Source organism: Pan paniscus, chromosome 5, assembly GCF_029289425.2.
Source record: "Pan paniscus chromosome 5, NHGRI_mPanPan1-v2.0_pri, whole genome shotgun sequence".
In the NCBI taxonomy this organism is placed as follows: domain Eukaryota; kingdom Metazoa; phylum Chordata; class Mammalia; order Primates; family Hominidae; genus Pan; species Pan paniscus.
In genome coordinates this window covers 47,114,200-47,186,288 of record NC_073254.2, presented here as the reverse complement: position 1 = coordinate 47,186,288, position 72,089 = coordinate 47,114,200, and the positions used below count along the sequence as shown (strand labels likewise).

General features: G+C 39.9%; 2 protein-coding genes across 4 annotated transcripts; one reads left to right on the top strand and one right to left on the bottom strand.

The window, feature by feature from the left end:
- Nucleotides 1–36,644: 36,644 nt before the first annotated feature.
- Nucleotides 36,645–43,493, top strand: LOC100972994 (HLA class II histocompatibility antigen, DQ beta 1 chain). Of its 2 annotated transcripts, XM_063605266.1 has the most exons (6): nt 36,674–36,860; nt 38,051–38,164; nt 38,304–38,573; nt 41,109–41,390; nt 41,906–42,016; nt 43,126–43,493. In XM_063605266.1, exons 1-6 carry the CDS (start codon nt 36,752–36,754, stop codon nt 43,137–43,139), a joined length of 900 nt encoding a protein of 299 aa, XP_063461336.1. In that variant the 5' UTR covers nt 36,674–36,751; the 3' UTR covers nt 43,140–43,493. The 2 variants fall into 2 exon arrangements, with proteins under 2 accessions (XP_003808659.4, XP_063461336.1); XM_003808611.5 differs by lacking the exon at nt 38,051–38,164 and having other exon boundaries at nt 36,645–36,860.
- Nucleotides 43,494–53,598: 10,105 nt separating this feature from the next.
- Nucleotides 53,599–59,895, bottom strand: LOC100979649 (HLA class II histocompatibility antigen, DQ alpha 1 chain). 2 transcript variants are annotated; one of them, XM_034961814.3, is made up of 5 exons: nt 59,738–59,895; nt 55,643–55,888; nt 54,949–55,230; nt 54,403–54,577; nt 53,599–54,238 (listed from the first exon to the last, which is right to left on the bottom strand). In XM_034961814.3, exons 1-4 carry the CDS (start codon nt 59,817–59,819, stop codon nt 54,423–54,425), a joined length of 765 nt encoding a protein of 254 aa, XP_034817705.2. In that variant the 5' UTR covers nt 59,820–59,895; the 3' UTR covers nt 53,599–54,238; nt 54,403–54,422. The 2 variants fall into 2 exon arrangements, with proteins under 2 accessions (XP_034817705.2, XP_063461335.1); XM_063605265.1 differs by having other exon boundaries at nt 53,599–54,034.
- Between the last annotated feature and the right edge of the window lie 12,194 nt (nt 59,896–72,089).

Here is a 72,089-nt window from a genome sequence, read left to right as displayed (position 1 = left end):
CCTTTAGAAGTACCTCTCCTAAATACGTCTGTATTACTTGCATCAGGAGTTTCAATTACTTGAGCCCATCACAGCCTAATAGAAGGTAACCAAAAACAAATAATTCAAGCAGTACTTACCACGATCCTCTTAGGAGTCTATTTCACTCTTCTACAAGTCTCAGAATATTTCGAGGCCCCCTTTATTATCTCTGATGGAATCTATGGCTCAACATTCTTTGTAGCCACAGGCTTTCATGGACTTCATGTTATTATTGGATCAACAATTCTCACCATCTGCCTTCTCGCCAATTAAAATTTCATTTTAGGCCCGGCATAGTGGCTCATCCCTGTAATCCCAGCACTTTGGGGGGCCAAGGTGGGCAGATCACCTGAGGTCGGGAGTTCGAGACCAGCCTGACCAACATGGAGAAACCCCGTCTCTACTAAAAATGCAAAATTAGCCGGGCATGGTGGCGCATGCCTGTAATCCCAGCTACTTGGGAAGGCTGAGGCAGGAGAATTGCTTCAAATGATCGTCCCTCTTCATCCTCCCAAAGTGCTGGGATTACAGGTGTGAGCCACCACACCAGCCCAGCTTTGTTAATTTTTCTGTTTGCTGGTTTTCTGTTTCATTGTTGTCTGGTTTCATTTTTATTAATTCATTCTTTCTTTTATTTGTCTTTGCCACATTTAATCATTTCTTTTTTTAATTTATTTTACTTTAAGTTCTGGGATACATGTGCTCAACATGCAGGTTTGTTACATAGGTATACATGCACTATGGTGGTTTGCTGCACCTGTCAATCCATCATCTGGGTTTTAAGACCTGCATGCATTAGGTATTTGTCCAATGCTCACCCTTCTCTTTCCCTCCACTCCCCAACTGGCCCCGGTTTGTGATGTTCCCCTCCTTGTGTGTTCTCATTGTTGAGACATGTGAGACTTGGATATGTACTCTCATTGTTCAACTCCCACTTATGAGTGAGAACATGCGGTGTTTGATTTTCTGTTTCTGTGTTAGTTTGCTGAGGATGATGGTTTCCAGCTTTGTCCATGTCCCTGCAAAGGACATGAACTCATTCTTTTTTATGGCTGCATAGTATTCCATGGTGAATATGTGCCACATTTTCTTTATCCAGTCTATCACTGATGGGCGTTTGGGTTGGTTCCACGTCTTTGCTTTTTAATTCCTTCTTTCTACCTTCTATCTTCTTTAGATTTAGTTTGCTTTCCTTTTTCTACCTTCTTAAGGTAGAAGCTCACACCATTGATTTTAAACTTCTCTTCAGTTCTGAGGTATACATTTAAAGAAACTAATTTCCCTTCAAGCACTCTTTCAGCTTTATCTCATACATTTTGATATAATGAACTTCATGATCATTCACTTAAAATATTCTCTAATTTTCTTTGTAATTTCCTCTTAGACCTATGGCTTATTTGGTAGTATGTTGATTAATTTCTGTATATTTAGGGGATTTCCAGGTTATCAGTTTGGTGCTGCTTTCTAATTTAGTTGAGGTATTTTTATTTTTATCTTTTTTGGTCAGAGAACATACCCTACCCAGTTTGCATACTGTTGAATTTCTTGAGACTAAATTTATGATCCAGTATGTTGTTCATCTTGATGGATATTTCATGTACACCTGAAATAATATGTATTTTGCCATTGCATATTCTAGTCTAATGTCTTATAAGTGTCAATTAGGTTGATTTAATTATTAGTGCTATTCCACTGTTTAATATATTTTCCTGATTTTTTGTTCATTTGTTTTACCAATTATTGAGAGAAGCATTTAAAAATCTCTAATTACGATTGCAAATTTATCTATATTTTCATTTCTGTCAATTTTTGTATCATTTATTTTTAAGTCATTATTAGATGCATACATATTTAGAAAAGTTATGTTCTTCTTATGGTTTTTCCATCATTATGACTCAAGTTTTATTTTTATTCCTGGTAAAACATATTTTTAATGAAGATTTTTTTGTTATTAATATGATCATACTGAATTTATTGTGATTTAGGTATTTGTGGTATGCATTCTTTCTTCTGGTTATTTTTTGCCTATCTGTGTAAAGAGCATGTATCTACCATTCTTTGAACATATTCTTATCTCTGACACCTGACACGTATCTATCATTCTTTTTTTTTTTTTTTTTTTTTTTTGAGACGGAGTCTCGCCTCTGTCGCCCAGGCTGGAGTGCAGTGGCGCGATCTCGGCTCACGGCAAGCTCCGCCTTCCGGGTTCACCCCGTTGTCCTGCCTCAGCCTCCCAAGTAGCTGGGACTACAGGCGCCCGCTACCACGCCCGGCAATTTTTTTTTTTGTATTTTTTAGTAGAGGCGGGGTTTCACCGTGTTAGCCAGGATGTTGTCGATCTCCTGACCTCGTGATCCGCCTGCCTCGGCCTCCCAAAGTGCTGGGATTACAGGCATGAGCCACCGCGCCCGGCCGTATCCACCATTCTTAAATATCCTTACTTTCTATGATCATCTTTTATTTTTTTTCTCAAGCTCTAGAATCTGTCATAGCTCTGGTTTCTTTTAGAAGAGTCTGGTTAAAAAGCTAGATCAAGATCTGTGTGTTAAGTGTGCTCATTGCTATGGGAATGTCAAAAGTCTAAGATCCTATTTGTGGACATACACATAAACATCTATACATTTATTTCTATAGCTACTTACTTATATTAAAAACCATATGTCTACGTCTAGCCTTTCTAGAAACAAAAATTATGAAATCTATAAAAGTGACTTAAAAATTTGCAATCATTGGAGATCTTTTGAAGCACGCAGAATACATGAGGAGATAAATATTGAGAAAAGGAAAGTAACTAGGTGAGTTCAACGTTTACTGTGAGTTTCCCCTGAGAATGCTTTTCAGTCTAAAGCAGTAGATGGTAGAACAAAGCTCAAGCAGAAAGATGCAGCCTTACCAGGAAGAGAAGACGGAGGTTGGAGTTTGGTGCCAAAAGAATTAGTTGCTATTGAGGAGAAAAATCCCCAAAACAGATGAAAACTCAAAGAGGGGCCCCTATTCTGCATGCAAATTTCTTTCAAATGCCGAATTTTGGGCTTTCCTCTGTGGTATTCTTATTTAGGATTTTCCACTCAAGTTCTACAAATAGTGAGCCACTGCACTCCAATTTGGGCAACAGAGTAAGATTCCATCTCAAATAAAATAAAATAAAAATTGTTTTAAAGTTCCACAAATCTTAAAGACCTAAGTTCTGACATCTCTCTACTCAGTTACCATTAGGAGGGAGAAAAATATACTAAGAAAGGCAAGTAAAGAGGAATAAAACAAAAAGAACAGATGGGCCAAAAACAAAAAGCAGCAAGGTGGTAGAATTAAATCCAGTATTTCAGTAATTACATCAAATGCATATTTCTGAACTGGATAAATAAGCAAGACTTTTGACCATACACTGTCCATAGGAAATGCATTTTAAGTATGAAGACACAGGTTAAAAATATAAGGATGAAAAAATATACACTGGGCAAGAAAGCTGGAGTGGCTACATTAATTTCAGACAAAGAAAACTTTACAAATAAGGAATATTACTGAAGATAAATTTTTCATAATGAAAAAGAGTCAATACATCAAAAAGACATATAATCCTAAGTGTGTATGTACCAAATGCTACATACAGCTTATTTTCAAATTCACATAGAAAATACATAAAAATATGCCACATATATTGACATTAAAACATTTCAACGAATCTAAAAAGCAGTGAGAACATTGGACAAAGTTGCCAAAAACAATCATTTAAAGACTCTGGAAATAGACCAAAGGATACGAACATTGAGAAGCATTTAGTTAAGAGAATCTAAACTGAATCCTAATAAAAACAGCAAAATCAGTATTATTTTGGCCAGAGTATGCTTTCACCAACTTCCTTCACCCCAACTTATGGTGCAGAATTTCTACCTGTGTGGGAGGACAGGCCATGGGATTAGACAGCTCTTCTTAACCTGCCAGAGGGAGCTCACACACATGGTTTGGAAAAGAGCTCGCGCACACGCATGCACGCGCGCGCGCGCGCACACACACACCCCCCCCCCCATACCCTCAAAATAACATCTTGGCGTTTTGTAGAAAACAGCATAGACCTCAGGGTAAATAATTATGGAAGGCTAACATTTCAACTAGCTTGAAGTCATGATGGTAGGCCAGTCAGGAATTTTAACAGGGAGATCCAGAGAATGAGATAGTCAAAAAATAGTCTTGCTAAAATCTCATTTATCCCCAGTGTGGATAGCTGTCTGCATCAGCTTGGTTAAGCCTGCTCAGGAGAGACCTGGCTGAATATAAGGACATGTGAAGGCAGAAAGTAAAAACTGGGACATACCTGTAAAGTCCCGGAACTTTGAAAGCATTTCCCAAGTCACACTCACTTCAGTGGCAAAGTGTGGAAGCTTTACTGACTCAATGTGTTTAAGTAGAATCTTTCATCAATTATAGGCTGACATTAAGCTGTGATGACCAGGGGTGATTGTAGGAAATCAGGCTTAATAATGAAAACAAAAATTATCAAACAGAGACACCGTAGGCTGCATACTAGGGGGAAACAGACTTCGAAGAACTAGCCCAAGCAAGTCACTAACACAAACAACAAACAGCAAGAGCACTTACTCCTAGGGATTGGGGAATCAGAATTCAGTTAATACATTACATTAACTAAAATATCAATATTAAACAAAAATTACAAGACATGCAAAGAAACTAGAAAATTTTAGCAACACATAATACATAGGAAAAAAAGAAGCCAACAGAACTTGTCTCTGAGGAGACAGGTTAAAATGATTTCATTTTAAATTGCTGTTATTCTTGAGCATAATGAAGAAACACGCTTTAAGGCAGGTGAAAAATAACTAAGCAGTTATCAATTAGAGTGTTCAAGTAGTGGTTCTGAGTCTTAAAAAAAATAGGAGGGTGGGAAAGTACAAAACAAATCGAATTCTTGTTTTAACTACCTTGGAACACATAAATTTGTGAAAATATGTTGAGAAAGTTCTATACAGCCATCTCCAACTGCTGTATAATAGGTGTGCCAGAAAAATAGAAAGAATATAGGATACAATAAAAAATCAAAGATTTTTTTTTTCTGAAGGAAAGGAAGACTTTAGTCTCTGGCTAGATAAGATTCATGCAATTTAAAGGAATCAAGTGGAATCACGAAAATATACAAATAGTTCTGTAGCTGTAGGGATGAAAATTTTTACTACACAATCAGAAAATAAAATGGTAATAAAAATGATCTAATGGCTTCCAAGAAGGAAATAAACAGTTTACACATAAAAGGACAAGAACCAGACTGGAATCAGATTTCTTATCTGAAATATCAGAAGCCAGAAAACAATGAGAGGGAAAAAAGGATGCCAATTTAACACATGGGAAGCAGGGTGTGGGCAGGAAAGGCAGGAAAGGCAGTGTACAGGGAGATGGAAGAGACAACGGAGAGAAGACAATCTGAGTAGAAGCTGTGAGAGTAGATAGATACTAGGGAAAGGGAATGCTAACGATGGCGTTATTTTAAAACTAACCTTGTGCGGCATGTTTTAAAATTATCATTCCCACACCTTCATTGCATTGTAAAAATTTTGGATTAATATTTTGTTTATCTTTTGGTGTCAAACTGTGCTAAAGGACACGGATTCTACTACTGGAAGAAGTTCAAGGTTCTTATTTTAGGAGGACATGGACAGCTGTAGGGATGTTAATTGGGTCGTGTTCACCAGTAGGTGGGGACAATTGCACTTTAGAAATTCAAGGGAGCTGCCGCTTTCCCTTTTTTCCTTGCCCCTTGGCAGGTCTGGATTTGAGAGGTCAGGATTCCTTGAGGGTGGTAACACAGCCACTCTTATTTCCCGTACTCGTCCTTCCATGTGTTCAGAATATGATGTAATCTGAGATGCGGTTTTGGATGTTTGAGAAGCAAAGAAACATGACTGGAACAAGACTTAAAGTCTGCTTTTTTTGAGAACTGAGGAGCTCAGTCTTTTACATGCTCTCACAGGTAAGAGATTGCCACTATAAAATTACATGCTTAAAACAAACTTCACTGCTGTCATTCTAGTGCAAGCCACTATCCTTTTTCACATTGAACATTCTGACACCATCTGCAGCATTCTTGATATTTCAGTAAGAACGATATTTTACTTTACAATTACTATTTTAAATTTATCGGGATATCAGTATATAGTTTGAAGATTAAACAATAGAGATGTATTTTAATGAAAACAAGAGCCCGTCACACCATTCCTTTCCTCCACTGACATTATCCCCAGTTCAATGACTTTTAACAGCAATATGCGTATCTTTGTGTATATGGGGGTATTAATTTAGACATCCATTGACTTCCTGTTATGAAACCAGATAATTTAGACCACCAACAATTCGGTCTCTAACATCTTTCTTGTGATTTTATTATCTTACTATGTTTAGTTCCTCCGTAGGTAATCCCTGCATTTTTTTTTTTTTTTTGAGACAGAGTCTCGCTCTGTCCCCCAGGCTGGAGTGCAGTGGCGCGATTGGCTCACTGCAAGCTCCGCCTCCCGGGTTCACGCCATTCTCCTGCCTCAGCCTCCTGAGTAGCTGGGACTACTGGCGCCCACCACCACGCCCGGCTATTTTTTTTTTTTTTTTGTATTTTTAGTAGAGACGGGGTTTCACCGTGTTAGCCAGTATGGTCTCGATCTCCTGACCTCGTGATCCACCCGCCTCGGCCTCCCAAAGTGCTGGGATTACAGGCGTGAGCCACTGCACCCGGCCAATCCCTGTATTTTTAAACACAGTACTCTATTATTCTATCAGTTATATTCAAGATCTCTTGAGTTTTCTCCTTGTAGATGAAGATACTGCTAACCCTATTCTTTCCTGCTCTACTTTTTTCCTTATTTCATATCCCAACTTCTGGCATTTATAATTTATCTATAATATTTTCAAACCCGATAGTATTTAAACACAATTGTATAGTCGCCCTGTTGTGGTGAATACAATTGTATAGTCGCCCTGTTGTGCTATCAAATAGTAGATCTTGTTCATTCTTTCCAATTTTTTCCCATTAACCATCCCCATATCCCTCCCTCCCTGATCCCCCACTACCTTTCCAACCTCTGGTAATCATCCTTCTACTCTCTATGTTCATAAATCCAATCATTTTAATTTTTAGATCCTACAAATAACTAAGAACATGCGATGTTTGTCTTTCTGTGCCTAGCTTATTTCACTTATGGAACTGCCATGCCTGTTGTTGCAAATGACTGGATCTCATTCTTTTTTATGGCTGAATAGTACTCCATTACGTATATGTACCACATTTTCTTTATCCTTTCAACTGTTGATGGATACTTGGATATACTGACTTTTTTTTTCTTTTCAGTGTACACCCAGCAGTGGGATTGCTGGATCATATGAGAGCTCAATTTTTAGTTTTTTGAAGAACCTCCAAACTGTTCTCCATAGTAGTTGTACTAATTTACGTTCCCACCAATAGTGTCCAAGTGTTCTTTATTTCACATCCTTCCCAGCATTTGCTTTTGCCTGTCTTTTGGATATCAGCCATTTTTAACTGGAGTGAGATGATACCTCATTGTAGTTTTGATTTGCCTTTCTCTGATGATCAATGATGTTGAGCACCTTTTCATATGCCTGTTTGTCATTTGTATGTCTTATTTTGAGAAACATCTATTCAAATCTTTTGCCCAACTTTTGATTGGATTATTAGTTTTTTCCTATAGAGTTGTTTGAATCCTTATATATTCTGGTTATTCATCCCTCATCAGATGGGTAGTTTGGAGATATTTTCTTCCATTCTGTGGGTTGTCTCTGCACTTTGTTGATTGTTTCCTTTGTGTTCAGAAGCTTTTTAACTTGATGTAATCCCATTTCTCCATGGGTGCTTTGGCTGCTTGTGTTTGTAGGGTATCACTCAGGAAATTTTTGCCTAGACCAATGTCCTGGAGATTTTCCCTAAAGTTTTCTTGTAGTAGTTTCATGGTTTGAGGTCTTAGATTTAAGTCCCTAATCCATTTTGATTTGATTTTTATATATGATGAGAGAAATGAGTCTAGTTTTATTCTTCTGCATATGAATATCCAGTTTTCCCAGCATCACTTATTGCAGAGACTGTCTTTTCCCCAGTGTATGTTTTTGGCACTTTTGTCAAAAATGAGTTCACTGTAGGCTTGTGGATTTGCTTCTGGGTTCTCTAGTCCGTTCCACTGGTCTATACGTCTGTTTTTATGCCAGTACCATGCTGTTTTGGTTACCATAGCTCTGTAGCATAATTTGAAGTCAGTAATGTGATTCTTCTAGTTTTATTCTTTTTGCTTAGAATGGCTTTAGCTATTCTGAGTCTTGTGGTTCCATATAATTTTAAGATTTTTTTGCATTTCTGTGAGAAATGTCATTGGTTGTTTGATAGTGATTGTGTTGAATCTGTAGATTGCTTTGGGTAGTATGGACATTTTAACACTATTGATTCTTCCAAGCCATGAACATGGAACATGTTTCCTTTTTTTATTATAAAAAAATTTATTTTATTATAGAGATTTCTTATTCTCAATTTCCTTTATTATAGAATTATAATAGAATACAGAATTTATTATAAAAATTCTTTTATTATAGAGATTTCTTATTCCTCAATTTCTTTTATTATAGAGATTTTTCACTTCCTTGGTTAAGTTAATTCCTGGGTATTTCATTTTGTGTGTGGCTATTTTAAATAGAATTACTTTTCAAATTTCTTTTTCACATTGTTCACTATTGGCATATAGAAATTCTACTGATTTTATATGCTGATTTTCTATCCTGGAACTTTATTAAATTTATCAGTTCTAATAGTATTCTTGTGGAGTCTTTAAGTTTTTATAACTATAGGAGCATATCTTCTGCAAACAAGGATAATTTGACTTCTTCCTTTTAAATTTGGATGCCATTTATATCTTTCTCTTGTCTAATTGCTCTAGCTAGGACTTCCAGTACTATGTTGAATAACAGTGGTGACAGTGGCATCCTTGTCATGTTCCAGATCTTAGAAAAAAGACTTTCAGTTTTTCCCCATTCAGTATGATACTAGCTGTGGGTCTGTCATATATGGCTTTTATTATGTTGAAGTATGTTCTTTATATCCCCAGTTTTTGAGAATTTTTAACATGAAGCGATGTTAAATTTTATCAAATGCTTTTTTCAGCATCAATTAAAATGATCATTTTATTTTTATCTTCATTGTGTTGATGTGATGTATCACGTTAATTTGCGTATGTTGAACCATCCTTGCATCCCAGTGATAAATCCCACTTGATTGTGATGAATGATCTTTCTGATGTATTGTTTAATTCAGTTTACTAATATTTTGTTGACGATTTTTACGTCAATATTCATCAGAGATATTGGCCTACAGTTTTTTTTTATGTGTCTTTGTCTGGTTTTGGTATCAAGGTAATACTGGGCTCATAGAATGAGTTTAGAAGTATTCCCTCATAAAATACTTGTAGAAGTATTCCCTCCTTCTCTATTTTTTGGAATAATTTGAGTAGGATTGGTATTAGTTCTTCTTTGAATGTTTGGTAGCATTCAGCAGTGAAGTCATCAGGTCCGGGAATTTATTTACTGGTAGACTGTTTATTGTGACTTTGATCTTGTTACTTGTTATTGATCTTTTTAGGTTTTGAGTTATTTCCTGTTTTAATCTTGGTAGGTTGCATGTGTCTAGGAATTTGTCCATTTCTTCTAGGTTTTCCAATTTATAGCATATAGTTGCTCATAGTAGCCACTAATGATCCTTTGAATTTCTGCAGTATCAGCTGTAATGTCTCCTTTTCCATTTATGATTTTATTTATCTGGATCTTCTCTGTTTTTTTCTTAGTTTGTCTGGCTAAAGGTTTGTCAATTTTGTTTAACTTTTCAAAAAAGCAAATTTTTGTTTCATAGATCTTTTGTATTTTTTTCAATTTCATTTATTTCCACTCTGATCTTTACTTTTTCTTTCCTTCAACTAATTTTTGCTTTGGTTTCCTCTTGCTTTTCTAGTTTTTAAGACGCATCATTAGATTGCTAATTTAAAGTTTCTCCTTTTCTGACATAGGCACTTATAGCTATAAACTTCCTTCTTATTACTGCTTTTGCTGTATCCCATGGGTTTTGGTATGTTGTGTTTTCATTGTCATTTGTTTCAATAAATGTTTCAATTTCCCTCTTAATTTCTTCATTGACCCACTGGTCATTCAGGAGCATATTGTTTAATTTCCATGTATTTTTATAGTTTCCCAAATTTCTCTTCTTATTAATTTCCAGTTTTATTCCACTGGGTTCAGAGAAGATGCTTGAGCAATTTGAGAGGCCAAGGTGTGAGGATTGCTTGAGCTCAGGAGTATGAAACCAGCCTAGGCAACATAGGGAGACCCGGAAGCAGTTCAAATGGGATTGAAAACCGTGTACCTGTTGCCTGGACTGTAGAGGGCGTTGCAAGCCTGGTGGAGGTGAGCAAAGGGAGAGATTAGATAAAGCTGAGTAGTTGCATATATCATTGAGACCAATAGTTCCACATACAGATTTCATTTAACACCTGTATTTTTAAAGTCAATCACAATAGACTTGTCAGACCGTCTTAGAATTATAACCAAGAACAGAAGAAAACAAGATCACTTTTATTGTATTTTAGAACCTTGGGTGACAGTTGATATTGGGAGGGCTTCAAAGGTATAAATGTAGATATAAATATAAACATAAACAGGTTTAGAGGTTTTAGATCACAGTGAATGTGCTAATTTTAACTCCTTTTAAATTTAACATATGGTAAACAACTCTATTTTATCATTAAATATCTTTCTAAAACATTGTTTTGAAAGACTGTATATAATTGTGTCATAGTTTGTTACCTAATTATTTAAATTTTGAGGCCAGGTGCAGTGGCTCACACCTGTAATCCCAGCACTTTGGGAGGCCGAGGAGGGCAGATCACCTGAGGTCAGGAGTTCGAGACCAGCCTGGCCACATGGTGAAACCCCCGTCTCTACTAAAAATACAAAAATTAGCCAAGCATGGTGGCAGGTGCCTGTAATCCTAGCTACTCGGGAGGCTGAGGAAGGAGAATCGCTTGAACCCAGGAGGCGGAGGTTGCAGTGAGCCGAGATCAAGCCATTGCACTCCAGCCTGGGGGACAAGAGCAAGAATTTGTCTCAAAAAAAAAAAATTTTTTTTGAGTACAGATGGGAATTGACTGAAAGCATTTTTACTGAATTGTTGGTTCTCAATTCCCCTCCTACTCCTACATCTTGGCTCTACTTCCCAACTACAAAATGGAAAGTTTCCTTTTTGGATATATGAGTACACAAAAAAGGAGAATCTTCACATTATGGTATGTCCAGTCTCTTTTTACATTCCATTTTGTTTTTATTTTATAGAGGTAATATTTTTATAGCCTCATGTAGATTTTTTCATTTTAGTTTGTAAAAAGAACAATGAGAACACTTGGACACAGGAAGGGGAACATCACACACACGGGGGCCTGTTGTGGGGAGGGGGAAGGAGGGAGGGGATAGCATTAGGAGATATACTTAATGTAAATGACGAGTTAACGGGTGCAGCACACCAACATGGCACATGTATACATATGTAACAAACCTGCACGTTGTGCACATGTACCCTAGAACTTAAAGTATAATAAAACATATATATTAAAAAAATAAAAAATAAATAAATAAGTCAGCCACTGCACCTGGGCAACTATTCTGCTCAAAAAAAAAAAAGTAAACTTAAAGAAAACTTGCAATAAGAATAATATTTTGTACTTATATATTTTTTTTCTGAAATTGCACTCATCAGAACTCTTTATCCTTAAATACTTCAGTGTGTATTTCCTAAGAAAAGGATACATTCTTGTACATAACCAGAATATAGCTACCAACTTCATTAAATTTAATTTTAATAATCTAAACTGTTTGAATTCTCATTGTCATATGAATTTTGTTTGAAAATACAAGCCCAAAATTACACTCCCATCTCTGAACATGTCATGTTTCTTAAATCATTTATGTCTTTATGCTGCATGGTAAATTTTTGTAATTAAAACACTGTATTTTTTTGTGGAATTTATTCCTTAAAATTTTATATTTCTACTGGAAGTTTGAATGGTAATTTATCCTACATTCTCTCACCCTTCCCATCTCCCCCTGCTACTATATATTTTATTTGTGCTTCTTAGTAGCTTGGACTGCTGGAGACAAGTGACTCTGCCTCATCATATGCTTCTCATTGGTTGGAGAGATACATATTCATTATTATTAGTTATTTCTTCTAACCAGAGCTTCTGCAAAGCCCCTTTATCATTATCCTTTCTCTTCAATCACAGTCTTGCCTAGTAACCTTTTCCATACCCAGATAGTTCCTTTCCTCCTGCAAGAACTAAGCGTATATAAGTCTTCTCATTTGTTACCTAGTTCACTTTTCTTCACATGTGAGGATCCTGGATACTATTAAGATGCCTTCACTACCGACTGGATCTTGGAAAAATATGCTTTGTTTCCCTACAAAATATATTTTCTTTTAAGCTCTCAGAGTAAATTTTGAAATGAGCTACCCATAGATTAGTCCTCTGGTATTAACTAGTATCATTATTCTGGCTGTAAAAGATAACTGTTCAAACTATTTACAGGTTAGATTATCCAGGGGATATAGTTTAGAGCACCCATATAATTTTCAATAGATTACTTGATTTAAAAAGAACCTATCAAGTTAATGTTTTGAAGAAATTGATAATTTCTTTTAGAGATTTCTCTGAAAAAATACAAGCAGACAGGCAGTCCATATTAACAGGCTGGGTCTAGAGTTATATAGTCTGAGCGAGGACATGGGGTGTTGAGTTGAGTCCAGAGACAGGCCATATGCAGAGAACCAGAACAATGTTTCAAAATCTGCAAATGGCTGAGTCTGGGTATTTCCTGTGTGAAGGAGGATGCCAGAAATGAGCAACCAAAACCTTAGCAGAGACTGAAAACACATCCCAAAGTAGGAGGCAAAATACATCCACCTTCCAGGCAGCATACCCAGGCCTGATACACATGTTAGAATGGGTTCTAGACATGGGACAACAGGATAAAAAAGTCAGTAAAATCATGGGAAAGATTAAAGTGAAAAATATTATAATATAAAGTCCACACATCTCATTAATTTTAGTAACTGCAAATAGACTAAACTTGTGACCGGAAGACAGAGACTGACAAATTGAATGCAAAAACATAAATTCAGGTTATACTGTTTACAAGACACATACCTAAAGCATAAAAGTCATTTCAGAGATTAAGTGTAAAACATAGAAAGGACATATTATGCAAAAACTAATTCTAAGAAATGGTGTTTATTTATTAATGTCAAAAACAAATTTTAAGGAAAAAGATATCGTAGGACAGAAAGACTGATATGATAAACATTCACCTAGTCAAGGAAAACAAAGGCTGGGTACAGGGGCTCACACCTGTAATCCCAGCACTTTGGGAGGCTGAGGCAGGGGGAACCGCTTGAGCTTATGATTTCAAGACCAGTCTAGGCAACATGGCTAAAACCTGTCTCTGCAAAAAACAAAAATTAGCTGGGCATGGTGGCGCGTGTCTGTAATCCCAGCTACTTGGAAGGCAGAGGTGGGAGGATGGCTTGAGTCCAGGAGGTGTAGGTTGCAGTGAGCCGAGATTGCACCACTGCACTCCAGCCTGGGCGATAGAGCCAGACTTTGTCTAAAAAAAGAAAGAAAAGAAAAGAAAAACATAGCAACTATAAATATAGGTGCATCTAATAAAATATCCTCAAAGACATGAATCAAAATTGATATACTATTTAGGTAGAAAGCAATAAATCTACCATTTATAGTATGATATTTTAATATATGTTTCTGGGTTCTTTATAAGTCAAGAAGGCAAAAGTAGGATATAGAAGATCTAAACAACACAATTAGTAAGCTTGACCTAATAGACTTGAATATATTATAAAGTTATTGTCTATGTTCTCATCTATGTGAACTGGTAGATTCACCAGCGCCTATTACATTAATTTTAATTTTAATTTTAATTTTAATTTTTTTTGAAACAGAGTCTTGCTTAATAGCCCAGGCTGGAATGCAGTGGTGCGATCTCAGCTCACTGCAACCTCCACCTCTCAGGTTCAAGTGATTCTCCTGCCTCAGTCTCCTGAGTAGCTGGGACTAAGGTGCATGCCACCATACCCTGGTAATTTTTGTATTTTTTTAGTAGAGACAGGGTTTCACCATGTTGGCCAGGCTGGTCTCAAACTCCTGACTTCAGGTGATTCACCTGCCTTGCCTCCCAAAGTGCTGGGATTACAGTTGTGAGCCACCGCGCCCAGCCAGTTTATTATTTTTAATTTGTTTTTTAATGTAATGTAATTAATGTAATAGGGACTGGTGAATCTACCACCTGGCACATAGATGAGAACATAGACAATAACTTTATAATATATTCGAGTCTATTAGGTTAAGCTTACTAATTGTGTTGTTTAGATCTTTTATATTCTACTTTTGCCTTCTTGACTTATAAAGAACCCAGAAACATATATTAAAATATCATACTATAAATGGTAGATTTATTGCTTTCTACCTAAATATTATATCAATTTTGATTCATGTCTTTGAGGATATTTTATTAGATGCACCTATATTTATAGTTGCTATGGACCTCAGTCATATGTGGAAATGAATTCGGCCAACAGGCAGTGAGCTTGGAAGAGGACCCCAAACTCAGATGAGAATTACAATGTCTCTGTGACTTGAGTTTTGTGACATCCTAAGCAGAAAGCCCAGTTGAGCTCTGCCTAGACTTCTGACTTAGAAAGCTGATGTAATAAATGGGTTTTGTTCTAAGCTTCTGCATTTGTACTAATTTTCTGTGACAGTGGCTAGAAAACTAATACAATATATTTTGCTCATTTAATGTTCACGTACTGCACTATAAGCACTTTCTTTTAATATAGCGCAATGCTTAAAATTGATATACATTTCACATATTAACTCTTGATTTTCATTTAAGTTGTGGTTGTATTTATGATGATTTAAAAATATAGTCTAACAATATTTTTCTATATGGTTTCTTTCTTTTGTTTTATTTAAATCATTCCAACACTTTTTAATAAAATAAATATTAGCATGTATCTTTTACTGTATTTTGAGTTCCTTCTTGATTTACATTTAAACTTTTAATCTAACTCAATATCATCTCTGTATGTGTGTATGTATGAGCTCTTTTTATTTTCCTACTAAATAACCAATAGACCCAACATCATTTTTAGTAAATTTCCCTCATTCCACTGAATAAAAAGTCCACTTTTATTATGTACTGCATTTTAAAAAATTTATCCAACATAAATTCAGGATAACTTGTCCTGTTCTTGAAAGCAGTTCTAACGTGGCATTCTTTAACAAGCAAGAGTAAACTTCCCAGTGCACCATTTAAAACACTCCAAACCATTATTGCAATCTCTTGAAAAACATTGAATTAGAATTGTGTTTCTAATACCAAGGAAAATGATTTAAAATTCTCTTAAAATAGCTTTTTCTTCTAAAAATTTCACCTGAGAATGTCTTCACCCACCAGAGTTTCCTCACCACTACGCTGCTTTCTCTTCCATTCCACATAGGTGCCATGTTGTTCAAGTATATTGCAAAAACTTGCCTCCTAACCCCTTATATCTCACCGACTTCCAATCCTCATCAGCTACAGTCCTTTACCCCACAAACCTGGATTGACTCCAAAAGAGTGAAATGGGTTCTTCTGTGCCTCAAAGAAATGAAGAATATAAACTATAACACTGGAAGCTTCTTTGAAATATGTTTATGTCCCATCCCAAAATTTTCTCAAAAGTTTAGCAACTTCTAGAAATATAATACGGTAGCCCCACCTTTTCCATGGTTTCACTTTCCATAGTTTCAGTTATCTGTGGTTAATCACAGTTTGAAAATAGGGGTGTATAGTACAGTAAGACATTTTGAGAAAGAGAGGGGACCCCATTTACTTAAGTTTTATTACTGTATATTGTTAAAATTGTTCCATTTTATTATTAGTTTTTGTTTATCTATGACTGTGAATAATTTATAAATTACACTTTATCATAGGTTTGTATGTGTATGAAAACATAGTACGTATAGGGTTTGGTACAATCCGTGGCTTCAGGCATCTACTGTGGGATCTTGCAGTGTATCCCCCATGAATAAGGGGGGACTACTATAAATACAATTTTGATCTCATTAATCATAACATAAACTTGGATCTGCTTCTGTGCAGTCAATGTTGTTCCACAGTTGACTTTTTTTTTTTGGTGGCAGTAGAAACATGTTTTAATTGTTTAGCTTTATAATTATTTGTAAGCATCTACTAGAGCAACTCCCCCTCATTTTTATCAATAGCTATTTTTATATTTATTACTCTTGAAAAAAATTAGAAACATTTCGTTAACAAAACTATCTTATTGATATTTAGATTAAAGCATCACAAAGTCTATGTATTTTGTTTGGAAAATTGACACAAATTGTCTTGTTCAAGAATGTGGTACTTTTATTTATCAAACTTTTCTTCAGTAAACTTCTTCTATTCTTTTCTGTGGATTGCACACATGACTAGTAGACGCTTTGATATTTTCTATGTTTATTGCTCTTTTAAGTGATTTTTTTTTTCTGTAACAGACTTACTGGCTCAGTCTGCCAGAGACAAATGATGCGGCTTCACTTCTTCTCATTGGCTGGCGAGGAAAGTACTTAGTGGTTTAACTCAAGCACAACTTCTGTGAATTTTTTTTTTTTTTTTTTAAAGCAGCATCTCGTATTTGGTTACACTCTGGTCTAGTAACCACTTCCTTTGGGCAAGACAACCTTCTCCACCTGCAAGAGCCAGGCATGTGATTAAAAAAATTTCCTTTGTGGTCACTTAGTTATTATTCTTCTTGCTTTGAGTGTTTGGGTTGCTAGTTTCATATACACACTTTCCACTAAAGCTGTTCTTTACAACTTGTTATAGTAAGTTTTGATTCACAGAATATTTTAGGCTCATCTACAATATAATAATTTCCCACAAATGTAAAGAATATAAGTTTGTACAGTTCTAAATATCAGTAAAACAGCATGGAGCAGAGTGCTCATATTTAACTTCAAAAAAGGTAGTATTTCCATTGGTGCTTTCAGGATAATAAAAATTGATTTGATTGATATGGGACAATATGTGAGAATCAGGCTCTGCTCTAAAGGATAGGAGAAAGGCGGGCAGGGAGTACTTAATATGGTTTGAATTCCAGACACACAACCTAGTTGCCTAATTTGGCCTCATCCACCAGCTTGAATATTTTCATGAGATTCTGTCTTACATCTCTGGTAATACTAAAACAAAAAATGAGGACCATTTCAAGTAAGTCTAGCTCAGGAGAAACCATTAAAATTGTTATATTCTCTGTTTGATTTTTCCTACAATTATTATTTCTTCTTTTTATGTTAATTAGAATAGGCCAGACTGCTACAATAACTAGACTTGAAAGTGTATGAAGGCTGAAATACAGTAGAGTTTTATAACTCACTAATGTAACAGTAGGAAGATACTGATGATTTGTGAGTAGCTCTTCTCAAGCTGGTGATTCAGGGATCCAAGCTGCCATACTCTAATATGGTGCCTCTCATTTTTTTTCCTGTGAAAATTAACATACTTTAATTTTTCTTCAAATAGGGAGGTCAGGAAGAGTGGCCAATTGTGATCTAGAAGATTAAGGCAAGACGGTTAGTGAAATTTGCAACAGTGTCCACTACATTGTCATTATGACTGTAACTAATATTCCTCTCCCTCTGTCACAAGCCGCTCCTGATTCCCCTCATCCTCTGAATTTAGTATAGTTTGTTTTTCTGTTTGAGTGACAGAGACAACTATTCCAGAAAGGTCTATGCTGTTATTTACCCTGTCCTTGCTGGATTGATTGTTTTAGTGTCTACTGATAGTCATTACCATGCATAAAAGTACTAAAAGATATCGTTGTATTTCCTCTAATTTGTTCCTGAGGCATCTCTCATAAGAATGGCTATCAACTGTAGTCCTCCTCTAATGAAGGGAAAAGTAATATGCATGGGCTCAACAACCAGGACTACAGTCAACAGGGATTATCTTCTTAATAGCATTGCTGAGTTCCACCGTGCCAGCAGTAGAACACTGAACTCACCATATGGCCCCATTACTTGAGGAGATCAGCCAGCGAGTTGGTGTCAGGTTGACTGTATCAAAATCTTCCACCTTGGAGGGGAAGTGATTTATTCTTTCTGGAATTAGTATACACTTTGGATATGGATTTGCTATTCTCACCTACATTGCCTCCAAAACCATTGCCATTCAAACACTCATGGGATGCTATGTTTAATATTGCTCAAGACTACAAAACCCATTTAGTAACAAGACGTAGCAATGGGATAATGATATATACCCATTACCTAGATGTAGTCAGTCCAAAAGAATAATTGAATGGTGCTGGCTGGAAGACACTGCCCTCTAGGATGTTGTCTTTGACTGTTTGTGTTGCTATAACAAAAGACCACAGACTGGATAAATTACAAAGACCAGAATTTTATTTTCTCACAGTCCTGGAGGCTGGAAAGTCCAAGATCAAGGTACTGGCATCTAGTAAGGGCCATCTTGCAGTGTCTTCACATGGCGGAAAGTGAATCACATCGTGGAAGGTGGAGGGGCAAGGGAGCATTCCCTTCAACCTTGAGTTCTTTTATAAGGGTCCTAATCCCATCTTTGAGGCTCATGTCCTCACGACTTAATCATCTCTTAAAATGATCACACTGGGGACAACAAGGTTAGGTTTTAATATACGAATTTTGGAATTTTGAGTCATGTGGTTTGTTGAATTGTCTTCTTTCTATCTTACCTGACACATTCAAATTTAACTTCTTTCCCAGACAGAGCTGTCCCAGAGAGTGAAATTTTGGCAGGAATAAACTGGACACAGGTCAGACAAGAGCCACAAAAGTGTCTTCCAGTATAAACAAGTTTCCTGTGAGAGGGGCGCTTGGTTACAGGTCAGACACTTAGGCATTAGACCATCTTCCAGAATAAAGAAGCATCCCATGAAGATACATTGTAAACTCCACACCCAAATTCCCTAAAGCTCCAGCAGAGCAAAACTAGTTTATAGCTGTTCTCATGAGAGAGTCCTCAAGACCAAATTAGATGAAAATACAGTAGACACTAAAACAATTATACTCCATCAAGGAGAACATAAACAAGAGCATAAACCCTTCTGGGATTGTAGTCTCTATCACCAAACCAGAACAACCACCTAGTTTTTAAACCTGCTGAAGTCTGGTTTCAAATGTACTGCTTTAATTGCATGATGGATTGTGGTTGGTATGTCCAAACTTAAGATTCTATGAATCTTATAACTCTCAGCATCATATGGACAATTTAAGTCACATGGTCACTTAGTGTGTTAAATGCCTATCAGGAAGAAATGCACACTTGGTTGTAGTTTTAGAACACATGAGTTCATGGAAAATTACTGTTAGAGAAGTTTTCCAGTGGTTATAATCTGGAACATGTAATATGAATGAAGTGATCAAGAGTTTGACTTGTGACTTACACTTTAGATCATGATATAATAATTGGTGTAGTCAATACTTTGTATATCCCAGACAGCTTTCTTGAGCTTTAGGGGACTGACTCACAATGGAGCTGAGGCTTCTTCTGTCCCTTGCTACTGATCTGTAAGTAATAAACCTGCTTTACATAACTTGTGTGTGGGCATGTTCTATTTCATCACACTCAGATAATAGGTAACCAGTGCGTGGTGGACCTAAACAGTAGCTCAGGATGCAGTGGAAAGAAGTATCTGGACTTCTTTTCCTAGTGGTTGGCATAGTAGTGATCTTTGTTATTCTCCACACAGTGGGGGTCCTCCTTTGGGATTGGTAATTAGTAAACCTGCTTCATAAACTATGATTAATATACTAAAATCTCTTATGGAAAGATAGACAACATGCTAGATTAGATAGGTAACTTCGGCAGAGATAGATAATCTGAGAAAGAGTAAAATTGAAATAAAATAAAAATACATTAAAAGAAATAAAAAATACATTTGACAAACTCATCAGCAAACTTGACACGGCCCTGGGAAGAATCAATGAATTTGAAATAGATCGATAAAAATTATTCAGAGTGAAACACAAAGAGAAACAAATAGTAAAAGCAAATTTAAAAAATAGATCAAGTGTGGCAATCCCAACAGTTTGGGAGGCCAGGGCTGGAGGATTGCTTGAGCCCAGGAGTTTGAGACCAGTCTGGGTAACATGGGGAGACACCATCTTTACAAAAAATACAAAAATTAACTGAGTGTGGTGGTATAGACCTGTAGTCCCAGCTACTCGAGAGGATGAGGTGGGAGGATCACTTAAGCCCAGGAGGTCAAGACTGCAGTGAGCCGTGACTGCACCGCTGCACTCTAGTTTGGGCAACAGAGTGAGACCTTGTTTAAAAATAGATAAATAAATAAGTGTTTAACACTTTTCAGGCAAAAATATAGTACCATTTGATATGGTACTACAGCTCGTGGACGCTCTGTTTTGCTTTTATCCCCCACTCTTCTTTTCTCTTTGTATTTCACTTTGGATAATTTTTATTAGGTACCTTATTGAATTGGTTTTATTTTTAAATAAGCATATTATTTTGGTTGACTTTATTTTTCAATGTTGTCTTTTGAAATAATTATAGATTCAGAGGAAGTTACCAAGATAGTACAGAAAGATTCTCTATACCCTTCATCCAGTTTTTCCCAATTGTCACATCTTATATAACTAAAGCACAATATCAAAACCAGGAAATTACCCTGACATATACTGTCAAACGATTTTCAACAAGGGTGCAAAGGCCACTAATTGAGGAAAGGACAGCCTTTTCAACAATGGTGCTGGGAAAACTGAAGTCCACATACAAAAGAATGAAATTGGATTCTTACCTTAGATCATAGACAATATGAACTCAAAATGAATCAGATACCTAAATGTAAAACTTAAAACTATCAAACTATTAGAAAAAAACGTAAAGGAAAATCTTCATGACATTTGATTAGGCCATGATTTCCTGGACATAACACCAAAGACATAGACAAGAAAAGAAAAAAATAGATGAATTGGACTTCATCAAAATGTAAAACTTCTAACTCAGGAAAGGAAAAAAACAAATACCGTATGTTCTCACTTACAAGTGGGAGCTAGGCTATGGGTACACAAAGGCATGCAGAGTGGTAAAATGGACATTGGAGACTCAGAAGAGGGGAGGATGGGATGAGGGTGAAGGATAAAAAACTACATATTGAGTACAGTTTATGCTACTTGGATGACAGGTGCACTAAAATCTCAGGTTTCACAACTATACAATTTATCCATGTAACAAAAAGTCATTTGTACCCCAACAACTATTGACATAAAAATATATTAAAAATATTTTAAAATTATTATTATTATCTACTATGTGTTCAACACTATTTTTGGTGCTTTATATTTGCCATTTCATTTAATCCCCAGCCTTACTCCATGGAATAGATATTCTCATTTTGCAGTTGAAGGAACTAACACTCAGAGAGATTAACTTGGATTTATGAGCAATGTCTACATTGTAAAGTAGAGGCAAGGAGACCAGTCAGGATGCTTTTGCAGTAATTCACTTGGGTGGAATTGTTGGTCTTTGAAAATAGAAAGTGAATCTCTTGGAAAGATTCTACAATGTTATTGTTTTTGCCCCAAATGGCACATTACAGAAATCAATTAATGTAGTTGAATGGCAACTATATGGACAAACATGTTCCTATTACTCTTCTGTATCATGTCTTCAATTTTCTCTTCAATAAATGTGACATAAAAGCTTTAAAACTTCTGTGCACAAAAGGACAGTGTCAATAGAGTAAACATGGTAATCAACAGAATGAAAGAAGATATTGACAAATAGCATATCTCATAAGAGATCAATATGCAAAATATGATCAGGCATGGTGCCTCATATCTATAATCCCAGCTACTTGGTAGGCTAAGTCAGGAGCATTACTTAGGCCCAGGAGTTCAAGACCAGCCTAGACAAGTAGGCAAAATAGAAAGACACTGTCTCTTAAAAAAAAAGTCCAGGATTTGTAAAGAACTTCTAAAACCCAAAAATAAAAAAACAAGGGAGGGGCCAAGAATGCTGATTAGAAGTAGCTCTGTTCTGTGGCTCCCACTGAGGAGAATGGAAACAGTGAGTAAACGCTGTACCTTCTGCTGAGGTATCCAGGTTTTCTCATTGGTATTGACTAGGGAGTTGGCACAACCCACGGAGAGTGAAGAAAAGCAGGGTGGAGCAACAGCCCACCCGGAAGTCACAAGGGGTAAGGGTAACTCCCACCCCCAGCGAAGGGAGGTGGTGAATGATTGTGCTACTCTACCAGGGAAACCATGCTTTTTTCATGGATCTGTACAACCTGATCTGTACTCCTGATCAGGAGATGTCCTTGTGAGCCCATGCCACCAGAGCCTTGGGTCCCAAGCACAGAACTGTGCAGACTCTGAGTGGCTGTTGGGGTTGTGGCCAGTGGCAGCCTGTTGGGGACTGCTTAAAACAACTGAGTTCCTAGGGTGAGGGGTGGCTGCCATCACTGTGGCTCCAGTTGGCCATTTTCCTGTCCCAGTGCTGGGGAGACTGAATGGTTTGGACTGGTAGGAACTCCCCACAGTGCAGCACAGCAGCTGCAGCAGATCATGGCCAGACTGCTTCTTTAGGTGGGATCTGGATCCATCCCTCTTCACTTGGTGGGGCCTCTCTGCAGGAATTTCAGCAACTCCAGCTAGGGGTTTGTGGAGAGAACTCTGTTCATAAACTGTGGAAACTGTGGCTGTCCATCCCCTTGGGGGAGGGGTGGCTACAGCCTCCACAGTTAAGCAAACATACACTTTCCTGCCTGTTGGCTCTGAAGAGCCTGGCAATCCAGAGGAGGGGGATTCCCTGCAGCACAGTGCACCTGCTCCACTAATGTGCAGCCAGAGTGCTTCCTTAAGCAGGTCCCTGATCCCATGATCCCATGCCTCCTGACTAGGTGAGACCTCCCAACAGGGGTTGCTGGACAGTTCATACAGGAGAGTTCTGACCAGCATCAGGTCAGTGCCCTGGGATGGAGCTGCCAGAGGAAGGAGCAGGCAGCCATCTTTGCTGTTCTGCAGCCTCCACTGGTAACACCTCCAGGTGCAGGAGGGACCCAGGTGAGTTGGGTCTGGAGTGGACCCCCAGCAAGCCACAGCAGCTCTGCAGAAGAGGGTCCTGACTTTTAAAGAAAAATAGAAAGCAACAATAATGACGACAACAACAATAACAACAAATGACCCCACAAAAACCCCAACCAAAGGTCAACATTTTCAAAGACTGAAGGTAGATAAACTCAGGAAGATGCGAAAAAGTCAACAAAAAATGCTGAAAATAAAAAAGTCCAGAGTGTCTCTTCTCCTCCAAATGATTGCAACACCTCTCCAGCAATGGCACAGAACTGGGCTGAGTCTGAAATGGATGACTTGACAGAGGTAGGGTTCAGACGGTGGGTAATAACAAACTTCACTGAACAAAATGAGTATGTTCCAACCCAATGCAAAGAAGCTAAGAACCATGATAAGACATTACAGGAGCTATTAACCAGTTAACCAGAATAACCAGTTTAGAGAGGAACATAAATAGCTTGGTGGAGCTGAAAAACACAACACAAGAACTTTGCAATCCAATCACAAGTATTAGTAGCCAAATAGACCAAGCGGTAGAAAGAATTTCAGAACTTAAAGACTATCTTACCAAAATAAGACAGGCAGACAATATTACAGAAAAAAAGAATGAAAAGGAATGAACAAAACTTCTAAGAACTATGAGATTATGTAAAAAAGACTGAAGCTATGACTGATTGGGTTGCCTGAAAGAGATGGGAAGAATGACCTAAGTTGAGAAACATACTTCAGGATATCACCCAGGAGAACTTCCCTAAACTACCAAGACAGGCCACCATTCAAATTCAGGAAATTCAGAGAACCCCAGTAAGATACTCCATAAGAAGACAAACCCCAAGACACATAATCATCAGATTCTCCAGGGTCAAAATGAAGGAAAAAATGTTAAGGGCAGCCGGAGTGAAAGGCCAGGTCACCTACAAAGGGAAGCCCATAAGACTAACAGCAGACCTCTCAGCAGACACCCTACAAGCCAGAAGAGATTGGGGGCCAATATTCAACATTCTTAAAGAAAATAATTTCCAACCCAGAATTTCTTATCTGGCCAAACTAAGCTTCATAAGCGAAGGAGAAATAAAATCCTCTCCAGTCAAGCAAATGCTGAGGGAACTCGTCATCACCAGGTCTACCTTGCAAGAGCTCCTGAAGGAAGCACTGGATATGGAAAGGAAAAACCATTACCAGCCACTACAAAAATACACTAAAGTACACAGACCAATGACACTATGAAGCAACTACATAAACAAGTCTGCAAAACAACCAGCCAGCATCATGATGACAGGATCAAATTCACACATAAGAATATTAACCTTAAATATAAATAGGCTAAATGCCCCAATTAAAAGGCACACAATGACAAGCTGGATAGAGTCAAGACTCATCAGTGTGTTGTATGCAACAGATCCATCTCATGTGCGAAGACACACATACACTCAAAATAAAGGAATGGAGGAAAATCTACCAAGCAAATGGAAAACAGAAAAAAAAGCAGGGGTTGCAATCCTAGTTTCTGACAAAACAGACTTTAAACCAACAAAGATCAGAAAAGACAAAGAAGAGCATTATATAACAGTAAAGGGTTCAATTCAACGAGAAGAGCTAACTAACCTAAATATACATCCACCCAACACAAGAGTACCCGGATTCATGAAACAAATTCTTAGAGACCTATAAAGACACTTAGACTCTCACACAATAATATTGGGAGACTTTAACACCCCACTGTCAATATTAGACAAATCATTGAGACAGGAAATTAACAAAGATATTCATGACTTGAACTCACCACTGGATCAAGTGGACCTGATAGATATCTACAGAACTCTCCACCCAAAAAAACACAGTATACATTCTTCTTGGTGCCACATGGCACTTCTTCTAAAATTGATCACATATTTGGAAGTAAAACACTCCTCAGCAAATGCAAAAGAACTGAAATCATCACAGTCTCTCAGACCAAAGTGAAATCAAATTAGAACTCAGGATTAAGAAACTCACTCAAAACCACACAACTACATGGAAATTGAACAACCTGCTCCTGTAAGACTCCTGGGTAAATAATGAAATTAATGCAGAAATCAGGAAGTTCTTTGAAACCAATGAGAACAAAGAGACAATGTATCAGAATCTCTGGGATACAGCTAAAGCAGTGTTAAGCGGGAAATTTATAGTACTAAATGCACACATCAAAAAGCTAGAAAGATTTCAAGTTGACATCCTAACATCACAACTAGAAGAACTAGAGAACCAAGAAAAAACAAACCCCAAAGCTAGCAGAAGATAAGAAATAACCAAAATCAGACTGGAACTGAAGAAGATAGAGACACCAAAAAACTCTTCAAAAAATGAATGAATCCAGGATCTGGTCTTTTGAAAATATTAATAATATAGACAGACTGCCAGCTAGACTAATAAAGAATAATAGAGAGAAAAATCAAATAGACACAATGAAAAATGATAAAGGGGATATCACCACTGACCCCACGGAAATACAAACAACCATCAGAGAATACTATAAACAACTCAATGCACATAAACTAAAAAATCTAAAAGAAATTCCTGTACACATACACCCTCCCAAGACTGAACCAGGAAGAAGTTGAATCCCTTAATATGCCAATAACAAGTTATGGAATTGTGGCATAATAAAGAGCCTACCAACAAAAATAAAAGCCTGGGACCAGACAGGTTTACAGCTGAATTCCACCAGAGGTACAAAGAAGAACTGGTACCATTTCTTCTGAAGCTATTCCAAGTAATTGAAAAGGAGGACTCCTCCCTAACTCATTTTATGAGGCCAGCGTCATCCTGATACCAAAACCTGACAGAGATACAACAAAAAAGGAAAACTTCAGGCCAATATCACTGATGGACACTGATTAAAAAATCCTCAATAAAATACTGGCAAGCCGAATCCACCAGCACATCAAAAAGTTTATCCACCACGATCAAGTTGGCATCATCCCCAGGTTGCCAGGCTGTTTCAACATATGCAAATCAATAAACATAATTCATTACATAAACAGAATTAAAGACAAAAACCACATGATTATCTCAATAGACACAGAAAAGGCCTTCAATAAAATTAAACATCCCTTCATGTTAAACACTCTCAATAAACTAGGTATTGAAGGAACATACCTCAAAATAATAAGAATCACTTATGACAAGCCCACAGACAATATCATACCGAACGGGCAAAAGCCAGAAGCATTCGCCTTAAAAACATGCACAAAACAACAATGCCCACTCTCACCACTCCTATTCAACATGGTATTGGAATTTCTGGCCAGGACAATCGGGCAAGAAAAAGAAATAAAGCATATTCAAATAGGAAGAGAAGAAGTCAAATTGTCTTTGTTTGCAGATGACATGATCCTAGATCCTAGAAAATCTCATTGTCTCAGTCCAAAAGCTTCTTAAGCTCATAAGGGACTTCAGCAGTCTCAGGATGTGAAGGGGTGGGTTGCCCCTCCACACCTGTGGGTGTTTCTCGTTAGGTGGAATGAGAGACTTAGAAAAGAAAAAGACACAGAGACAAAGTATAGAGAAAGAAATAAGGGGGCCCAGGGGACCAGCATTCAGCATACGGAGGATCCCGCTAGCCTCTGAGTTCCCTTAGTATTTATTGATCATTTTTGGGTGTTTCTCAGAGAGGGGGATGTGGCAGGGTCATAAGATAATAGTGGAGAGAAGGTCAGCAGATAAACACGTGAACAAAGGTCTCTGCATCATAGACAATGTAAAGGATTAAGTGCTGTGCTTTAGATATGCATACACATAAACATCTCAATGCCTTACAGAGCAGTATTGTTGCCCGCATGTCCCACCTCCAGCCCTAAGGCGGTTTTCCCTTATCTCAGTAGATGGAACATACAATCGGGTTTTATACCGAGACATTCCATTGCCCAGAGACGGGCAGGAGAGAGATGCCTTCCTCTTGTCTCAACTGCAAGAGGCATGCCTTCCTCTTATACTAATCCTCCTCAGCACAGACCCTTTATGGGTGTCGGGCTGGGGGACGGTCAGGTCTTTCCCTTCCCACGAGGCCATATTTCAGACTATCACATGGGGAGAAACCTTGGACAATACCTGGCTTTCCTAGGCAGAGGTCCCTGCAGCCTTCTGCAGTGTTTGTGTCCCTGGGTACTTGAGATTAGGGAGTGGTGATGACTCTTAAGGAGCATGCTGCCTTCAAGCATCTGTTTAACAAAGCACATCTTGCACCGCCCTTAATCCATTTAACCCTGAGTTGACACAGCACATGTTTCAGAGAGCACGGGGTTGGGGGTAAGGTTATAGATTAACAGCATCCCAAGGCAGAAGAATTTGTCTTAGTACAGAACAAAATGGAGTCTCCTATGTCTACTTCTTTCTACACAGACACAGCAACAATCTGATCTCTCTTTCTTTTCCCCACAAGGATGCAAAATCAATGTGCAGAAATCACAAGCATTCCTATACGTCAACAACAGACAAGCAGAGAGCCAAATCATGAATGAACTCCCATTCACAATTGCTACAAAGAGAATAAATACCTAGGAATACAGCTAACAAGGGAAGGGAAGAACCTCTTCAAAGAGAATTACAAACCACTGCTCAAGGATATCAAAGAGGACACAAACAAATGGACAAACATCCCATGCTCATGAATACAAAACAATCAATTTCATGAAAATGGCCATACTGCCCAAAGTAATTTGTAGATTCAATGCTATTCCCATCAAACTACCACTGACATTCTTCACAAAATTAGAAAAAAACTATTTAAAAATTCACCTGGAACCAAAAAAAGCCCATATAGCCAAGACAATCATCCTAAGCAAAAAGAACAAAGTTGGAGACATCATGCTACCTGACTTCAAACTATACTACAAGGCTGAAGTAACCAAAACAGCATGGTACTGGTACAAAAACAGACCAATGAAACAGAATACAGAACTCAGAAGTAAGACCACACATCTACAACCATCTGATCTTCAAAAAACCTGATAAAAACAAGCAATGGGGAAAGGATTCCCTATTTAATAAATGGTGCTGAGAGAACCGGCTACCCATATGCATAAAGTTGAAACTGGACCCCTTCCTTACACCTTATACAAAAATTAACTCAAGATGGATTAGAGACTTATATGTAAAACCCAAAACTATAAAAACCCTAGAAGAAAATCTAAGCAACACCATTCAGGACATAGACATGGGCAAAGGCTTCATGACAAAAACATCAAAAGCAATTGCAACAAAAGCAAATACTGACAAATGGGATCTAATTAAACTAAAGAGCTTCTGTACAGCAAAGTAAACTATTATTAGAGTGAGCAGACAACCCACAGAATGTCAGAAAAATTTTATAACCTATCTATCTTACAAAGGTCTAATATCCAGTCTACAAGGAACTTAAACAAATTTGCAAGAAAAAAACATTAAAAAGTGGTCAAAGGACATTAACAGACACTTCTCAAAATAAGACATTTATGTAGCAAACAAACATATGAAAAAAGCTTAACATTGCTGATCATTAGAGAAATGCAAATTAAAATCACAATGAGATGCTATCTCATGCCAGTCAGTATGGCGATTACTAAAAACTCAAGAAACAACAGATGCTATCGAGGCTTCAGAGAAAAAGAAACACTTTTACACTGTTGGCAGGAATGTAAATTAGTTTAACCATTGTGGAAGACAGTGTGGCAATTCTTCCCAGACCTAGAACCAGAAATACCATTTGACCCAACAATTCCATTACTGAGTGTATTAGTTCATTTTCATGCTGCTGATAAAGACATACCCGAAACTGGGAAGAAAAAGAGATGTAATTGGACTTACAGTTCCACATGACTGGGGAGGCCTCAGAATCGTGGCGGGAGGTGAAAGGCACTTCTTACATGGCAGTGGCAGGAGAATATGAGGAAGAAACAAAAGCAGAAACCCCTGATAAACCCATCGGATCTTGTGAGACTTATCCACTGTCGTGAGAATAGCATGGGAAAGACTGACCCCCATGATTCAATTACCTCCCCCTGAGTCCCTCCCACAACACATGGGATTTCTGGGATATACAATTCAAGTTGAGATTTGGGTGGGGACACAGGCAAACCATATTATTCTTCCCCTGGCCCCTCCAAATCTCACTTCTTCACATTTCAAAACCAATCATGCCTTCCCAACAGTTCCCCAAAGTCTTAACTCATTTCAGCATTAACCCAAAAGTCCGTAGTCCAAAGTCTCATCTGAGACAAGGCAAGTCCCTTCCACTTATGAACCTGTAAAATCAAAAGCAAGCTAGTTACTTTTTAGATACAGTGGGGGTACAGGTATTGGGTAAATACAGCCATTCCAAATAGGAGAAATTGGCCAAAACAAAGGGGTTACAGGGCCCATGCAAGTCTGAAATCCAGCGGGGCAGTCAAATTTTTTTATTTTATTATTTTATTTATTTTTATTTTTATTTATTTATTTTTTTGAGATGGAGTCTCACTCTGTCATCCAGGCTGGAGTGCAGTGGCGCAATCTCTGCTCACTGCAAGCTCTGCCTCCTGGGTTCACACCATTCTCCTGCTTCAGCCTCCTGAGTAGGTGGGACTACAGGCACCCACCACCATGCCCTGGTAACTTTTTTGTATTTTTAGTAGAGATGGGGATTCACCGTGTTAGCCAGGATGGTCTTGATCTCCTGACCTTGTGATCCACCCGCCTTGGTCTCCCAAAGTGCTGGGATTACAAGCATGAGCCACCGCACTCAGCCTCAGTCAAATTTTAAAGCTCCAAAATGATCTCCTTTGACTCCAGGTCTCACATCCAGGTCACACCGATACAAGAGGTAGGTTCCCATGGTCTTGGGCAGCTCTGCCTCTGTGGCTGTGCAGGGTACAGCCTCCCTCCTGACTGCTTTCAAGGGCTGGCTTTGAGTGTCTGTGGCTTTTCCAGGCCCACAGTGCACGCTGTCAGTGGATCTACCATTCTGGGGTCTCGAGGATGGTGGCCCTCTTCTCACAGCTCCACTAGGCAGTGCCTCAGTAGGGACCCTATTTGGGGGCTAAGACCCCACATTTCCCTTCCACACTGCCCTAGCAGAGGTTCTCCATGAGGTCCCTGCCCCTGAAGCAAACTTTTGCCCGGGCATTTGGGCATTTCCCCACATCTTCTGAAATCTAGGTGGAGGTTTCCAAACCTCAATTCTTGACTTCTGTGCACCCGCAGGCTCAACACCACATGTAAGCTGCCAAGGCTTGGGGCTTCCACCCTCTGAAGCCACAGCCTGAGCTGTACATTGGCCTGTTTCAGCCATGGCTGAAGCAGCTGGAACACAGGGCACCAAGTCCCTAGGCTGCATACAGCACGGTGACCCTAGGCCTGGTCCACAAAACCACTTTTTCCTCCTGGGCCTCTGGTTCTGTGATGGGAGGGGCTGCTGTAAAGGTCTCTGACATGGCCTGGAGACATTTTCCCATGGTCTTGGGGATTAATATTAGGCTCCTTGCTACTTCTGCAGATTTCTGCAGCTGGCTTGAATTTTTCCTAAAAAATGGGTTTTTCTTTTCTACTGCATCACCACACTGCAGTTTTTCTGAACTGTTACGCTCTGTTTCCCTTTTAAAATGGAATGCTTTTAACTGTACCCAAGTCACCTCTTGAATGTTTTGCTGCTTAGAAATTTCTTCTGCCAGATACCCTAAATCATCTCTCTCAAGTTCAAAGTTCCACGAATCTCTAGGGCACGGGCAAAATGCCACCAGTCTCTTTGCCAAAACATAACAAGAGTCACCTTTGCTCCCGTTCCCAACAAGTTTCTCTTCTCCATCTGAGACCACCTTGGCCTGGACCTTATTGTTCATATCACTATCAGCATTTTTATCAAAGCTATTCAACAAATCTCTAGGAGGTTCCAAACTTTCCCACATTTTCCTGTCTTCTTCGGAGCCCTCCAAACTGCTCCAACCTCTGTCTGTTACCCAGTCCAAAGTTGCTTCCACATTTTTAGGTATCTTTTCAACAACACCCCACTCCTGGAACAAATTTACTATATGAGTTCTTTTTCACACTGCTGATAAAGACATACTGGAGACTGGGAAGAATAAGAGGTTTAATTGGACTTACAGTTCCACATGACTGGGGAGGCCTCAGAATCATGGTGGGAGGTGAAAGGCACTTCTTACATGGCTATGGCAAGAGAAATGGGGAAGAAACAAAAGAAGAAACCCCTAATAAACCCATCAGCTATTGTGAGGCTTATTCACTATTGTGAGAATAGCATGGGAAAGACCAGTCCCCATGATCGAATTACCTCCCCCTGGGTCCCTCCCACAACACGTGGAAATTCTGGGAGATACAATTCAAGTTGAGATTTGGGTGGGGACACAGCCAAACCATATCATTAGGTATACACCCAAAGGAATATAAATCATTCTATTATAAAGATACATGCATGCGTGTGTTTATTGAAGCACTATTCACAATAACAAAGACATGGAATCAACCCAAATGTCCATCAGTGATATACTGGATAAAGAAAATATGGTACATACACACCGTGGAATACTATGAAGCCATAAAAAATAATGAGATTATGTCCTTTGCAGGGACATGGATGGAGCTGGAAGCCATTGTCCTCAGCAAACTAATGCAGGAACAGAAAACAAAGTACTGCATGTTCTCACTAATAAGTGGGAGCTGAACAATGAGAACACATGGACACAGGGAGGGGAACAACACACACTGGGGCCTGTGAGGGGCAGGGGCAGGGAGAGCATCAGGATAAATAGCTCATGCATACTGGGCTTAATACCTAGGTGATGGGTTGATAGCTGCAGCAAACCGCCATGCCACACGTTTACCCATGTAACAAACCTGCATGTCCTATACATGTACGCTAGAACATAAAACAAAATAAAATAAAATAAAATAAATTCAATTCAAAAATGGGATTTTTTAGATTCCTCATATAAGTAAGATCATGCATTACTTGTCTTTCCGTGTCTGGCTGATTTCACTTAGCTTAATGTCCTCTAGGTCCATGCATGTTGTCACAAATAACAGTGTGAAAGAAAAATAGAATCTTGGGACCCCAAACTCACTATGCCAAGGGAAAGTTAATCTTGAGGACTGAGGCACCAATACTGTCTTCCTTTTGTTCCCAAACAGATAACGGCAATTTCACAACCCCTTGTCATAACCTCGTTTCCTCTACTCCTTCCCTCTTTTCACGTTTCCTTAATTTTATGTAAAATGTAGATTTACCGAGCATAACATAATTTATAATCAACTTTTTCCTCTACTCTCTTTTCACAGGTAAAATGTAGATTTACTGAGGCTAATCAAAGACTCAGGAATGTAACCAATTGTGTCGTGCCCTACTCTTCCACCTTTTTTTCTCCTTTCACTCTTGCTTGCTCTTTCTCCTTTAGATACTGAAGTTCTCAAAACCCTCTTTGGCAAAAGCATGGATCACGGATGCTCCTGTGATTTGTGTTTTTCCCACGTGTATTCCTCAACCTTGGCAAAATAAACCTTTAATTGACTGAGACCTACCTCAGTCACTTTTTGACTTACAACAGGATTTCCTTCTTTTTAAAGTCTGAATAGGATTTAATTGTGTATACATACCACATGTTCTTTATCTATTCATCTGCTGAATGACACAGGTTGATTCTATACCTTGACTATTGTGAATAATGCTGCAAGGAACATAGGAGTATAGGTATATTTTCAACATACTAATTTTAAATTCTTTGTCTACATCCTGCAAATGGGATTACTACATCATATGATAGTTCTGTTTTTAACTTTTTGAGGAATTTCCATATTATTTTCCATAATGGTTGTACTAATTTACATTCCCACCAACAGCGTACAAATGTTTCCTTTTGTCTACATCCTTAACACTTGTTATCTTTTGTCTTTTTGATAATAGCCATTCTGACAGATGTGAGGTGATATGTCATTGTGGTTAAAATGGAATATCTTAAGTTTTCCTATTTGAGGGTGTAAGAGTATTCTCCCCAGAATATTACTGCTAATGTTGCTGTTTTGCATGAACCATGGCCTTGAGCTGAGTTCTTGGACATACGAGTTTTTGAGTACTTGGATATGGGTTTAAGTACTCAAGAACTACATATATTTTTATGTGGCTGAACATTAGGGCCTCTCTTTACTGGTAAGAACTTATAGAAGAAGGAGACATTATAAAGATCTCACAGAGAGATATTTAAGTTTTTTCTGGGAATGAAGGAGCATGGTGACTACTAATCTAGAGGCTGGAGGAAAAGCTGTCTCTGGAAATATCCCAGGCATCACTAGGGAACCAGAAGTAGACACAAGCAGAGGTGTGTTAGAAAGAGTGATGTGTAGGTTAGCTTCCGGTGGTTTAATCACCAATGGTCCAACTGAGGCAATGCATGGATGAGGAGATTGACAGGAGGAAGGAACCTGAAAATATAGATTACGAAACAAAGCTTCATTGTACAGCATATCCACTGCAGGCAGCTTGGTTTTCGTTCCAGTCTTCTGTCTTCAACGGCTATTTTCATAGAGCATGAGGAGCCGTGGGACCGGTGAGGTCTGGGCTTCTGTGCCAAGATCACCCACATTCCTCATTTCCCCTCAAATGTTCCAAATGTCCTGTATCACCTGATTTTCTATCTTCCTGCTAAAGCTTTTCCCATACTCCTACTCCTTCACTCTCCATCATCCTCCAATTCTTATCTGACTTCCACCCTGGAGTTTCACCATGGCCACTTGCTTGTGGGAGGCACTGTCTGAACACAGCTCCTGAATGCTACTGATTTGGCGCTTTCTTCAGATTCTCTAGACTGAGATTTTAAAGAGATAACTTTGTGCCAAGAGAAAGGACCTAGTTTATATGTGCCATGAAAAATTGTTATATATAACTGGTTACCTAGAAGTTGATATAAAAGAAATATGTAAGTGGCTTCACAAAGATTTTGAAAAATTTAGGGATAATTGCTTGATAAATTTTAATTAAAGGAAAACAATATTCTGGGAGCAGCATTTCTAGTTATATTACCATTGGCATTAAGGAGGCCACAGAACCTTTCAGAATATACAGTGATTCTTGATTCCTGAAGTAAATGCAGGGTGGAGTCTTGGATGGTCCTTCTGGTGACAGGGTGGCTCCTATGTTCACATTCAATTCCACTGACCAAGCACAGATTCCAAGAGATGCTGACTAGGGAAGATGATTTCTCCCTTGATTTTCACAAAGAAGGAGTCCACGACTTTTTCTTCCGCCCTGAGGGAAGAGAGAATGTCCCTTGAAGTAAGTCTCCCTACTGTAACCCTGACCGTCCCTACTAATGGCAGTGGCTTTTTAGCCCATTTACCCACTTGGGGTAAATGCTCTAATTGCTCTGTCCCCACAGAGGCTGGGCAGGTGATTCAGGTGAGACACTCGGAATAAGGATGCTTGACCTAGTTTCTTTCTTCTCTGGCCTTCTTCTGCCTGAATGCCCTGAATAATGCAGCAGGGATAGGGCCAGGGTAGACAACTGTAGAGAAGGCTGGGCCAGGCAGACACAACTGGCAGAAGCCCAAAGCAAAACCTTTCCAGTGAGGTTTTAGCCAATCAGAAAAAGGCTCTAAAGTGACACTTGTTGCTAGCTGAAAAGTCTGTGCGAAGAGGCCTGTGAGACTGGGGAATCCCCAGGTCTGGCGTAGCAGTTGCCTCAGAATAAACCTGTGGGAAGTTTTTCCCTTAAACAGGAAGGATAGGATGCATTAGAGGCCTCTATTCTGAGGGACACTGATGTGGGGGATGAGGAAGGACATTGAGGGCACCTTCAGGTCTCTCTGCCTACTCTTCCTTGCCCCAACTCCATTCCAGGTGTGAGTATGGTTCCTCCTTTATGTGTCCATCACAGCAGTGGAGACCCTCCTTAGGCTGGGTTTACCCTGATCCTGAGTAAACCACTGCTGCTGGACGCCCAGTGGCAACTTTCCCAGTCTCAGGTGCTCTAGAATTATGCTGTGAATAATACAGAATATTGGAGTGGCTCAACGCTTTCATGTGCCACTATTGCAAACCTCTTGCTGTTGCCTCTTCCCTGCTTCTTTTTACCTGGTAAACTTATATTCTGATTTTAGATTGTATTCTCTACTTTAAAAGCAGAACCTAAAATTTTGGGAAAAGAAAGAGAGAAAGGGAGAGAAGAGAGGTGGAGATATTTATTCTCTTGGTTGGGGTCAGAAGTAATGTTTGCCAGGCATTGTTCTAATTGCTTTATAACCATTAGTACTGCCCCTAGTCACTGCCAAGAGGCACCTGATAAGTTATGCTTATTTATAAAAACGCATTGATGTAGATATGTCCATGAGGAACTGTTAAATAAAAAATACATAGAATTGAAAAAAACCACATTGATACCTCTGCCATTTGGGATTTGATGTTTAGGGCTGGCACAGTACAATCTGTGACTCTAAACATTTTCTCCATCATTAATACTATTCAGGACCTAGGAAATGCTTCTCCACAGCTTTTGCTCTCTCTCCTCAAATCTAGACATGACTATGTCTGAATACTGTAAAGGTTTGTGTATTGTGCCTTTGCTGATACCAGATGCACCTATTTCATGGTTCAGGGAGGATTTAAACAGCTGAAGAACTTAGAAAAGGAATGTCAACTTAATTAACTTTTCAAATACTTTCACTCGAAGAGTATAAATACAATGTATTATTGCATAATGAAGAATCATTTACCAGCAGAGATGGGTGTCAATTTTTTTTGGCTTGTTTTCTTGTTCCACATATTAACCTGATAGTTATATATAACAGTTGAGGATCCTTTTGTAACATTAAACAAGTCATATTAATCTTAAATTTGTATACGTGAAGATCTAGATGTAAAATGCATGAAACATGATCCACATTTTACAAAGAGAAGCCTGGGGCAAAAATAAATTCAGTTATTTGTTGACTCTCCTAAAGCACATTAGTGGTGGAACTGCAACTCACCATTATTTCCTTCTAAAAACTTTGCTCTTTTCACCAAAACTTAAGGCTCCTCAAAGTGTGTCTAAGACAACAGCAGTAAAAATGTCTATGACAGCAATTTTCTCTCCCCTGAAATATGATCCCCACTTAATTTGCCCTATTGAAAGAATCCCAAGTATAAAAACAACTGGTTTTTAATCAATATTACAAAGATGTTTACTGTTGAATCGCATTTTTTTTTTTGGCTTCTTAAAATCCCTTAGGCATTCAGTCTTCAGCTCTTCCATAATTGAGAGGAAATTTTCACCTCAAATGTTCATCCAGTGCAATTGGAAGACGTCACAGTGCCAGGCACTGGATTGAGAACCTTCACAAAAAAAAATCTGCCCAGAGACAGATGAGGTCCTTCAGCTCCAGTGCTGATTGGTTCCTTTGCAAGGGACCATCCAATCCTACCACGCATGGAAACATCCACAGGTTTTTATTCTTTCTGCCAGGTACATCAGATCCATCAGGTCCGAGCTGTGTTGACTACCACTACTTTTCCCTTCGTCTCAATTATGTCTTGGAAAAAGGCTTTGAGGATCCCCGGAGGCCTTCGGGCAGCAACTGTGACCTTGGTGCTGGCGATGCTGAGCACCCCAGTAGCTGAGGGCAGAGACTCTCCCGGTAAGTGCAGGGCCACTGCTCTCCAGAGCCGCCACTCTGGGAACAAGCTCTCCTTGGGCTGGGGTATGGCGATGGTGATCTCGATTATCTCAGACACAATCTTTTATCAATATTTCCTCTGTTTTGGGAAAGAGAGCTATGTTGCATTCCCATTTATCTTTTAATGATGAGGTGAGGAGAATCCAATCCCATCCTACAGACTTAAGCCTGGAAGAGGAGAGAGGAGAGAAAAGAGGAGACAAAGTGTTCATTTACTACCAGTGATAGGACAAAGTGAGCATGGGGTTATTTTTGAAGATATGAATTTCTCCAAAGACACAGCATGATTTGTCATTTAGGCGTGCCCCCAAGACTGCCTGGACTAACTATTATGAGATCCTGCATTGGGAAATGTAAGGCAGCAATGGTGTCTGTAGTCCCCGTATTTGGGGAAAAGGTGTCTGTATTCCTGACTCAGTGGAGCATTTGTGGAGGCAAAATCTTGGTACTGAGGGAAGCTGACTGGCTGACCACAGACAGGGAGTCTTCAGGTTTCACTGATTTATGGGCAAATGGTGACTTGAGTGGGATTCAGAGACCCGAGTTAATGGTGGACTGAATTTAGTAGAAAGGAGGATGTAAAGAAGGGAAATAACACATATTATGAAACCACTCACTCAGACACAGAACAATACTTTATATAAATTCTCTCTCACTCCTTCTAACATCCTGTGTGTAGATATCATGATTTTCTTTTACACAATTATACTTGTGATATGGATATTCTGTTACGTAACCTGCCCGAGCTGGTGACTGCCACAGTTTAATGGGATTCTAGTTTATCAAATTCAAAAGCTTGTGCTATTTCGGTGAATAAACGTTTCTTTCTAGGACTCAGAGATCTAGGACTCCCTTCTTTCTAACACAGAAGTGAGTGAACCTCATAGGGCACTTGGGAGGGTAAATCCAGGCATGGGAAGGAAGGTATTTTACCCAGGGACCAAGAGAATAGGCATATCAAAAGAGGACAGGTTTAATTCCTGGACCTGTCTCGTCATTCCCTTGAACTCTCAGGTTTATGTGGATAACTTTATCTCTGAGATACCCAGGAGCTCCATGGAAAAGGGGATTTCATGCGAGAACGCCCTGATCCCTCTAAGTGCAGAGGTCCATGCAAAATCAACCCGACTGCCTCTTCGCTTGGTTCACAGGCCCAGCCAGACAGGGACAGGGCTTTCCTCCCTTTCCTGCCTGTAGGAAGGCGGATTCCCGAAGACCCCCGAGAGGGCGGACAGGGCTGGGCAGAGCCCCCGGGAGGATCCCAGGTCTGCAGCGCGAGGCACAGGCCGGCGGGAACTGGAGGTCGCGCGGGCGGTTCCACAGCTCCGGGCCGGGTCAGGGCGGCGGCTGCGGGGGAGGACGGGCTGGGCTGGGCCGGACTGACCGGCCGGTGATTCCCCGCAGAGGATTTCGTGTACCAGTTTAAGGGCATGTGCTACTTCACCAACGGGACGGAGCGCGTGCGTCTTGTGACGAGATACATCTATAACCGAGAGGAGTACGTGCGCTTCGACAGCGACGTGGGGGTGTACCGGGCGGTGACGCCGCTGGGGCCGCCTGACGCCGAGTACTGGAACAGCCAGAAGGAATTCCTGGAGAGGACCCGGGCGGAGTTGGACACGGTGTGCAGACACAGCTACCAGTTGGAGCTCCGCACGACCTTGCAGCGGCGAGGTGAGCGTCGTCGCCCCGCTGCGAGGCCCACTCTTGGCCGGGGCCCCGAGTCTCTGCGCTAGGAGGGACGATGGGGGCGAGGCCTCTGGAACCTGAGCCGCGTTCGTTCTACCCCAGGGGACAGGAGTTGGCGGTGTGGGTGGTGGGGCAGGTGCATACGAGGGGCAGGGACCTGGGGGCAGAGCAGGGGTACAGGCAGAGTTGGTCAAGCTGCCTAGTTTCGCCCCAGCCTCCCCGTCCGTCAGCCTCGCCCTCTGCTCTGCACGTTCTCGCCTCGTGCCTTATGCGTTTGCCTCCTCATGCCTTGCCTTTGCTAAGCAGTCCTCTCTGCCCCCAATTTCTGCCCTCTTCCCCTGCCCGCCCGCCCCGCTAGCACTGCCCCACCCAGCAAGGTCCACGTGCACTGCTCATGCCGCAGGAAGCTTCAGGCTTGGCCTGGTGGAGTTAGGGCTGCTCCACAACTGTGCGCAGGGCATCCAGCAATTACAGTTGTGAAATAAGATATTTTGACTTTTGGCTTCAAATTATTATTCATCGTAATTCTGTTTTCTTAAACGGCTCTCATTCATGGCGGAGCTCTTTGAGGTGAGAGTATTTTAATCATTTCATGGCCGGTACCTGACACATTGACTGGCATGTGGTATGAGCTCAATAATCTTCTGTTAAATTAATGAATAAATGTGCTCAGCTGCCAATCCACTTAGGTTCAAGAAAAACCAGAGGTAAACAGAACCTTAAAAATGGACTTTTATTAATTATTTTCTATCATTTTGCTTAATTCTTTAAACTCTTATTGACTTGGATCTAAATAGTTTGTGAATACAAAGTCTGAGGAAAAAAGTGTTTGCTAAAAATAAAAACAACACTTGAATGATGTTTGTAAGGCAGTTTTAATTTCTTAGAAAAGCTGAACAAATGGTACAATGCAAAGAGCAGAAGTTTTGGAATAAATAGATTGAAGCCATTAAGTTATTGGATAAAAATAGTTTCAGGTTGCTTTTGGCCTAGGTTCTCCCCTCCCCCCATCACTATCCACTTCAGGAATAAACATTCTGAAAGTTAATTTTACCCATATAGTGAGCACTTATTTCTAAGTTGCCTTATCAAATACCATCTATGTTATGTCATTTAATCTCGCAGTTGCCTGTGCATTAGAGATTAGCATCACCACTTTATATATCCTAATATTAGTACATGATAAACACTTTAAGTAATCAGCCCACAAGTACTCACCAAGACCTTAAGCCTCCCAAAGTACACAACATTCTTACCTTCCTCACTACACATCTGTAGAGTCAAAGGGACATAAAGCCTTGTTAAAGCCAGTTTTGACCAGAAGCAGCAATGGTCTCTTCCTGTTTGATCTCCATGTTAATGGGACAAAATGATACTTTCAAGGCATTGAAAATTTATGATTAATCAATCAAATTTATGATTAATCAATCCCTAGTCTGACTCCAGTCAGATTCACAAAACTGTTAGTTTACTTTATACTCCCTTGCCTTCTTTTGACTCACATCATAGTGCCAGCAAGTACTTATATTTTTGCTATTTCAGTTCTATTTCCATAAAATTTATTTTATCATCTTTTCTCATAAATTTGTGCCCTCTATTTTTACTCCCAATCTGTGTAAGATGAACAAATCTTATAAGACCACATAGCTGACTGTGATTTCAGGTGGACTCCAGGAAGGAGAACCAAAGAAAAGTTCAAGTCCAAGCAGAAACCGTGATTCCTTCCGGATGATGGCTCGTGAGTGCCATTTAATAGGGGTGCCACCTGCTGTCCTCAGCAAATCCCAGCTATATGTATATGTTTGCATTACAGGCTCATTAACCTAGGCTGACCTCTGCAAGGATCTCAGAATATTTTCTACAGAGAACATACAATGATAATATCTGATTTTAGGACAAAAAAGTAATTCTCAACAGCAAGGGAATGGAGTAGGGTAGACAGCTAGTAATTAAACTCACTTGTGTGTTAAAAATAAATTAAGGAAAAAAGAAAATGAGAGAACATATGACTAAATAAAGAAAGCATACATTAAATATTTACTATAGTTTTACACTAAGAGAATAAAGGAAATGCAATAAAGTGGCCTGAAAGGTAAAGGATGAGATGTGTAAAAGAGGCAGGGAAAGATGTGTCATTTTTTTTTTTTTACTATGAGCAGCAATCTGAGAAGATAAAGGAATCGAGTTATGGGCAAACATGATGTTTGATCAGTGTTATTTGTTTTCAAGGCCTGCCTACTTTTTTTTCAAATATTACAAACTTTTGAAGTCACATTCTTTTTGTTTTTTGCTGTCTGTTACTAGATCGCACATTCTGTAAAGGCAGGGACCATGGTATGTTGTTTATCTTTGGATTCTCAGTGATTGTCATATTTATATGTGCTGAATGAATCTTAATCCAAGACTTGGACTCCAGGTATCTTTCCACTCCGGTTCCAAGGAGGGACCCTTCCCAATGGTAGACGTGCTGTGTAGTCTCATATCTCACTCCTGTCTTTTCCTGTCTGTTACTGCCCTCAGTGGAGCCCACAGTGACCATCTCCCCATCCAGGACAGAGGCCCTCAACCACCACAACCTGCTGGTCTGCTCAGTGACAGATTTCTATCCAGGCCAGATCAAAGTCCGATGGTTTCGGAATGACCAGGAGGAGACAACCGGCGTTGTGTCCACCCCCCTTATTAGGAACGGTGACTGGACCTTCCAGATCCTGGTGATGCTGGAAATGACTCCCCAGCATGGAGATGTCTACACCTGCCACGTGGAGCACCCCAGCCTCCAGAACCCCATCACCGTGGAGTGGCGTAAGGGGATATTGAGTTTCTGTTACTATGGGCCCCACAAGACAAAGGGCAGAGTTCATTCTGACCCATCCCTTCCCATCTCTTATCCCTGATGTCACTACTGAGCTGGGAATCACAGGAGACTAGAGCACCTCTTGCTCCATGGCAAGTGCATCAGAAGAATCCTGATCTCATCACCTTTCCAGATGCTAGGGAAATTACTCTACATACTGTTTCTCTGGATCCCAGTCCTGATAGCTCGGAGGGACTGATCATTAGGGCTGGTGACTGGGATCTTAGGGTTTAAGGTTATGGATGAGTTCCTGAGGAGTGGAGATCTGCTTCCCCACTCTCTCACCTACTCACTGTACCCAAGGACCTATTGGCTAGCCTTTCCTCCCTTAGGGGTGGTCTGAATGGAGAACTAGGTTCCTTTGACGCCTTCACCTCCTGAATCTCAGACTGGACTTCAGCTCCTCAGCAGGAATGCTATGGGGTGTGGAGACAAACACTGACACTCAGGCTCTGCTTCTTAGGGGCTCAGTCTGAATCTGCCCAGAGCAAGATGCTGAGTGGCGTTGGAGGCTTCGTGCTGGGGCTGATCTTCCTCGGGCTGGGCCTTATTATCCATCACAGGAGTCAGAAAGGTGAGGAACCCCAAGGGAAAAGGGGAAGATGGGCTGTGACCCAGACCCTCTGTTCAGGGAGGTCCTGTCTCTAGATGTGGCTCTTTCCTCCTGACCCCGAGAGGAAGAAAGCTGAGCTGGAGGTGGGAGGAGACAGGACAAGATTGGAGGAGGCATTGGAATCTGATTTTACTAGTTGAAAGGTAGCCCTGTCACACAGCTCACTGATAGAGCTTATTGCAGGTCATCCTTACTGTTCATCATTGTCTCATTGGCTCCTTTCCAAAAGCTTCCTCCATTAAGAGGGTCAGAGCCTCGGCCTCCTTGCCTTCTAGTGACAATTTCCTTTGTTTTAGGGGATTTTATATTAGGGTGCTTAAGGCCTTGAAGGACATGGGTGGGAAGAGAATATAACTCTAATTAAGTCACATGTGTCATTTTCCTTTGGGGTGAGAGACTGGCTGTTTGTGTAATGAGACCTTTCTCTGCATAACTTCCTTTTGTAAGACCTCAAGGGCATCCACCAGCAGGTGATATTTCAGCCATGATCCAGTGTCGGGGAGCACAGGTGTAAGAGGGAAGAGCATGAGCTGAATGTACCTGACCACAATCGTCTCTGTTCGTGGTATATTTGCTGCTATGAGGATCAAGACTTAGGGGCGAAGTTTGCCAGTTTCTAGGAAACTGCCAGAGGTTGTTCCCCAGAACCAAGCCTTAACTTTGGTGGCATCTTCTTGTGAAATGTGGAGCCAGAACCACAGCTTAAATGTTAGACACTAGGATGATGCCCATTTTGTGCCATATTTTGGTGACTACTGCCTGTAGGCATTTTCCAGTGACTGAAAGAGACTGCTAGTGGTAGGGATGAGGTATCATCCAATTTCCTAAAAAGACCGAACCCTTCATATTCCCCAGAAGAGTAACAGCTATTCCCCCACCTCCCACACATCTGCATCAAGCTGAAGTTCTGTGTCCTCATGAGCTAATTTCACCTTGGTGCATATCTTGGGGGAGGTGACAATACACCCTGGACCTCAGCTTTCTCTGAAGCTGCAGGGGGCCCCTGAGGGGTGAGATGGCAGGCCCACCAGCGTACCCTGTGCTGATCACTTCTCTTCTCTCTTCTCCAGGGCTCCTGCACTGACTCCTGAGACTATTTTAACTGGGATTGGTTATCACTGTTCTGTAATGCCTGCTTGTCCCTGCCCAGAATTCCCAACTGCCTGTGTCAGCTTGTCCCCCTGAGATCAGAGTCCTACAGTGGCTGTCACACAGCCACCAGGTCATCTCCTTTCATCCCCACCCCAAGGCGCTGGCTGTGACTGCTTCCTGCACTGACCCAGAGCCTCTGCCTGTGCACGGCCAGCTGCGTCTACTCAGGTCCCAAGGGATGTCTGTTTCTATTCTCTCCTCAGACTGCTCAAGAGAAGCACATGAAAACCATTACCTGACTTTAGAGCTTTTTTACATAATTAAACATGATCCTGAGTTATCCATATTCTGAACTTTCTTAATTGAGCAGCGGCAGGAAATCACTGCAGAATGAAGGAACATACCTTGAGGTGACCCAGACAACCTGTGGCCAGAAGGAGGGTTGTACCTTGAAAAGACACTGAAAGAATTTGGGGTACAAAGTCAGGGTGAGCAGAGGAGGTAGAAAATCAACTCAGTTGTCACATCATTCATGGTTCTTTCATATTGATGTTCAGTGCAGTGGCCTGAGACTATCCCAGCCTCTCTTCTGGTTTGGTGAGTGCTGTGTAAGTAAGCATGGTGGAATTGTTTGGGGACAGATATGGTGTTTCAAACATTCTGGCAAGTCGCATCAATCAAGAATAATTTTTACTTTTAAGAAAGCGTAACCAGCAATAAAAATACTATTTTTGATTCTAAATGATAGAAACCCAGATATATTTTGTTCATGGTACAAAGGAAGCCTAGAGTCAAGTTGATTTCAGAAGTGACTAGTTCCAGATACACAATGAGATCTTCACCTCTCTCTTTCTGTTATATTTCTATCTGTGAATCTGTCTCTCTTTCTCTGTGTCTCTTTGTCCCTGTATAGTTCTTTCTGTGTGTCTCTCTGCATCTTTGTCTGTGACCCCTTGTTGTGTCTTTCACTACATTGTTGCCTTTCTATTTTTCTAATCCATTGTCACTATTTATCTGCATTTTTTCTGTCTCTGTGTTTCTTTTTGCATCTATTTTTCTGTATTTCTCTTCCTTATCGCTTCACATCTTATCTCATCTCTCTCTCTTGCTCTGTGTGTGTGTGTGTGTGTCTGTTTGTCTGTCTCTGTTATATATGTTTCTAGAATGTCTACCAGAGTTTTAACAGCTTTAGGAAAGATTCTGATTGGCCAAGCCTGGGTAACATGCACACCTCACACACACCATCCTGTGCACAGGATGCTGACAGCCAGCGTGCTCATCCCTCTTATTAGGAAGGAGGACTGGATTTTCCAGATTCTTGTGGTGCTGGATGTCTACACCAGCCATGTGGAGCACCTCAGCCTCCACAGCCTCCTCACAGTGGAGGGGCAGTTTGGGGCAGTTTGTTTCTTGTGGAGTCCACAGGACAAATGGCAGAGCTCCCTGTGGTTCTAGGGTCCCTCATTGGGGGTGCCTGTTCACAGTCATTCCACTCCTTGTCTGAGCTCCGTTTGTCATTGACATTGTATGATGTCATTGACATTGTAACCTGTTGATTGCTGATGACACTCTTTTCCCGGTTATGAGGGAGGTCACTACACACTGTGACCCCTTTGATATGGGTCCAGCCCTGAATCTGGTCTACATCTCAGTCTCTGAGTTTCGTCATGAAGACAGAGTCTGGGAGCTTCTGCGAGGTTATGGAAGGCCATGACCTTGAAAGCAGACACCCCATCTTCCTTTCTCCCTCACCCACACACTGGGCCTGAGGAGCCTTTGGCAGGCTCTTCCTTCTTATGGACAAGGTCAGAGTGGAGAACTAGGTCTCCTTGGGACCTTCATCTCCTACACTCCAGGCTGTCATGCAGGTCCTCAGACAGGGACACTAGCGCACAAAGAGGCACCAACACTTGAGATTCTGCTCCCCAGGGTTATGGTCTGAATTTTCCCCAAGCAAAATTCTGAATGGAGTCAAAAGTTTTGTGCCGATTTTGTCCTCTTCCTCAGGGTGGGCACTGTCATTCACCATAGGGATCAAAAGGGAGTAACACTTTTGGGGAAATGGGGAAGGCATGTGCTGGGTTGTCCAGCATGTCCTCAGTCTCTGTGTGTAGCTCCTGGCTTTTGACCCTGCAAAGGGAAGAGGCAGGGCTAGGGATTGAACAAGACTCAAAGTTTAGGGGAACATCGAGATCTGATTTTTCTAGCTGAAGCATAAGCCCTATAATCGGGGTGGGTGATAGATTATATTCTAGGACATTCTTACAGTTCAACATTGTCACACTGAGCACACATGCTGGAAGATTCTTTATTAACGAGAGGGTCAAAATCGTCTTCTCTTTCTTCCATTGACAGTTTCATAGAAACAACTATGTTTTGCACCCAGATTTCATTGGATAGTATAATCTTTAATGGATAATTAATTAAAATAATAAGTACATCGTCTATAAATAAGTTTGCTAACACAAAGAACTGAGTCTTAGTCAGCATATAACTTGGAGGAAAGCGTGTGGGTGTTCTAGAGGACAACCTACCAGTCTTGAGCATTTGTCCTTACCTTAGATAATAACAGTATAACTTTTGGAGACAGTGATGCTTACCAGTATTCCAAAGCTCCTGTACATTTCTCAGTCTTTTCTGCTGTTAGGTTGGGGACATTTGACTAACAGTAACCAATGGAACTTGCAAGTAGGTGCATGGTGGTGTATGAGATGCTGGAAACTCCATAATCTGAGTCATTTGAATAACTGTGGAATTAAGTCTCCTTATTGAGTTAAGTCACTGAGATCTACTTTTTACTGTGGGTTAAGATCTTATTGCAACATAACCTTGCCCTTCCTGATTATCAGGAAATGTTTAACTTAAGGAAGAAGAGAGTCCTTAAGTTAATAGGGTGAATCAACTGAGTTAATGGAAGTTAAGAGATGATTTTTTAAAACAAATTAAAAAAATAAAAAAACAGAAAACTTTATTTGAACAAGAAAAAGTTAAGGATGTTACACTTCAAAAGAATTTTGAACTCATTAATTATTTTTAATTGACAAATCACTGTGTATTTACAGGGTACTGTGTGATTTTTTTGATACATGTGATTAAACCAGGCTAATTAACATATCCATCACTTCACTTTTTGGTGGTATGAATATTTAAAATCTCTCTCTGCAATTTTCAAATATACAATACAGTTGGCCCTCTATATCTGTGAGTTTCACATCCTCTGATTCATTCAACTGTGGGTTGAAAATATTTAGAAAAAAATGAAAACTAACAATATAACTATAAAAATAATTCCAAATCAAAAACAATAAAGCATAACAACTATTTTCATAGCATTTACATTACATTGGGTATTCTAAGTATAATCTGGAGATGATTTAAAGTATACAGGAGGATAGGCTTAGGTTATATGCAAAAACTAAGACATTTTTAGTAAGGGACCTGAGCATTCTCAGATTTTGGTATACAGAGAGGGTACTGGAACAAATCCCTCGTGGATGCCGAGGGACGACTGTACATTATTATTAACCGTAGTCACCATGCTGTACAATCGATCTTCAGTACTTATTCCTCCTGCCTAACTGAAACTTTGTACTTTTTTTCTGAAACGGGGTCTAGGTCTGGCTGGGGTGCAGTGGTACGATCACTGCTCACTACAGCCTTCACTTCCCGGTCTCAATCCATCCTCCCACCTCAGTCTCTGGAGTAGCCGGGACTACTGGCATGTGTGACCATGTCTGGCTAGTTTTTGTATTTTTTGTAAAGATAGGGTTTCACCATGCTGCCCAGCTGGTCTTGAACTCCTGTGCTCAACCAATCTACCTGCCTCAGCCTCCCAAAGTGGTGGGATTATAGGCATGAGCCACCACACCCTGCCCTTCTTTGTACCTTTTGACCAACATCTTCTCATTCCTCCTTGTCCCCCTCCCTGCTACCCCCACTCCCCGACCTGCCATGATTTTGACTTTTTTAGATTCCACAGGTAAGTGAGGTCATGCAGTATTTGTCTTTCTGTGCCTGGCTTATTTCACTTAACATAATGTCTTCCAGGTTCATCCATGTTGTAAAAAATGTAAAAGATTTCCTTCTTTTACAAGGCTGAATAGTATTCCATTGTGTATATGGACCACAGTTTCCTTATACACTCATCTGCTGATTGAGACTTAGGTTGTTAACATCTCCTGGCCATTGTGAGTAGTGCTGTGATGAACATGGGAGTACAGATACCTCTTTGATACACTGATTTCATTTTCTTTGCAGATGTACCCAGCAGTGGAATTGCTGGATGATGTGGTAGTTCTATTTTTATTTTTTAAATAGATGATGAATTTAAAAAAAAAACATTTATTTGGGTGGGGCGCCGTGGCTCACGCCTGTAATCCCAGTACTTTGGAAGGCCGAGGTGGGCGGATCACTAGGTCAGGAGTTCAAGACAAACCTGGCCAACATAGTGAAACCCCGTCTCTACTAAAAATACAAAAAATAGCCGGGCATGGTGGCATTCTCCTGTAGTCCCAGCTATTTGGGAGGCTGAGGTGGGAGAATTGCTCAAACCCAGAAGGTAGAGGTTGCAGTGAGCCGAGACCACATCATTTCACTCCAGCCTGGGTGACAGAGTGAGACTGCAAAATAAAACTATATATATATTTTGTTTGTTTGTTTGTTTTCTTCCACATGAATATATACGTATTCCCAGGAACTAGAACACCATTTCTGTTGTGGATGCTGTTCTGTTCTACCTAAACTCCTCCCTTTGGGACTGAAGGATTTATTCTCTCATTGCTGGGAATGTTGCTGGCTGACAGCCCTTAGCTGTCAGTCATCCCCTAGAATTGCTTTAGGTGATGAAAGCAGTCTCATCAGATTTTACTCCACTTCCCAGGAAGAACCCACCTATAATGACTGGTCAGTGTTGGGGTACAAATGTCCTAAACCCTTTCCCTAAATTGAGCCAAATCTGAAGGGATCTTACAGCTTCAGAACTCCCTGGGGGTTAGGATGAAGACTTTTTGACTGAATGATAGTCCAATTTCTAAAACCCTGCTTTAATTCATGAGCCATCCTACATAATTCTTTTGGTACAAATGTAATTTAAATGTAGTGATATTTGTGATTTCTTCCTTAACTATGGGCAATGTCTCTTTTCTGCTTCTTGGGAGATGAAGTTATTGGCATTGATACCCTTCCTTTCCCCTACCCTTTATGCTTCCACTTGCCAAAATGAGATACAGGCACCCTTTTTTCAATATTGTCAAAGCTGACAATTTTGACATTCTGCTGTAACAGTAAGCATACTTGGGCTTTGCTCTTAGCTTAATTCTAAAAATTGAAAAAAATAGTTTATCATTTTCTAAATATCACTTATGTATCAGACGTTCTTTGCTTGCCAAGGAACTGCTGTAATAGGATCCCTTTTCAGGGAGGTCCTGGGTTAAATTCAGTTTTCTGGATTCCTTACCTTCCCATTTCCTGATTAACAATTCCACTTTACTAAGTAATATTCTTAGTCAACTTCTAATAAAACTATGTGTGGTAGGTACAATTTTTGCCTTTTCATATTTCTTGACTTAGTTTTCCAAACTTCCTATTAAATTTTCCAATTGTTTATAGCATTCCATTATTACTTTTACAGATTAAGAATTCTAATTAGAAAGACTTTAAACTTGTTTGCTGTTACATGAGCTTTCCATATTAAATCTGTGATAATTTTCATGTTATTTTATTCTCATCTTCTCTTTCGTGTTGTAAGAGTTTCTCAAACATTTGCTCTGACTGCCTCAACCTTGTCCCTTACCTACTGTATACCATCTTATTTCATCTCAAGATACACTTCTTCGAGCCACCTCTAATCTCCCCCAAATTATACCTGGTTCCTGTGCAACACTCCCTCACTTTACCTCGTTCTCTTTTCCTTTATAAATCATTCAGAGTTTGTAATTATATGTTTGTGGAATTATGTAATATATGTATATTTCTTCCCATTAGAGTGTAAGTTCTATGAAGACAATGAATGTATCTCTTTTCACATTATTTTAATGATACCTATAACAAAGTATGGTACTTATTGCTATAATGGTACTCAAATACCATTTTTGCAGTTTTGATGAATTAATGAATATATAAACAAGTCTGGGGGCTTAGTACAGCCAATAATAAAGGAAAAAGTACTTCGCTTTCCTTTGCTATTATTAGTTCTTGCATACACATTCTTTAGAGTTGCATTTTTGAGAGGTTCCTATAGTCTTAGGCAGGATTTGGATACTTAGGATTTCCTAACTGTGATAAAAACAAGAAAAGCCTAAAAACTAACATAACTTCAAACAGAATGTTTCTCTGCCTATGTTTATAGGACTTTCCTGGAATGCATTTTTTAAAAACTTTGTATTACAGAAAACTTCAACAGTAGTAGAGAGAAGAGTGCCATGTTTTAACAGCCAAGCTTTAACAATGATCAATTCATGGGCAATTTTGTAAACCCACCCAATTAATCATAAATGCACACTGGGTTATTCTGAAGATACTTTCAGATACCATACTTCATTCATAATTATTTTATTATGAAAGTCTAAAGTATAATGACTTTTTAGAAACATAACAGCAATGCTATTACCACACTAAAATTAGCTATTTCCTTAATACAGTCGGTGTCAATTTTTCTGATTGCCTCATATCAATTTGGTTCATATATTTCTTCAGCCTTTTAAAAATGTATAGCTTCTCTTCTGTTCTCTCTCTGTCACTCTCTCTCTCTGTGTCTGTCTTTGAATTGTTGCTGAAGAAATGGAGTTATCTAGTGGAAGTTCCCATATTCTGGATCTTGTTGGTTGCATCCCTATGGTGTCATTCGCTGTGGGATTTGTTAGTTGAACTCCAGAAAATAACAATAACACCAATTGTTAACACCTATTGACTACTTACTATGTGCCAGTACAGACTGTAAATAAAATAAAATGTTTAATTCTTCAAATCCCTAGTTTGTTTATGGTAAGTACAAACCTGAAATATTTCATGTGATTTTTAAAATTTTGTAAAATTTATTTATTTATTTATTTTTAGAGGTGGGGTCTTGCTCTGTTGCCTAGGCTGGAGCGAGCGCGGTGGCGCAATCCTAGCCCACTGAAGCCCTGAACTCCTGGGCTCGCTCCTCTCACCTCAGCCTCCAGAGTAGCAGGGATTACAGGCGTGCCACCATGCGCTAATTTATTTTTATGTTGTAGAGATGGTGTCTTGCTTTGTTGCCCAGGCAGCTGTTGAACTCCTGGCTTCAAGCAATCCTCCTCCATTGGCCTCCAAAGTGTTAAGATCACAGGCACAAGCCTCTGTGACCCACTAATTTTGTAAATTTTAAATAGTGTGATATTAAATATTAATGAAGTCACACTTTATGTATACAATCTGAAATAATTCAAATAACTGAAATAATTTTTAAGTATCACATGATTTAAAATCATGCAGGTTGATCTGTAACCCTATGTATAGTAATGTCAATAATGACCCTACATTTTTAGCTGACAAAAAATTTACTCTTATTTTTTAGAATTAGTTTTAATTCTGCTATTTTAACATTACATAAATACTTTTTGAATACAATCTTTTAATAAAATGCAATATCATTAAATTTGCTTTCCACAGTACTTCTTCAGGAATGAGTCTGAGTTGGGCAGCATTTGTAGATTTCTGTATGACTCTAGTCATTTTGCCATTCAGTATAACCCTTATATTACACACACACACACACACACACACACTCACTCACACAAATGCACACAACTCCAAAATGCTGGATTCTTGCCTCATGAATCATTGAAATTTATATGAAATTTATTTGAAATCTTATTGCTAAAAATTTCTTAGTGCATTGTGCATTTGAATGTGACTTTTTCATACTAAAAGTTTTATTTTATATATTTGGGATCATAATTGGTTACCTTTTCTTCTCCTTATTTTTATTTTTATTTATTTTTTATTTTATTATTATTATACTTTAAGTTTTAGGGTACATGTGCACAATGTGCAGGTTTGTTACATATGTATATATGTGCCACGTTGGTGTGCTGCACCCATTAACTCGTCATTTAGCATTAGGTATATCTCCTAATGCTATCCCTCCCCCCTCCCCCCACCCCACAACAGTCCCCGGTGTGTGATGTTCCCCTTCCTGTGTCCATGTGTTCTCATTGTTCAATTCCCACCTACGAGTGAGAACATGCGGTGTTTGGTTTTTTGTCCTTGCGATAGTTTGCTGAGAATGATGGTTTCCAGCTTCATGCATGTCCCTGCAAAGGACATGAACTCATCGTTTTTTATGGCTGCATAGTATTCCATGGTGTATATGTGCCACATTTTCTTAATCCAGTCTATCAATAGACTTTATTTTAAAGCAGTTGTTGGTTCACAGAAAAACTGAGCAGAAGGTGCAGAGATATCCCAGAGGACCCCAACCCCCTGGGCCATGGACCTGTACCAGTTGGTGGCCTGTTAGAAATTGGGCCACGCAGTGGGCGAGCTAGCATTACCAACTGAGCCCCACCTTCTGTCAGATCAGTGGTGGCATTAGATTCTCATAGGAGTGCGAATCCTATTGTTAACTGTGCATGCAAGAGATCTAGGTTGCATGTTCCTTATGAGAACCTAGCTAATGCTTTTTGATCTGAGGTGGAACAGTTTCACAGTTTCATCCCCAAATCATACCCACATTCCAACCACTATCTGTGGAAAAATTGTCTTCCATAAAACTGGTCCCTGGTGCCAAAAAGGTTGGGAACTGCTGCCAGATACACTCGGCTCCCACACATGTGTAGCCTCCCCCATTAGCAACATCTCCCACCAGAGTGGTACATTTGCTATAATTTATGTACTTACATTGGCACATCATTATCACCCAAAGTCCATAGCTTACATTAAGTCTCACTCTTGGTGTTGTACATTCTGTGGATTTGGGCAAATGCATAATGACATTTTTCACCATTGTGGTATCAAATAGAGTAGTTTCATTACCCTAAAAATCCTCTGTGCTCTCTGATGGACATTTTCATGATCATCACTGATTCAGACTCCCTGTGCTTACTGATTCCTAGTCTGCATTTTAAATTATTTTCTCCTTGAACTTTCTTCACTTCCTCCCCAAAGTAAACATGCATAAACATCTGTTGCATATGAAATACCTTGAATAAACACTTACGGGCCATAAGGAGGGAATATATCCCTTCTTAGAGAGTTAAAGACCAAAGTCAAATACTACAATTTCTCGTCCTAAGAGCTCTCTTAGCAATCGATCTCAGCCTCTCTCATTCTGGAGAAAAAAAATATCCTCCAATGATCATATGAAAAGAAATTCACCCATAGCTCTACATTTGAATCTCCTAAATCATTAAGGGGCTGAGAAAAACAAAAGTACTTTTCATATAACGTGATCCATTCTTTTAAATAAGTTGATTATAAATATAACCACAATGTTTTCTTGTGTATTTATATACTATGTGTAAGGCATTGACTATATATCAAGATTATTCAAATTCCATCAATAACTCTGCAAGGAAATTATTATTACTCCTACATTGTGGATGAGAAAAATAAGGCCAGAAATGTTAGATACTTCACCCATTTATAAAGTTTAAAATACTAGCTTCAAAGTACTGAGTCCTGGATTTGGATTTAGGGTTATTTGCACCAAACTATACCGTATCAATTACTGCATTAATATTTTGTCTTTTTTCTACAATTAAAATTTAAACTCACTGATGCAGGTAGCATGGATAGAAATATCCTCACAGATTTCATAGCTGTTTAGAGCCATGAGATCACTACTGACCCATTTCCTCTGTGAGAGTTTCTGCTAGGAAATGGCGAATCCAATGGAGGACACAGCACCCACAGCTGCTGCTACATTGTCTCAACTGTGTTGTTCTTCCTGGGGTTTCTCTCGTAAGCTAGTGCTTTCCTTAGCCAGGAGGGGTTAGGGGAAAGGGCTTGGGATTTCTGAAGATATTGGTATTGTTTTCTATCAGCATGTTTCCTAGAAACATCCTGCAGCCATATCCACTATACTGTCTCCTTCGTGCCAGGGTGGCACAGGGAAAGCTACATGGTTATCTAGCAAAGTTTCATTCAGGAGGTGAGGCAGACTGCGCCTCTATACTAGGGCTCCTAGATATGTCTGTGGCTTCTACTCCCATCCCTTTCCCCATTGTCACTAACCCTATGTGAGGAATGAGTATTTGTTCCTTTTCAGATACCCACATTATTGTCTTATTCTAATGTTTTTCTGACTTCCATTTCATTTCCTGCCTAAGGAAATTTTATTCCTTCAAGGTGAGGAGGGGAGAGGAAGGCTTCTACTGTCATCATTCTTCACAAATTTAAAGTTTTGAGAATAAATTTTCACTATTGATATTTTTGAGATTCGAAGTTCCTTTATCCCAACCCATTTCTCTGTCATACTTTTAAAAGTCATATTGAAGTTAGTACAGACTTACTTTTTTATTTTAAAATTTTTGCTATAACATTTCTGAGCCAAAGACAGAGGGTATCCATTAACTTCATTGTTGCCTTAATTGAGGGGTGGGTGGCAATGCCACAGGTGGGAACACAAGGAAGAAAGAAATATTAATGTCAGCTAAGAAATCAACATATTATCAGGCTATACTGTAGTCGGTTGCTTCTGTGTTAATGGACATGACAAATGATCTGGTAAATGATGTTAAATTGGCTTGAAACAAGAGAGTCTCCCAATTCTTAGCCACGGTTTCAGTCAGCCCTGGATGAAAGATTGAAAAATTTGACATATATCTCATAAAGGGAATTTGTTGCTTCCATGGAGATTATAGATGGAGGTTACTGAGGAATTAGGTAGCTGGGTGGCTTACTCCAGGCATCTCTTAGTAGGTAACACTTGAGAAAAGAAAAAAATCAGGAAGTCAGGGAAATAATTCAAAGGCATTTGTGAGCTCTGAGCAGATACAGCAATTTAAGTCCCACAGAAGAGGTGAGAGGAGAAACATTTGGAGGAGAAAAGGGGTATGATAAATCGGGCCAGAAAATAATGCTAGATCATGTAGCAAGTCCACTCTTCTGCTCCTGTAGATGGCGATGCACCTGCAACAGGACAGACATGAGATGGATGGGTCCTAGGCCGCTCCTATGTCATCATCATGCCACTTCCCAATTCCCCTACAACTTTCAACCATTCATGTCCACAGCCTCCTCCACTTTCCTTCCTCTCATACTGCGGATTCAGCTCTAACAAATCTCAATCTTACCTTCCCTTCCAGGATGGGATTCACAAGGGCCCTTGGTGTCTGGAAGCACCAACTGAACGCAGGCCTCGGATGATGAAGACAGTGCCCACCACAATGCCCACGAGTCCCACAGACAACCCCAGGGCGCAGACCACAGTCTCTGTGAGCTCTGACATAGGGGCTGGAATCTCAGGCTCTGTGGATATGAAGTCGTTGAGGTCAGAAAGCAATGTGCTCATGTGCATGTGTGTGGGATGGGATGGGGTGGAGGGCTGGCTCTGCAAAGACTCAAGGTCCCAGGCTTAGGGAGAAGAGTGAAGTCTATTATTAGAAACCCATGAAGTGGTTCTTGAGCCCCTGTGCTCAGGCCCGCTCCCACCATGTGAAGTGTACTTTCATTTTCAATAAATCTTTGCTTTTGTTGCTTTATTCTTTCAAAAAAGAAAGAAAGAAAGAAAGAAACCCATGAAGTGTGGAAAACAAGTTTTGGGATATAGGAGTAAAAGGCAGGAAGTTCTGAACTTGACAGACAAGAAAGCATCAAAAAGTGGTGGAACTCATCCTTACCCCAGTGTTTCAGAAGAGGCTTGTCCAGGCCCCAGTGCTCCACCTTGCAGTCATAACTCTCCTCAGCAGAAGGGAGGAGGGTGAGGTAACTGATCTTGAAGAAGGAATGATCACTCTTGGAGAGGAAGCTGGTCTCAGAAACACCTTCTGTGACTGAGTGCCCATTGCTCAGCCATGTGATGTTGACCACAGGAGGAAAGATGTTGTCCACAAGACAGATGAGGATGTTGGGCTGACCCAGTGTCACAGGAGACTTGGAAAACACTGTGACCTCAGGAACCTCTGTGGTGAGGAAACAGCACTGATGTGAAGTGTGAATAGCTCTGCCATGAGCTTCTGCATTACATCCTGGAAGAGCCCTCCTACCAGCATTTCACCACCTGATAGTCAAAGAGGTCTTATTTACCTTCTGCTTGGGAGCAACGACACATTGCCTCTGCTTTATTCCTGTGCCCTTCTCTCTGTGGGCATGTTTAATAAAGTAGGAGGTTGATGAGACCTCTCCTAGAAGGATTTAATGAATGGATAATGGAAAGACCCTTGTATTACATGGGAATATGTGATTTTAGAGATGGGAGATAATAAAATTTCAGCAATTGCCATGAGAAGATCTGGGGACCTCTTGGAAATAAAATAATGAAACTTGGTATGAAGGGATAAATCAGTAAAGAGGGGCAGAATTGTGGACACATACCATTGGTAGCAGCGGTAGAGTTGGAGCGTTTAATCAGACTGTTCAAGTTATGTTTTAGGACAGCGATGTTTGTCAGTGCAAATTGCGGGTCAAATCTAAATTGTCTGAGAACAGGCAAACACCAGACAGTCTCCTTCCTCCCCAGGTCCACGTAGAACTGCTCGTCTCCATCAAATTCATGGGTGAACTGGCCAGAGGGACCGTAAGACTGGTACAAGTTTACACCATAAGAGGCGACGTGGTCAGCTGATGAGTGAAGATGACAAGCAGGAAGGTGGAGAACAGGGGAAGAAAGAATCTTAATACACAAAATGATGGAAGAAACTGACTTTCAAATATTACGGGCTTCATCTTTGGCACAGCCTGTGGACATTTCCAGCCCCTGCTTCCTCCGCTCTTAGTGTTGGTAGTTGTCCGGTTAAAATTGCGCTTTCTTTCCCACTATAATGTGTGCTACACAAGGGCAGAATATCGCATGTCCAGTTTTTACTATTTCCTGAGTGCCTGGCACATCATGGACTTACGATTAAATACTGTAATTGAACAAAAGAAGGAATGAATGAGTTATTATGGTATTTAGCTTTCTTAGTCAGAGACTAGGTTTACTTCCCTCTGCTTCCTAAGATTCATCTTTCACTTAATTCTTTCATCAGTTAATAACAAACTGATTGTACTTTCTTTCCTCTCAGGACTGGCTCAGAACAGGACACTCTACACAGAGGTCTTTCTTTTTTTTTAAAAAAGGAAAAGCATGCAGGATCTTATTAATTTAAAATAATGTCTGCTAACAATTGTAGGGTATAAGAAAGAGTATAACAAGAATGGTAATAACATTACAAAATATATAATAAATAAACAATGCCTCCTTCAAGGTCTCTGTTTTGTTAATAGTAATGATCCTTAGAGGAGAGCAACTGATTTCTTCTGAAATGAAGAGTGGAAGCTCCACTAGTTTTTGGATTTCTGTCATTTTCCCCCGTCTCTTTTTTTTCCTCTGAAGGAGGTTACTAAATGTCTACAGCGTTCTGACTCAACACTTATATTCACTTGAGGACTCAGCTAAATTAAACCCTTTTTCCTCTAATGGGCAGTGAGCTTGTCTGAGGATGCCAGAGCAGAATGGCAGCCATGCGATATGGTTCCAGCCAAATGAGCCGAACTGGACATTCTTGTCAAGACGTGTAAGCCTTTTACCGTTGTATCTTTCCTTCCTTCCCCACTTTCTGAGCATCCACAAGTGTCAGACATAGCAGAGGATCTGTAAAACACCAATCAGGCATGGTCTACCATTAAGGAACAAACTGAACAGTGGAAGAGTCAGGTAGGTAAGGGAGTAGATACAATGTACTGTAGCACGTTCTGTGAGGAGGCTATCAACAGCCTTACAGTCCAACATCTTTCATAAGTATCTGTCAAGCAAACAAAACTACATTATCCTTTCGTGTTGCCTGGTCTTTGCAGTGGTTTGTTGTTTTTCTCCCTGAAATGAAATTATCTTTTAGGACTTCCTGAAGAAATCCTAAAATTCATCCTTGCGGTTTATGCTTAAGTAAACAACTTTGTAGCTAAGTCCTCTCATCAACATGTTTTTTACCACGTTATAACCTCCACCTCCTCCATCTCAATATCTGGCTGTTTGTCTGTTCCTCTTCCAGCTCACCTTCTTCCTTATCCAGTATGACTGCCCTGGATGGTCTTAACAGGCCACCAACAAAGCCTTCTTATCCTTGCAATAAACCTCGACTCCTTATCAAACACAAAGCAATCCTTCTTTTCATCTGGGACTTGTCTTGGGTGCCGAGTTTTGCCGGAGGATATCACCCTGCCGGCCCAGCTGGAACCAAGTCATTTGTACAGTTTCAGCTTCTGCTGAGTCCACTGCCCTGCTCAGCAATGGCCTTCTGCTTTCCTGCATCCCATACTGTTTCCATCACTAGTCTGAGCACCCTCTGCAGGGAAGACAGCATGGCTTTTCGTCTTTGAATCCTTAAAACTTAGCTTACTGTGTGCTCAAACGTGTTTTGAATTACAGTTGCTATATTTGAGGACCACATAGATTTTGGGGAAGATGGACAGGTACACTAGCAGAATCATATGAAGGCCAGGATCAGCCATGACCAGGGCTGCGTTCTGACATGTGAGCCCTGAGCACTCTTGCTTTTGTGGGCCCCTTCCTCCATAAAAATATGGAAAATTGTATTTTATGACTGAATTGGTATAAAGACAATACAATCTAGGCTGAATTAAAACATTTTCTTAGTCTCTGAAATTTCATTTTTTTCTAATCTTAAAAGGAGTTAAAACATTCTCATGTGGCTTTACAGTATGGAGGGTTCTCTGCATTGCCCACGTTGTGCCTAATGGATGAGCCGAGCCTGACCAGGGCACTCTGGTATGAGGCTGAAGAAAGGAAATTTGGAACAAAGAAGCTAAGTGCTCTGGAGAAGCAGGTGAAACTTCCACTGCCGAACAAAATCAGAATAGGAGCAGCCATGGTTAATAAGGTTGTGGAAGTTTAGACCTTCCAGTTCACTTCACCTTTTAACTATCTGATTTTTCAACTTTTGTTTTACAAACCCACTGTCCATATAAAGAAGCAGGGAGTCAGAGATGGATCCTGAAAGGGAAGAGGGAGAAAGGAATGCATGAAGAGGGGTAGGAAGAGATGGATGACGGAGACAGAGGAGACTAAGAGAGACCAAATAATTAATAATTAATCTGTGCTTCCTTCCTTCTTCTTTCTTTCCTTCCTTCTTTTCTTTCCTTTCTTTCTTCTTTCTTCCTTTCTACTTTCTTTCTTTTTCTTTTTTCCTTCCTTCTTTCCTCCCTTCCCTTTCCTTTCCTTCCTTCCTTTCCTTCCCTTCCCCTTCTCCCTTCCTTCCTTCCTTCTTTCCTTCCTTACTTCCTTCTTTCTTTCTTTCCTTCCTTTCTCTCTTCCTTTCCTCTTTCTTTTTGGGACAAGGTCTCTCTCTGTTGCCCTGGCTGGAGTGTAGTGGTGCCATCATGGCTCACTGCAGCTTCCGCCTCCTGGACTCAAGCAGTCCTCCCATTGCAGCCTTCTGAGTAGCTGGCACCACAGGCATGCACCACCACACCTGGCTAATTTTTATTTTTTGTAGAGATGAGGTCTTGCTATGTTGCCCAGGCTGGTCTCGAACTCCTGGGCTCAAAGGATCCTCCTGCCTCAGCCTCCCAAAGTGCTGGGATTACAGACATGAGCCACCATGTCTGGCCCACTTTTCTTTTTATAGGACTTCATTAGATGAGGTGAACAACAGGTAATTTGGGTTGATAATTTGAGAACAAAATGATTTAATTTACCAAGTTTTTCTACTATAAATTCTCAATTTTAAAATAAAAGGATTCCTTATTTTGCTAAAGAAAAGAAATGTGAAGCTACACCTATAATGGAAATATGTAAAAATAAAATTGACATTCATGTTTTCACTATTTACAAAGCTTAACTACATGCCCATTTTATTTGATTATTTGTGAGGTGACACAAATGAGGCAGCTGAGAGTAAGTGAGGACCATGTGGTAAAATGATTGTTGAAGGCATTCAGCCTGCTGGACTCCTTTACCCACTCCCCACCTGTGCCAGTTCCCACGTGGAAATGTGAGTAAGTCTGAGAGAAAGAAAAGGGCATCTTTCTTAATATCTATAGAGTATATAATTGATGGAATCATTTACCCCAAGGTCTACTACAGGAGACATCCGAAAAGCTTCAAAAGTTGTTCAGGGAAATTTGAGAATGATACTTCACAAATTTTTAATAATAAAAAATTATCGACTGATGGAAACCTCACCAATTTTTGAGGCAATCATGATGGAATGACATAGAGACCTCCAGGCTGTAGTGACTGAATACAATATAAACAGAATAGCATCCTTAGTGAACGCCAACAGCATAGATAACAAAAAGAGTAGGTTGGGACTCTGGTTTCCTGAAGGAGAAACAGCCATAATTTTTAAATCTCTTAATACTGAAGGGGCCCTTAGGAAATCTCTACAATTTCTCTGCAAATCGCTTTCTCTCTTTTCTTCAATTTCCTCTCTTCCAGCTCCAGAGAACATCCCTCACTCATGCACTCACCCACAATGTCTTCACCTCCACAGGGGCTCATCACGGTGGTCAGGGCGAGGGCCCCCAGCATCAGAGCTTTGTTTAGGATCATCCTCTTCCCAAGACAGCCTCAGCAGTTGCTGCTCTGAGTTGTAGAGCAATTGTGAGGATCTCGAGACAGGGAAATCTGAAGACACCCAAACCAAACCCTGCCAGGTCAGGTTTTGGCTAATTAGAAAACTCCCCTATGATGACACCTCAGTTACTAGTTGAAGAGTTTGTATTAAGAGCCCTGGAAGGAGACAGGGAAATCCCCTGGTTGTGACGCAGCCTCCACTCAGAGTGGACTTGAGGAAATATTCTATGAATAGAGGGAGGACACTAAATTGGAATCTTCTCTGGTGTGTGCATGTCTGCTAGTGGCAAGAGGGATGGGCATTTCTTTTCTTTTTTTTCTTTTTTGAGATGTAGTCTCACTCTGTCACCCAGGCTGAGGTGCAATGGTGTGGTCTCGGCTCACTGCAACCTCTGCCTCCCAGGTTCAAGCGATTCTCCTGCCTTACCCTCCCAAGTAGCTGGGATTACAGGCGCCTGCCACCATGCCCGGCTAATTTTTGTATTTTTAGTAGAGACAGAGTTTCACTATGTTGGCCAGGCTGGTCTCGAACTCCTGAATTCGTGATCTGCCCGTCTCAGCCTCCCAAAGTGCTCGGATTACAGGCATGAGCCACAGCGCCTGGCCAGGGGTGGGCATTTCTGAGCAACCTCATGGATAGATGAGGTCATCAATTATATGGCATCCTTCAGGATTTTCTGGGTTATGACCTCCAGGAATTTTTCCCTGAGTCGATTTCCCTTCCTGGCAGTCCCCATCCCCTCCCCTTTCTCTGGCTTCTGTATGTGGGTTAGCTGCTTTTTCTTTTTGCTTCCATAGTGCATATGGAATTCTCCAAATGTTAAGTTGACCCCACCTACCTAGGGATCTCTGCTGGTGGTAGCCGATCAATACCTTTGCCTTTTCTACTTGTATAAATCCAGTTTGATAAGTTATTCTCAAGCTCTCAAAAGATCCAGGTGGTTTTGGCCAGGGCAATAAAAAGAGGTTATAATGTCAGATGGTGCTGTCTACAGTAACTGTATGAGATTTTATACAGTTTTTCTTTGCGTTGAGTAATCTTTACGTTCTGTGTTTTGGTGCTTCTTGAATATGTTTAAAGGAAATTTAGGGACATTGATTACATTTAAAACTTGGCTGGCTCAATTACTCTAAGAATTTTTTTTAAAAAATTAAGAATGTCAAGTCAAAAATTGAGGGTAGAATAAGGAGAATTGCACTGACTTAGAAAAATGGTTTTCTTTTCTTAGACTACCAGATCTTTTAAAACTTGTTATCCTACCATATTAAAATTCCAAATATTTGCAAGGGACTAGAGATTGAGCTAAAGTTAGTCATTAGAATGAAACTTATTATTTTTTTTTCAGATACATCTATTTTCTGTATGTGATAGAAACCATAAGTTAATGGAAGTTCTATTTAGAATCACTCTGTCCTTGATAAATGGCCTTCTGAGATTCTCGGCACTATGTTTTACCTCCTACTGGCAGAGACTGTAAAAAAAAAAAAAAAAAGGTGAAACAAAAAAATGTCCTGACACCTGAGAGCTGCCTGGATGCAATTAACAAGGCCTTGGGGTTGCTAGGAGCTAGCCTGGCACTCCCAGGTGGTTTTGGTTCTCCTGTTGAAGATAAAGGATTTCACAGAACATCAGAATCAGACAGTTACTCTCTGAGCACAGTGGATTCTGTGCTCAGTGGATTCTGAGACGGAATACCAGAATTCTCAGTCATCATGTCTGAACCCAGACAAAACATGAATATTGTCCAAACCACAAAAATAATCAGGCACATCTCTATCTTGGGAGTGATTACTGCTTCTTTACCAACCACGTCTGTAGCCTCAGGATAGTCTTCTGTCCCTCTAGGTAGGATTTATGAAGCTATCCAATCATAACATTGCCACCCCAACCCTCCACTTTCTGTCAGAATCCAATTAAAAGCAAAATCCCTCTTTCTTAAATCCTCCCCAAAATCACCTAAAACAAGCACAAACCTTACAATTGATTAAAGGTTAATTTTATGTGTCAGCTAGACTGTGATCCCCAGTTATCAAATCAAACACTAATAATCTAGATGTTGATGTGAAGACATTTTGTAGATGTCATTGAAATTCATAATCAGTTGACTTTAAGAATTTATCCTAGAAAAACTGGGTGAGCTTAATCTACACTGTTGAAAAGCCTTAAGAGCAGAGTTGAAGTTTCTCTGAGGAAACAGAAATTCCACTCTGGACAGCATGTGAGAGTTCCAGCCTGCCCTTCCTGACAACTACCACCCAGTGGATTTCTGACTTGCCTAGCCCACCCCCACAGATGCAAAAATTAATTCCTTGTATCATTCTCTTAATGTATTTATTCTCCTGGTTCTACTTCTTTGGTTCCAACAATCTCTTCCTGAGGGGCTGCATGATTCTCATGGTGAAGTTTATCCATCATTGCAATGAACAATAAAGCCGACTTGTTCATTGCTTGTATGCTCTTGCTGGTCTTTGGCTGGAGGCATTGAGGTACCTCATTAGGCAGTTGTGAGGGATGTACATACACTGCACTTGGAATGAAAAATTCCTAGGACTCTTTACATATACATGTCATATTTTAATATCATCCTCGTTTTCCAAGGAGGACATTAAAGCCCAGAGAGTTGAAGGACTTTTCCCAGGGTTTACACAACTGGGATTTACACAAATGGTAAGTAGTACAGATGTGATGCTATGGGGCAAGCCATGAGTCCTTGTGAGGAGTGATGGGTGAGAGTCTCCTTCTGTGCGAATTCAGAATCCAGTGCCTTAACATGATTAGGAGAGATATTTGACCCTATAGGTGGCTTTATTCTTTCTAGCCATTGTGAATGAAGAGGGTTTTTGAGGTCCCATTTGAGATATGCTCCCTTTACCACTCAATATCCTTTTTGCTGTGTAGCAAATAACATGTTTTTATCTTTTTTCCTGTATCCAGACTTACCTGCTTTGTATCTAATGGAAATTCCTTAGGACTTTGGCAAATGAACAAAATGTTTTGGGATGGTAGTCCAGAATTTCACCTATTAAAATTACAGTTTAAATAACTCATAACTCCAGTTAAGAAATTAGGGTGTTAAATGTAGGATTAGAATTGCATCTTGGATGGGAAGTTGAGGGTGCCATTTCAGATCTCACATCCTGTGCGGTGAATGGAAAGTCCAAGCAAGGCAAAGTCATTGAAGAGACAATAGACGCCATTTCTTTTCTTTTCTTTTTTTCTTTTTTTTTTTTTTTTTTTTGAGACAGAGTCTTGCTCTGTTGCCCAGGCTGGAGTGCAGTGGCGCAATCTCGGCTCGCTGCAAGTAGCTGGGACAACAGGCGCCTGCCACCACACCCGGCTAATTTTTTGTATTTTTAGTAGAGACGGCGTTTCACCGTGTTAGCCAGGATGGTCTCGATCTCCTGACCTCGTGATCCGCCTGCCTCGGCCTCCCAAAGTGCTGGGATTACAGGTGTGAGCCACTGCACCCGGCCCGATAGACACCATTTCTATCTTTAACCTAGTTTTGTCTCTCTCGTCCTCCTGCTTCATCCAGCCATAACACAGAGAACCTTGTTCCAGCTGCTTCTGTCTTCAGGTCATAATTTTAATGTAAGTTAAAGTAATAAGTAAATGAAACTCAGAAGAACAGTATACCATTTTAATATAAGTTAAAGTAATAAGTAAATGAAACTCAGAAGAACAGTATACCATTTTAACAAAGGCTAATTTGTTACCTTTGTCTAGTAGAAAGAGAAAAAGCCCTCTTCATAAATTAATAGTGGGAATAAAATTTGGAGTTCAAAATAGTACTTTGTCCAACAATTTTCTCAGAAAGCACTTATTGACATGCCATTGATTCCATAACTAAAATAGCAATGGGATGTGCCATTATAATTGACATCATTAAAAGCCCTCTAAGAAATTAGGTAGAATTTATGTTAGTTCTAATAAACAGTTATAACATTCTCTAAGACTCTGTATATTTTCAAATTGTTTTAGTCTGACTTTATGCACTGGTGAAGTTTTACTCTGAAGGCCAAGACTTCTGTCTTGCAGTAGTTAAAGGTGCTTCACAATAATAACAGAGTCTAGAGTAGCAAAGTGAAAAGAATATAGATTTTGTAATAAGATAAATATAAATTCCATGCTGCTTTTCATTTTTTCAGCTGCAGCACCTTGGGCAAGCTACTCAAAATACCTGAGCCTTAAGGTTATTTTCTATAAAACAGAAAGAAAATTATTAGATGATAGGTAAAATGAAATGATAGATAAGTGCAAATTATAAAGTTAAATACAATCCAGTGTCTGACACATAGCAACTATTCCCAAGTGGTAGCTCCTACGTAAAGACAAATATTAGTAATGATAATGATAATAACATCATGCTTTGGGCTGGGAAAGCCTATCAATTTTTCCTCATTCATTTAACCTTCTCCCTGTAGCACTCCAGGCATGTGGGAGCCTGTGAGCCACAGAAGCACTAAGACATTGCTGAAAAACAAAATTTTTTTGAAGACTGTTTTATCTGTCAGATTTTTCTATGTAACCAAGTACTCCAAAACTTAATGACTTCAAATAATTGTTTAGTGTCTCCTCATGATTCTGTAAGACAGGAAATTGTGCTCAACCCACCTGAGTGGTCTTTATGTACTGGGCAGGTTCAGCTTTTCTCAGGTGGGCTCCCTCACATCTCTGTAGCATCAGTAGGTTTGGCAGGGATATGGGGCCTGTCTCCATCCATGTGGGCTCATTATCTGGCAGGCGGGCTGAGGCTTATCACAGGTGCTGGAAAGCTCTCCTGTGCAAGATAGAAACAGTAGGTGTCTTGAGCTGAAACTTAAAACTCACAACATCACTTCCACTACATTCTATTATTCAAAGCAAGTCATAGTACTAGCTCACATCAAGAAGTGGGTTAATAGATTGCATTTCTTGACAGAATGGGCTACAAAGAATTTGTAGCTATTTTTGCAACTTATCATAAATATCCTCTGGCTTTTGGCAATATGTAAATGCATTTGGTGTGCAAGCATTGGAGACCCCCCATATTTGAAATAAATTCCACCCACTTACCTACCAGTCAAGATCTTATCTTTACTAATCTGCACTAAAAACACAGTGAAACTTTCTCAAGGGAGACTTGAACTAAGAACTATTGAATTCCAATATGAATAAGGTGCTACAATTTATTCTTATAAAAAACTTCATGGAGTTTTACAAATGAAAATACAGAATTGTGAAGAATTGTAGGTAATCCCTTATGACTGCCAAGTTCATATTGTGATACAAAGTCCTGTATGCTGATATCCAGTCACGTGGTCTCTCACAATCATAAAATTAATGAAGCAGAGGAAACTTATAAAAACAATTGTTATTTAATATCATTTCCACCAATTCTTTGTCAGCAACAACTCCTATGTGTGTGAACTAGTTGTTTTAAATAACTCACTTGAATAAACTGCACAATAAAAAATAATATGAGGAGGCCAGGCGTGGTGGCTCACGACTGTAATCCCAGCACTTTGGGAGGCAGAGGCGGGCAGATCATGAGGTCAAGAGATCAAGACCATCCTGGGTAACACGGTAAAACCCTATCTCTACTAAAAATACAAAAACAAAATTAGCCAGGCGTGGCGGCGGGCACCTGTAGTTCCAGCTACTCGGGAGGCTGAGGCAGGAGAATGGCGTAAACCTGGGAGACGGAGCTTGCAGTGAGCTGAAATCGTGCCACTGCACTCCAGCCTGGGCGACAGAGTGAGACTTCGTCTCAAAAAATAATAATAATAATAATAATATGAGGAAAGATTGCTTTGTAATGCTCTTCTGCTGAAAAACATGCAAAATTACCTCCATGTCCAGACCTACCTTCTCCATAGCTCCAGAGTATTCTACAGCTAAACCTAAGAGGTTATTTCACGAAGACTTTGCAGAGACTATGGTATGTAATCAATAAATACTTGTTGACTTGGACTGAAATTCTTAATCATCTGAATCAGTTTACAGAGCTGACTGTCTGGAGACTGATATTCCTCATGTCCGGTAGTGATTGATTCTCCTCCCAGGAACTCCCCAGTCCTAATGTACATATTGTAAACATTCTTTGTATAGATCTTTTTATTTACTTATTTAATTTTAGAGATGGGGTCTCACTGTGTTGCTCAGGCTGGCCTCAAACTCCCAGGCCCCACCTCAGTCTTCCAAGTAGCTGGGACTACAGAGGCATACCACCCCACCTGGCTATACAGATACCTTTCCTTAGCATTAATCATTAAACAAATGACAAATAATTTTTAATAAAAACTTTAAAAGCAAGTGCTGCCCAAAGCAATTTATAGATTCAATGCTATTCCTATTAAAAACTACCATTGAGATTCTTCACAGAACTAGAGAGAGCCTGAATAGCCAAGGCAATCCTAACCAAAAAGAACAAAGCTGGAGGCATCACACTACCCGACTTCAAACTACACTGCAGGGCTACAGTAACCAGAACAGCATGGTACTGGTACAGGAACAGACACATAGAGCAATGGAGCAGAATAGAGAACCCAGAAAGAAGACCTCATACCTACAACTATCTGATCTTCAACAAGCCTGAGGAAAACAAGCAATGGGGAAGGGATTTCCTATTCAATAAATGGTGCTGGGAGAACTGGCTAGCCATATGCAGAAGGTTGAAACTGGAACTTTTCCTTACACCATATACAAAAATTAACTTAAGATGGATTAAAGACTTAAATGTGAAACCCAAAACTATAAAAACCCTGGAAGACAACTTAGGCAATACTACTCAGGACATAGGCATTGGCAAAAGTAATTGCAACAAAAGCAAAAATTAACAAATGGGATCTAATTAAACTAAAGAGCTTCTGCACAGCAAAAGAAATTATCAGCGGAGTGGACAGACAACATACAGAATGGGAGAAAAGTTCTGTAAACTATGCATCCAACAAAGGTCTGATATCCAGCATCTATAAGAAACTTAAACAAATGTACAAGGTAAAAACGAACAACTCCATAAAAAAGTGGGCAAGGGGCATGAACGGACACTTCTTAAAAGAAGACACACATGTAGCCAACAATCATATGAAAAACAGCTCAAAATCACTGATCATTAGAGAAATGCAAATCAAGACCACAATGACCATCCCACACCAGTCAGAATGGTTATTATTAAAAAGTCAAAAACTAACAGATGCTGACGAGGTTGTGGAGAAAAGGGAACGTTTATACACTGTTGGTGGGATAATTGTTTCAACCATTCTGGAAGACAGTGTGGCAATACCTCAAAGACCCAATGGCAGACATACCATTTGACCCAGCAATCCAATTACTGGCTATATACCCAAAGGACTGTAAATTGTTCTATTATAAAGACACGTGTACACGTATGCTCATTGTAGCACTATTAACAATAGCAAAGACATGGAATAAACCTAAATACCCATCAATGATAGACTGAATAAAGAAAATTTGGTACATATATACCATGGAATACCATGCAGCCATAAAAAAGAATGAGATCGGCCGGCACAGTGGCTCATGCCTATAATCCCAGCACTTTGGGAGGCCAAGGCAGGTGGATCACGAGGTCAGGAGATCAAGACCATCCTGGCTAACATGGTGAAACCCTGTCTCTACTAAAAATACAAAACATTAGCCAGGTGTGATGGCTACTCGGGAGACTGAGGCAGGAGAATGGCGTGAACCCAGGAGGCGGAGCTTGCAGTGAGCAGAGATCGTGCCACTGCACTCCAGCCTGGGCGACAGAGCAAGACTCTGTCTCAAAAAAAGAAAAAAGAATGAGATCATGTTCTTTGCAGGGACATGGATGGAACTAGAGACCACTATTCTTAGCAGACTAATACAGGAACAGAAAACCAAATACCGCATGTTCTCACGTATGAGTGGGAGCAAAATTATAATAACACATACATGGACACATAGAGGGGAACCACACACAGTAGGACCTATTGAAGAGTGGAGGGTGGGAGGAGGGAGAGGATCAGGAAAAATTACCATTGGTTACTAAACTTAATACCTGAGTGATGAAATAATCTATAAAACAAACCCCTATGACACATGTTTACATGTTTATGTAACAGACCTGAACATGTACCCTTGAACTTAAAAGTTTAAAAAATGCTCTAAAATGAGGTTTCTCAACCTGAGAACTATTAATATTTTGAGCCAGAGGATAATTATTTTTTTGTGGGAGGCTGTCATGTGTGTTACAGGACTTTTAACAGCACCCCTGGCCTCTACCCAATACATGCCAGTAGCACCCTCCCCAGTAGTGACAACAAAAACTATCTCCAGACATTGTCAAATGTCACTTGAGGGGAAAATTGCCCCCATTTAAGAATCATTGCTTTATAAGGTAACAGATTCTCTAAAATAAAAATAGTAGCAATGTATTGTGTTTATTGAATATGAGAAAGAAATTATATGACAACAATTACACAATGGATAAGAGAGAAATCTGGAGTATGCTAATCTAAGGTAGATTTGAAGATAGATTATACATACACGTAAAATTCTAGGGCAAGAACTAATCCAAAAGAAAGCAAAAAAAGATTTTAAAAATAAATATTTCATAGAATTAATAGAAATATATAGCAAAAATAATTCATCCATATTAATAAGTACATTAAATATAATTGGTCCAGACAGACCAATTAAATGATAAAGAAGAACAGATTGAATAAAAATGGAATATTAAACTATAACCTATCTGCAAGCCATTTTAAATATAAAGACATACCTTCATTAAAAGTAAAAAGAAGGGAAATATATACCATGCAAAAGAAATCAAAAGAAAGTCAGAATGATTATGTCAATACTAGACAAAGTAGAAATTGGAGCGAGAAATGTTAATAGGGATAAAGACAGACATCACTTAATGATAAAGGGTTATTTCTCTAAAGAGACATAACAATCTTAAGCGCATATGCACCTAACAACAGAGCTTCAAAATACAGGAGACAAAGTTGACATAAAAGGAAGGAGAAATAGAAAAATCCAAAATTATCATTAGAGATTTTATACTCATTTCTTAGTATTTCATAGAAAAATTAAGCAGAAAGTCAGTAAGGATATAGAATAACTGAACAATGCTATCAAGTAACTTGACTAAGTTACATTTACAGAACACTCCACCCAACAACAGGAAAGTACAGAATTTGAAACTGTATTAATTCTATCTACTATATTTCTCTCTCTGTGAACACCATGTTCTTCTCCACTTACTCATCTTCTCTTGTGGTCTCAAAGAAGTTTTATAACATTTTCTCTGATGATTCTTTATATTCCTTGTTAAATACTTTTTATATTATTTTGCTGTTGCTAATGGATACTTTTTTCCTTCCTCCATCACTAAATATTTTTTCTTACAGTCTTCATGGCTTAGTCTGCCAGAGACAGATGATGCTGCTTCCCACAGGGTTCTGATTTGCTGAAGAGGAAAATATTTAATGTCTCATTTTGCTTTCACTTAAACCCAGCTTCTGCAAGGGCCAATGGTCACCAAAACTTGACTAGAAGGGAGTGAGGTTGTGGAGATTGGGGATTGGGGTGAGGAATTGTAAATAACACATGATACATGGGTGTCCTTTCAGCGCCCTCTGCCTGGAAAATTAACTAACCAGAGAAGTGAAGGGTTCAACAGTCAGATTAAAGAACAGGTAGGCCGGGCACAGTGGCTCATGCCTGTAATCCCAGCAGTTTGGGAGGCCAAGGTGGGTAGATCACCTGAGGTCAGGAGTTCAAGACCAGCCTGACCAACATGGTGAAACCCCATCTCTACTAAAAATACAAAATGAGCTGGGTGTAGTGGCATGTGCCTGTAATCCTAGCTACTTGGGAGGCTGAGACAGGAGAATTGCTTGAACCTGGGAGGTGGAGGTTGCAGTGAGCCAAGATCGCACCACTGCACTCCAGCCTGGGCAACAAGAGCGAAACTGTCTCAAAAAGGAAAAAAAAAAAAAAGAAAAAAGAAAAAAGGAAAGAACAAGCATTACCCTGTGCTTTGTGCTTTGAGTCACTATCAAGTGACTTAAACCAAGGACAGCTCATGCCCACAGGTCTACAGAGAAAGAGTAACTGTAAATAGCAGCATCTTAATGTGTTTGCACTTGTGAAAAGGTAGAGGATGCTTCATTTCTTTAGTCCACACAGTCTCCAGTGAGTTTCAGGATGTGCCAGTTGAATCTTATGATCTAGGCACTGTTTACTAAATTGACAATGAACCTCCAAATCAACTATGAGTTTGGCTTACTGGTATGAACCTGATGTTTGTAGTTTTAAAGTCAGCCAAAAATCCTGGGATGTGTACATTGTGGGAAAAAAATCAGAATTAAAGTGAAGGAATGGACTTGGTTGTTTCCCCAGATGTGTGAGAATAGGTTAATTTCCTGGAGGTAGTTAAAATAAAACCAAAAGGACAAATTGCCTGTTCCTCTCATATTCCTTCCCTCCTCCTTATTCCCACCCAATATAAAGCAAGCCAGGCCTCTTTTTGCTTTTGACTCTGAAACTTTCTCTTCAGATATACTGGATGTTTATCAGCCAGGCTGGTAAGAAAATGTCGACAAATTGCCATGTTACCTCCCAGTCATGATGATGATAATAATTGATAGTAATGATGATAATAGTGCCTGATATGTATTGAGTACTTACCACATGCCAGATGTTCTAATTGCTTTTACCATACTCATATTAACTGACTTAACTTTTAGAATGACACCATTAAGTAGGTATATTATTATATCTCCCTCCCCCATTTTACCAATTAGGAAATTGTAGCATGGAAGAGTTGGATACTTGACTAAAGCTACACCACTAGTAAGAAATGGAGCCAGAATTCAAATCCATGCAGTCTAACTTCAGAGTGATACCATAGAGAGAGGGCAATTGTGCTACACGGTAGCCCAGAAGGGAATTTATGCCACAATTCCTATCACAGGCAAGGGAACATTTGTCAAGCCATGACTTAATTCTTCTAAAGAAGTAATTGCACATGGATCTGGCCACTTACACATCCAACTGTCTTCATCTAGAGGTGTTTCTCCAGGGCCAGCCCTGAGGTGGAAATTTGCATTAATGTAGCTGATTAAGCCCTCCTCTGTAGATGCCTTATGGACAGAAATGGGCCCTTCCTCTTCTCTTTGTTTCTCATACTTGACTGTGGCTCTGCACCCCCAGGAGATTGGTTCCAGGACCCCAGCTGATACCAAAATCTGTGGATGCTCAGTCTCTTCTATAAAATGCTGTAATAGGCCGGGCGCGGTGGCTCACGCCTGTAATCCCAGCACTTTGGGAGGCCGAGGCGGGTGAATCACGAGGTCAGGAGATCGAGACCGAGACCATCCTGACTAACACGGTGAAACCCCATCTCTACTAAAAATACAAAAAATTAGCCAGGCATGGTGGTGGGCGCCTGTAGTCCCAGCTACTTGGGAGGTTGAGGCAGGAGAATGACGTGAACCCAGGAGGCAGAGCTTGCAGTGAGCCGAGATCACGCCACTGCACTCCAGCCTGGGGGACTGAGTGAGACTCCGTCTCAAAAAAAAAAAAAAAAAGCTGTAATAACCCATATCCGTAGATTTAAATCCATGGTAGGTTGAATCCACAGATGTGGAACCTTGGATAGGGAAAGTCGACTGTATTTGATTTATGCACAGACAAACACTCTTAGTCAAGTCCAGCATAATTCATCTACAGGTGATTTAAATAGTGAATGCACTTTGAAGTCTTCATGGTCAGCTGAAGAACCTGAAATTTTACTGTCAGACTTACTTAGAAATCTTACAGGTTCAAACATGTTATGGCTAATAAAATTTTGCAGCTTTGTCAAAAACCATAGAAATGTTCCTGAGCTTAGACCAGGCTACATGGCACCGAAGAGTCAGGGCTTGCTCCCAACCCCAGAAGAGGGGGACCAGAAATTTCCAGTCTGGGAGGGTCCCACACAAAAGTTGCTCTAAAACTACAGACTGGAGTTTTTTTCTGAATTTTTCCTTCTTCAGGGAAAAGAGTGTGAACCTGCGTAGTGCTCTTCTATCTCGCCTCAACTGAGTACCACAGGGTTCATAGGTTTCAAGTTTAAGACATTAGATTTAGGGAGGATTCACATCTTTCTTCTTCTGTTTATTTGTGAGGTATGGTGAGGTCATTGTTTTACTTCCATGAGGACAGCGGATAAAAAAGAACTCTTTGGAGGGAAGGGAGAGGTAGAGATGAGTAAAGTTATGTAAAAGGATTGAAAA

Bases quoted from the DNA above. Each gene is read 5' to 3' on its own strand.
- LOC100972994 (XM_063605266.1), top strand. From the start codon at position 36,752: ATGTCTTGGAAAAAGGCTTTGAGGATCCCCGGAGGCCTTCGGGCAGCA. The intron at 36,861-38,050 runs GTAAGTGCAGGG...CTTGGTTCACAG, and splicing joins TGAGGGCAGAGACTCTCCCG to GCCCAGCCAGACAGGGACAG. The intron at 38,165-38,303 runs GTCTGCAGCGCG...GATTCCCCGCAG, and splicing joins AGCCCCCGGGAGGATCCCAG to AGGATTTCGTGTACCAGTTT.
- LOC100979649 (XM_034961814.3), bottom strand. From the start codon at position 59,819: ATGATCCTAAACAAAGCTCTGATGCTGGGGGCCCTCGCCCTGACCACC. The intron at 55,889-59,737 runs GTGAGTGCATGA...TTCACTCATCAG, and splicing joins TGGAGGTGAAGACATTGTGG to CTGACCACGTCGCCTCTTAT. The intron at 55,231-55,642 runs GTATGTGTCCAC...TCCTCACCACAG, and splicing joins CTCTACCGCTGCTACCAATG to AGGTTCCTGAGGTCACAGTG.